Source organism: Delphinus delphis, chromosome X, assembly GCF_949987515.2.
Source record: "Delphinus delphis chromosome X, mDelDel1.2, whole genome shotgun sequence".
In the NCBI taxonomy this organism is placed as follows: Eukaryota; Metazoa; Chordata; class Mammalia; order Artiodactyla; family Delphinidae; genus Delphinus; species Delphinus delphis.
The window spans coordinates 39,725,989-39,779,224 of NC_082704.1; the positions used below are offsets into that span (position 1 = coordinate 39,725,989).

At 41.9% G+C, this 53,236-nt stretch overlaps 2 protein-coding genes across 2 annotated transcripts; one reads left to right on the forward strand and one right to left on the reverse strand.

The window, feature by feature from the left end:
* Positions 1-5,444: 5,444 nt before the first annotated feature.
* On the reverse strand, positions 5,445-39,981 carry NXF3 (nuclear RNA export factor 3). Its single transcript, XM_060002005.2, is given in 22 exon segments — positions 5,445-5,865; positions 16,403-16,484; positions 16,487-16,584; positions 17,123-17,195; positions 17,830-17,872; positions 17,968-18,083; positions 18,192-18,250; positions 18,357-18,464; positions 18,608-18,663; positions 18,749-18,817; positions 19,183-19,219; positions 20,085-20,194; positions 20,589-20,677; positions 20,833-20,902; positions 21,009-21,089; positions 21,214-21,318; positions 21,426-21,509; positions 22,133-22,286; positions 22,507-22,681; positions 35,941-35,998; positions 37,976-38,029; positions 39,946-39,981. Coding segments are annotated over 22 exon segments (2,178 nt in total).
* A 1,204-nt stretch (positions 39,982-41,185) lies between these two features.
* On the forward strand, positions 41,186-42,313 carry LOC132418115 (small ribosomal subunit protein uS2-like). The gene has a single exon (XM_060002006.2). The coding sequence runs from the start codon at positions 41,186-41,188 to the stop codon at positions 42,311-42,313; it is 1,128 nt and encodes a 375-aa protein (XP_059857989.2).
* Positions 42,314-53,236: the final 10,923 nt, after the last annotated feature.

Below are 53,236 nucleotides of genomic sequence, written 5' to 3' on the forward strand. Positions count from 1 at the left end.
TGACAAGGATCAGAGGTGCTCCTTCCTTTAGAGGGAAGGACTCAGGGTCAGCAACTCAGCCAGATTCCTGAGAGTAAAACATATTCCTCAGGCTCCTTTCTCATTCTCTTTGCTTAATAATTCACCTGTCTCATCTTTCATTAATTCAAAAAGTATTATGTTGCACTTTATGAAGTTGCTGATATGTGCCTGGTTTTTACTTAAAAATGGCAATTTAGTAGGACTGAATCTACTATCTCGTGGGACTTACCATGTGTCAGGCACTGGGCTAAATGTTGGATATGCCCTGGTGAATAAGACAGACATGGTCCCTCAGAGCATGAAATGTACAATCTAGTGGGGAAGAGAAACATTAAACAAACGTGTAATCCCAAATTATGAAAAAGAATGAGAACAAGGTTCTGTGAGGTATAATATGAGGAACTAGACCAGGGAATGATAGTAGGCATGCTATTTAAGTTGAATCCTAAAGGGCAAATGAGGAAATGAGTTAGTCGGGTGGGGGTGGGAAGAGGTGGCGGGGGAGTGATTAGCCTTTCAGGAGTCATAGCACATGCATGGGCTCTAGGGCAGGAAAGTCCTTGGCCCAGTTATAACCAAAGGAGGCCAGTGTAGCTGGATCTTATCAATAGAGGGGGAGAATGGCCTGGCTGAGTGGGAGAGGTGGCCAGGAACCAAGTCTTGCAGGACCTGAAGGCCATGGTAAGGATTCGTTTTGTTTTATTTTGTTTGAAAGTATTTAAATGTAATGGAGGCATTTAAGGTATGTAATTGAAAGGAGGAGCTTGTTCTAATTCTTCTTTAAAATATTCCTTGAATTCCCATATAGAGACTGGATTGGAGAAGGGCAAGAGGAGAAACAGGACAGTTCACTGATCACTCAGTGCTCTAAAGTCTATGAAAGATACAAAAAAAATTATAAACCACAGTCTAAGATATCACAGCGGAAGCAGAACAAGAGGTGCCTGGACAGGTCTGCTATTGCACATAACAACTTCTGGTAAAAAAAAAAATTGAAAAACTATGGGGTTCTCTCAGCTTAACAGGAGTACAAGAAGGGAGGTACTCACAGAGCCAAGGAAGCTGTCATGAGGGAGAAGGATCTGGGTTGAGCCTTGAAAGGTGGGTAGGATTGGAACATTTTTCCAGGAGAAGGAGTTCTGGAAAGAAATAATGAGAGAGAGAGAGTAGTCTAGCTCGGGTAGAGGTCATGAGCCTGCCAAGTAAGCAAGCAATGCCCAGTGGAAGTCCCTGCAAACCCCAATAAAATTAAAAGCTGAGACAACCAAAGCTTTTGCTTTTTAGAGGTGTTGTTAAACGACATTCAAGGCTGACTTTCTAACTACTTCTGGAGGAAGGGATGTCCGCAACACATTTGGAACTGGTTCACAGAGCAGGGCACAGAAGGGAGGTGTTATGTACGTGATGAAAGTGGAAACTCTGTGAAGAATTAATCTTCTTGGAATTCTCTCCACTGGGTTGTTCCTTGGGTATCTATGGGCACAGACCCACATGACTTCCACTTAGCCTTGGTAACTGGTCTTACTGGACCTGGTACCTTGGAGAAACTGCCCCTTGTTTTGGTTTTTAATCGCAGGACTCCAGGGACGCCTCAGATTTCTATCAATTGGGGAGATTTTGCCAAGTCACATTCAAGATTTCCTCTCTCTTCCTTTCTCTCTCTTTCTCCTCCTCCCTCCCCTCCCCCCACCCTCTCTCTTTTTCCTTCCCCTGCATGTTGGCATGTTTGGGAAACTTCCGTTTTTTATGCTCTACCTCCTTTCCTTCCAAAGTTTATTCAGTGTGTCTTCTGGCTGTTTCATCTACCACTCAAGGCCTCTTGGAGGTCAGAGTGTTCTGAGCCATTCTTATTTTTAAGGCATCCAGTGTAGTATATGCTTACATAACATCAATTTCCCACTTCCTCACTAACAGAACTCCAAACATCAGGATGTCCAATCCACCTCATCTCACTGATAGCTTCTGGGGGCAAGTCCTAATTATTCTGAACCTATCAGGATCTGGAATTTCTCTGACAACTGTTACTGGTTGAGGGTGGCCAACAATCTTAAAATGGCCCAGTCAGATTGAAAAGGCCTTATATTCCATGGTTTGAAGAGAAGTTTTTTCCTTTTCTCCTGAGTGACAGAAACAGAGAAGAATGTACCCTCAGTTACCATAAGCAGCCTTCTAGTTGCATCAGGGGTAACCATCAGCCTTAGGAAGAAGCTAACACTTGGCAAGGCAGAAGCTGACCCAAAAATAATATCAAATATATTTTCTGACCACAGTGTTATGAAACTAGAAATCAAGAACAAGAGAAAAACTGGAAGACACACAGATATGTGGAAATTATACAACACATTCCTTAACAACCAATGGGTCAAAGAAGAAATCAGAAGCAAAATGAAAAACTATTTCAAAATAAATTAAAAAGGAAGCACAGCATATGAAATCATGTGAGATGCTGCAAAAGCAGTTTGAGAGGGAAGTGTATGCATATATTAAGAAACTAGAAAGAACTCAAATAAATCACCTAACTTTACATCTCAAGGAACTAAAAAAGAAGAACAAAGTAAGTCCAAAGTTAGCAGAAGAAAGGAAATAACAAAGACCAGAGCAGAGGTAAATGACACAGAGATGAGAAAAACAATAGAAAAAAATCAATGAAACTAAGAGTTAATTTTTGAAAACAGAAGCAAAATTGACAAACCTTTACCTAGACTAAAAAAAAGAGAGAGAGAGAGAGAGAGAGAGAGAGAAGACCCAAATAAAATCAGAAACAAAAGAGGAGACATTACAACTGATACTACAGAAATGCATAAGATCAAGAGACTACTGTGAGGGGCTTCCCTGGTGGCACAGTGGTTGAGAGTCCGCCTGCCGATGCAGGGGACATGGGTTCATGCCCCGGTCCGGGAAGATCCCACATGCCGTGGAGCCATGGGAGGGAGACACAAGAGGGAGGGGATATGGGGGTATATGTATACATATAGCTGATTCACTTTGTTATACAGCAGAAACTAATACAACATTGTAAAGCAATTATACTCCAATAAAGATGTTTAAAAAAAAAAGACAAGAGATAGCAAGTTTTGGCAAGAATGTGGAGAAAAGGGATCACTTGTACATTATTGGTGGGAATGTAACTTGGTTCAGCCACTATGGAAATCAGTATGGATTTTCCTCATAAAATTAAAAATATAACTACTATGTCATCAGCAATCCCATTTTAGGTATATAACTAAAGGAAATGAAAACAGAATGTCAAAATGATATCTGCACTCCCATGTTTATTGCAGCATTATTCACAATAACCAAAATGTGGAAACAACCTAAGTGTCTGTCAAAGGATGTGTGCCTAGTGAGATAAGCCAGACAGAGAAAGACAAATACTGTATGATATCACTTATAGGTGGACTCTAAAAAAGCCAAACTCGTAGAAACAGAGAGTAGAATGATAGTTACCAGGGGCTACGGGTGGAGAAATTGGGGAGATGTTGTTAAAGGGTACAGGCTTGCATCCAGTAAATGAATAAATTTTGGAAATCTAATGCACAGCATAGTGACTATGTCAACAGTACGGTATTATCCTTCAAAATTGCTGAGAGATTAGATCTTATATGTACTCACCACAAAAGAGAAATGATAATTATGTGATGTGATAGAGGTTATAACTAAAACTATGGTGGTAATCATATTGCCAAATATAAATGTATCAAATCAACATGTTGTACACCTTAAAGTTAAACAACGTTATATGTAAATTCTATCTCATTTTTTTAAAAAAGAATGAATACTTGTATGTTTACTGACATGAATAATTATCCAAGGAATATTTTTAAAGGGGGGGAAAAAGCAAGTGGAAGAACCATATACAGCTGTCTTTGCAGGGAGTTTGTTCCAGGACCCCCGCAGATACTAAATTCTGCAGATGCCCAAGTCCCTTATATAAAATAGTGTAGTATTTCCATATAACTTATGCACATCCTCCCATATACTTTAAATGTCATCAAGATAACTTATAATAACTAATACAATGTAAATGGTAAGTAAATAGCTGTGAATAAGATGTAAATGTTATGTAAATAGTTGCTGGAATGCGACAAATTCAAGATTTGCTCTTTGGAAGTTTCTGGAATTTTTTTCCCTGGATATTTTCTATCTGCAGTTGGTTGAGTCCAAGGATGCAGAACCTGCAGATACAGAGGACTGACTATATAGCATGTGATTTCATTAAAACATATAAATATATGGTATGTATTTTTCTACATGAATTGAAAGTAAAACTCTAAACTGTTTCATATTCTATGCTACTAGTGTTTGTGTTGTTTAAAAACACATGAACTAAGATTAAAAGAAATGTTCATCAGGCAGACCAATAAGCAACCGTTTTTATATCTATCCCAGTTAGGGTTTCTCTAATTTAACTGATTTTAGGAATGCGTGGGGTGACTTTTCAAAATGCAGGCTCCCATGCTACATCCCAGACCTATTAAATTAGCAACTCTAGAAAAGAAATCTGTGTATCTACTTTTAAAATTGCTCTCAGTGGTGGCGGGGGGACCTTCAAGACGGAGGAGGAATAACACTTGGAGATCACCTTCTTCCTCACAAATGCATCAAAAATACATCTACACGTAGAACAACTCCTACAGAACACTTACTGAACGCTGGCAGAAGACCTCAGACTTCCCAAAAGGCAAGAAACTCCCCCAAGTACCTCTGTAGGGCAAAAGAAAAAAGAAAAAACAGAGACAAAAGAATAGGGATGGGACCTGCACCTCTGGGAGGGAGCGGTGAAGGAGGAAAAGTTTCCACACACTTGGAAGCCCGTTCACTGGCAGAGATGGGGGCTGGTGGTGGGGAAGCTTCAGAGCCACAGAGGAGAGCACAGCAACAGGGGTGCAGAGGGCAAAGCGGAGAGATTCCTGCACAGAGGATCAGTGCCAACCAACACTCACCAGCCCGAGAGGCTTGTCTGCTCACCCGCCGGGGCAGGCGGGGGCTGGAAGCTGAGGTTCAGGCTTCGGAGGTCAGACCCCAGGGAGAGGACTGGGGTTGGCTGTGTGAACACAGCCTGAGGGGGCTAGTGCACCTCAGCTAGCCGGGAGGGAGTCCAGCAAAATGTCTGGATCTGCCGAAGAGGCAAGAGACCATTGTTTCGGGGTGCGCAAGGAGAGGCGATTCAGAGCACCGCCTAAATGAGCTCCAGAGAGAGGCGCGAGCCACGGCTATCAGTGCAGACACCAGAGACGGGTATGAAATGCTAACGCTGCTGCTGCAGCCACCAAGAATCCTGTGTGCAAGCACAGGTTACTGTCCACACCTCCCCTGGGCCTGCCAGAGAGGCAAGAGACCATTGTTGCGGGGTATGCAAGGAGAGGGGTGGGCCCACCATAGGAACTTCCTGCTCCATGTGCCCACAGATGGCAGGGCACTGCCTACGTGAGCTCCAGAGGAGGGAGGGAGCCGCGGCTGTTATCTCGGACCCCACAGGAGGACACCACGACTGCTGCCACTGCCAACAAGGATCCTGTGTGCAAGCACGGGTCACTGCCCACAACTTCCTGGGAGCCTGTGCAGCCTGCCACTGCCGAGGATCCTGCAATCCGGGGCCAACTTCCACTGGAGAATGCATGGCGCACCTCACACTGTGGCAACATCCTGTTGGCCTCTGCTGCCGCAGGCACTCCCCACACATTCTTACTGTGACTGCTGTATCCCTTCCTCTCTCTGGCCTTAGTGAGCAGGTGGGCCTTAATCAGCCCTTGCTTTCGCCCCCTCTTGCCTGAGTGGGGAACAGACGCCTGAGGGCAGCCCACATGCAGAGGCAGAGCCAAAACCAAAACTGAACCCCAGGATCTGTGAGACCAAAGAAGAGAAAGGGAAATATCCCCGTGCAGCCGCAAGAGCAGCAGATTAAATCCCCGCAATCAGTTTGGTAAATCCTGCATCTGTGGAATACCTGAATAGACAATGAGTGTTCCCACAATTGAGACTGTGGACCTCGGGGGCAACTGTGGAATTTGGGGGGAAGTACACGCCAGAGTAAGGACAGATCAGAGTCTAAGCTGGCCTCACAGTGCCCACAGCAGGTCCAGAAACCTACCTGGAAGTATTGGAGACCCTGTCAGCCACACGGTCAGGTGCCTGGGGAGTTTCTTGCCTTTTGGGAAGTCTGAGGTCTTCTGCCAGCATTCATTAGGTGTTCTGTAGGATTTATTCCACATGTAGATGTATTTCTGATGTATTTGTGGGGAGGAAGGCGATCTCCACATCTCACTCCTCTGCCATCTTGAAGGTCTCCTCCCAAAATATCTTTCAGAAGGCAACAATTTCCAGATGTCATAAACTGTTATACACCACCAATTACATTTTGTCACATCCACTCCCTGGGTATTAAATGATTCTGCTCCAAGGTCAAAGGACTCAGCTCAGTGCAGGACTCACTCCCTATATCTTCGATAATCCTTACCTTCAGTAGGTTGGCAGACAGATCACTTTAAAGACAGAAGAACGGGGTGGGGGACGAGGAGAAGATGGCGGAAGAGTAAGATGCGGAGATCACCTTCCTCCCCACAGATACACCAGAAATACATCTACACGTGAAACAACTCCTACAGAACACTTACTGAATGCTGGCAGAAGACCTCAGACCTCCCAAAAGGCAAGAAACCCCCCACGTACCTGGATAGGGCAAAAGAAAAAAAGAAAAAACAGACAAAAGAATAGGGACGGGACCTGCACCAGTGGGAGGGAGCAGTGAAGGAGGAAAGGTTTCCACACACTAGGAAGCCCCTTCGCAGGCGGATACTGCAGGTGGCAGAGGGGGGAGCTTCCAAGCTGTGGAGGAGAGCACAGCAACAGGGGTGCGGAGGGCAAAGCGGGGAGATTCCCGCACAGAGGACCGGTGCTGACCAGCACTCACCAGCTCGAGAGGCTTGTCTGCTCACCCGCCGGGGCGGGCGAGGCTGCGAGCTGAGGCTCGGGCTTTGGTCAGAGCGCAGGGAGAGGACTGGGGTGGGCGGCGTGAACACAGCCTGAAGGGGTTAGTGCACCACGACTAGCCGGGAGGGAGTCCGGGAAAAGGTCTGGAGCTGCCAAAGAGGCAAGAGACTTTTTCTTCCCTCTTTGTTTCCTGGTACGCGAGGAGAGGGGATTGAGAGCGCTGCTTAAAGGAACTCCAGAGACGGGCGCGAGCTGCGGCTAAAAGCGCGGACCCCAGAGACGGGCGGGAGACGCTAAGGCTGCCACTGCCGCCATCAAGGGGCCTGTGTGCGAGCACAGGTCACTATCCACACCTCCCTTCCGGGGAGCCTGTGCAACCCGCCACTGCCAGGTTCCCGGGATCCAGGGACAACTTCCCCAGAAGAACGCACGGCGGGCCTCAGGCAGGTGCAACGTCACGCCGGCCTCTGCCGCCGCAGGCTCGCCCCGCACTCCGCGCCCCTCCCTTCCCCCGGCCTGAGTAAGCCAGAGCCCCGGAATCAGCGGCTCCTTTATCCCTGTCTTGTCTGAGCAAACAACAGACGCCCTCCGGTGACCTACACGCAGAGGCAGGGCCAAATCTAAAGCTGAGCCCCTGGGAGCTATGAGAACAAAGAAGAGAAAGGGAAATCTCTCCCAGCAGCCTCAGAAGCAGCAGATTAAAGCTCCACAATCAACTTGATGTACCCTGCATCTGTGGAATACATGAGTAGACAACGAATCATCCCAAATTGAGGAGGTGGTCTCTGAGAGCAAGATTTATGATTTTTTCCCCTTTTCCTCTTTTTGTGAGTGTGTATGTGTATGCTTCTGTGTGAGATTTTGTCTGTATAGCTTTGCTTCCACCATTTGTCCTAGGGTTCTACCCGTCCATTTTTTTTTTAAATTTTTTCTTAATAATTAATTTTAATAACTTTATTTTATTTTACTTTATCTTCTTTCTTTCTTTTTCTTTCTTTCTTTCTTTCTTTCCTTCCTTCCTTCCTTGCTTCCTTCATTCCTTCCTTCCTTCCCTCCTTTAGACAACGAATCATCCCAAATTGAGGAGGTGGACTTTGAGAGCAAGATTTATGATTTTTTTCCCTTTTCCTCTTTTTGTGAGTGTGTGTGTGTGTACGCTTATGTGTGAGATTTTGTCTGTATAGCTTTGCTTCCACCATTTGTCCTAAGGTTATATCTGTCCATTTTAAAAAATTTTTTTCTTAAAAATTATTTTTTAATTTAATAACTTTATTTTATTTTATTTTACTTTATCTTCTTTCTTTCTTACTTTTTTCCTTCCTTCCCTCCTTCCTTCCTTCCTTGCTTCCTCCCACCATCACTCCCTCCCTCCCTTTCTTTCTTTCTTTCCTTCTTTCCTTTTCTTCTTTCTTTCTTTCTTTCTTTTTTCCTTCCTTCCTTCCTTCCTTCCCTCCTTTCTTACCTTCTTTCTTCCTACTTCAACAAATTCTTTCTCTCTACTTTTTCTCCCTTTTATTCTGAGCCACGTGGATGAAAGACTATTGGTGCTGCAGCCAGGAGTCAGTGCTGTGCCTCTGAGGTGGGAGAGCCAGCCAACTTCAGGACACTGGTCAACAAGAGACCTCCCAGCTCCACATAATATCAAATGGTGAAAATCTCCCAGAGATCTCCATCTCAACACCAGCACCCAACTTCACTCAACGACCAGCAAGCTACAGTGCTGGACACCCTATGCCAAACAACTAGCAAAACAGAAACACAACCCCCACCCATTAGCAGAGAGGCTGCCTAAAATCATAATAAGGCCACAGACACCCCAAAACACACCACCAGATGTGGACCTGCTCACCAGAGAGACAAGATCCAGCCTCATCCACCAGAACACAGGCACTAGTCCCCTCCACCAGGAAGCCTACACGACCCACTGAAACAACTTTAGCCACTGGGGACAGACAGCAAAAACAACGGGAACTAGGAACCTGCAGCCTGCAAAAAGGAGACCCCAAACACAGTAAGATAAGCAAAATGAGAAGAAAGAAAAACACACCGCAGATGAAGGAGCAAGATAAAAACCCACCAGACCTAACAAATGAAGAGGAAATAGGCAGTCTACCTGAAAAAGAATTCAGAAAAATGATAGTAAAGATGATCCAAAATTTTGGAAATAGAATAGGCAAAATGCAAGAAACATTTAACAAGGACCTAGAAGAACTAAAGATGAAACAAACAATGATGAACAACACAATAAATGAAATGAAAAATACTCTAGATGGGATCAACAGCAGAATAACTGAGGCAGAAGAACGGATAAGTGACCTGGAAGGCAAATACTAACAAACATAAAACAGAAAATTGACAGTAACACATTCATAGTAGGTGACTTTAACACCCCACTTTCACCAATGGACAGATCATCCAAAATGAAAATAAATAAGGAAACACATGCTTTAAATGATACATTAAACAAGATGGACTTAATTGATATTTATAGGAAACTCCATCCAAAAACAACAGAATACACATTTTTCTCAAGTGCTCATGGAACATTCTCCAGGATAGATCATATCTTGGGTCACAAAGCAAGCCTTGGTAAATTTAAGAAAATTGAAATTGTATCAAGTATCTTTTCTGACCACAACGCCATGAGACTAGATATCAATTACAGGAAAAGATCTGTAAAAAATACAAACACATGGAGGCTAAACAATACACTACTTAATAACGAAGTGATCTCTGAAGAAATCAAAGAGGAAATCAAAAAAATACCTAGAAACAAATGACAATGGAGACACGACGACCCAAAACCTATGGGATGCGGCAAAAGCAGTTCTAAGAGGGAAGTTTATGGCAATACAAGCCCACCTTAAGAAACAGGAAACATCTTGAATAAACAACCTAACCTTGCACCTAAAGCAATTAGAGAAAGAGGAACAAAAAACCCCCAAAGTTAGCAGAAGGAAAGAAATCATAAAAATCAGATCAGAAATAAATGAAAAAGAAATGAAGGAAACAATAGCAAAGATCAATAAAACTAAAAGCTGGTTCTTTGAGAAGATAAACAAAATAGGTAAGCCATTAGGCAGACTCATCAAGAAAAAAAGGGAATAGACTCAGATCAATAGAATTAGAAATGAAAAAGGAGAAGTAACAACGGACACTGCAGAAATACAAAGGATCATGAGAGATTACTACAAGCAACTCTATACCAATAAAATGGACAACCTGGAAGAAATGGACAAATTCTTAGAAATGCACAACCTTCCAAGACTGAATCAGGAAGAAATAGAAAATATGAACAGACCAATCACAAGCATTGAAATTGAAACTGTGATTAAAAATCTTCCAAAAAAAAAATCTTCCAACAAACAAAAGCCAGGACCAGATGGCTTCACAGGCCAATTCTATCAAACATTTAAAGAAGAGCTAACACCTATACTTCTCAAACTCTTCCAAAATATAGCAGAGGGAAGAACACTCCCAAATTCTTTCTACGAGGCCACCATAACCTTGATACCAAAACCAGAAAAGGATGTCACAAAGAAAGAAAACTACAGGCCAATATCACTGATGAACATAAATGAAAAATCCTCAATAAAATACTAGCAAAAAGAATCCAACAACACATTAAAAGGATCATACACTATAATCAAGTGGCTTTATTCCAGGAATGCAAGGATTCTTCAATATATGCAAATCAATCAATATGATAAACCATATTAACAAATTGAAGGAGAAAAACCATATGATCATCTCAGTAGATGCAGAGAAAGCTTTTGACAAAATTCAACACCCATTTCTGATAAAAACCCTGCAGAAAATAAGCATAGAGGGAACTTTCCTCAACATAATAAAGGCCATATATGACAAACCCACAGCCAACATCATCCTCAATGGTGAAAACGTGAAAGCATTTGCACTAAGCTCAGGAACAAGACAAGGTTGGCCACTCTCACCACTCTTATTCAACATAGTTTTGGAAGTTTTAGCCACAGCAATCAGAGAAGAAAAGGAAATAAAAGGAATCCAAATCGGAAAAGAAGAAATAAAGCTGTCACTGTTTGCAGATGACATGATACTATACATACAGAATCCTAAAGATGCTACCAGAAAACTACTAGAGCTAATCAATGAATTTGGTAAAGTTGCAGGATACAAAATTAATGCACAGAAATCTCTGGCATTCCTATACAGTAATGATGAAAAATCTGAAAGTGAAATCAAGAAAACACTTCCATTTACCATTGCAACAAAAAGAATAAAATATCTAGGAATAAACCTACCTAAGGAGACAAAAGACCTGTATGCAGAAAATTATAAGACACTGATGAAAGAAATTAAAGATGATACAAATAGATGGAGAGATATACCATGTTCTTGGATTGGAAGATTCCAAGATACCTGACCCTTCTTAACCTCAGCTTCTTAACTAGATACAGAGAAAAAATAATTAGTCATACAACTCCAACTGTGAGAATTAAATGAAATTGAGATCTACTTCTGCACATAATCAGGGCTGATTGCTGGGTGGAAGGTTTGGAAAGCCGTTTCCTCAGCCATTTATGCACAGAATATTCAGGCTCATTCTATTCTAACAGCTCTATGTTCTAGGTCATGCCACAGCATTGTCAATGAGACATGCAGAAGGGGAAGAGTTGCGTCTGTGCACTGGGGTTAGACCTTTTGGGGCCCCAATTATCTCACCAAATACCTCCCTTACTATTTAGCAACCAGAGCCACTATTTCGACTCCTAATCTTCAGGAAGACAGAGACATTGTCTGAAATTGTTCATGGTCCTATCTTCCCTTCTTAGCACTAAGCTTGACATGCACTAGGTGCATGAGTGAATGAATAAGTGGATGAATGATAGTTATAGTTATATTCCACACATATATCTTTCTTCTCTGACAGTTTGTAACCCCTGGCAGGCCAGAGCCTTAGGCTTACAGCTAAGTCCAGTGGTTAGGACTCGGTGCTCTCACTGCAAGGGGCCCAGTTTGATCCCCAGTTGGGGAACTAAGATCCTGCAAGCCGCGCAGCACAACCAAAAGAAAAAAGAAAAAAAGATGGATGCATTATGTTGAACACAAATTATAGCTCAGTGAAGTTGGTGTTTAATATGTCTTTGTATCCCTTCCAGAATCTAGAGCTGTGTCATGCTCATATGTGGAATCAACCTGTATTTTCAGATTGAACTGTACAGTTGGGTTTTTCGTTTGCTTGCTTGCATGCTTGTTTTTTTGTTTGTTTAGGGTTTTTTTTTTTTTTGCCACAGCCAAGAATATTCTCAGGATCTCCTGACTTATACATCCAACCACATGCTCCCCACCCAGATTATTCATAGGCTCCACAAACGACATGGTCAAAACAGAACTGTCAGTTTCCTGGCATTGTACCAAAGCTGGTCCTCCATTCATTTCCCCATCGAAGAAAACCGCCCTAACCCAGCTGCAAAAATCCACATTCCAAGAGACACACTTAATTCCTCTCTATCCTTACCACAAACGTGGACTTCATCAACAAGTTCAGTACTTCCAAGATACATCTCATTTCAAACCCCATCTCACCCCTTCCATTGCTACGACTGTGGTCTACGAGACTGTAACCTCTCACTGTCATGTGTGTAGTAGCCTCCTAATCTTGTCTCTTGATCTTACAGTTGCTCTATTTCCGTCTGTCCTCCAAGGAACATTCAGAATGAGCTTTAATAAGGTAGATTATAATAATAATTCCCTTCCTTTCAGAAAGCACCCAATGGCTCCATCATAATAAGAACAAAACCCAGAGTCCTTCCCATGGCCCACAGGACCATTATTATTGGGCCCCTCCTACCATTCTCACCTCATTTTCTAACACTGTCCTCCCAATACACACTGGCATACAAGCTGTTCCCTAAAACTGCCAAGCTTGCCCATATCTTAAGGCCTTTCCTCTTGCTCTTCCCTCTGCCTCGAGGGCTCAGCTCCTATATCTTCCCACTGCTGACTGTGTACTTCTTGTTATTTGAATATTAAATCTAAGTTACGTCTTCAGAAAATCCTTCCTTGCCTTCCCCACCCTAGTCATTCTCTGTCACATTTTCCCATATTATTTTCTTAATGGCTCTTAAATCTTGAGTGTATCAACCCCTGTAGAATGTGAGCTCCATGAGAACCATGACCCTGTCTGTCAGGTTCTCTGATTTATCTCCAGTGCCTATCACAGTGCCTCACATATCACTGGTAACCAATAAATATTTGTTGAATGAATGACTGAGTGAGTGAATGATGTAGATTTAGCATGCTAAGTTGTGAGGACTCAGGCATAGTCTGGGACATGGGATTTGGGAGGATGGGAGAGTGAGCTCAGGTGTCTCTGAAGCAGCAGTTTTGTTTGAACCCATGAAAACTGTGGTTGGAAAACTGGGTAGAAAGGACATGATAATTGAGGTGGTGCTTCTAGCTGCCTTGGGTGTGAAAGTGTAGCATATGTTCTATACCTATTCTCCTTCTTTCTTAATAAAAGAATCCTAAATTTATTTGGGACAGTGATATTTCCAGTAAAAGACCACATTTATAGCCTCCTTTGCAGCCAAGAATGGTCACATGACCAACTTCTACCTATTGAGGTGATGGCAGAAGTGTTGTATAGTAGTTCCAGGAAGGTAGCTAAAAGGGAGATGAATTTCTCAGACCCAGGTATTTCTCATACCATCTGTTGTGGACTGGACTGTGTCCTACCCAAATTCATATGTGGAAGCTTTACCCCCAATACCTCAGAATGTGACTGTGTTTGAAGATAGGACCTTTAAAGAGGTAATTAAATTAAAATGAGGCCATTAGGGTAGACACTAATCCAATATGATTGGTTTCCTTATAAGAGGAGTTTAGGACACATAAAGAGATACCAGGGTGTGTGCACAGAGGGAAAACCATGTGAAGAAGGAGTAAGAAGAAGGCCATTTGCAAGCCAAGGAGAGAGGCCTCAGAAGAAAACAAACCTGTGGACACCTGGATCTTGGACTTCCAACCGTTAAAACTGTGAGAAATAAATTTCTGTTGTTTAAGCTACTCAGTCTGTGGTGTCTTGTTATGGCAGCCATAGCAACCTAATACACCATCAGATAAGGTTTTCAAGTTTGACAGCTCATTAGAAACAACTGAGGTGAACCTTAAAGATACTGATGACTGGGCTTATCCCTAGAGGCTCTGATTCAGTTGGTTGAATCTGAGCATTAGAGGGGATCCTAATGGATATCCAGAGTTGAAAACCACACGTCTAGGAGAATAGTTTTTTGCACTCCATTGAGCAGGCTGAGAGTGATGAATCTAGCGTCATTTAGAAGGCATCTCCCCGTATCTCCCTCCTTCCACTGTTTTTCCTCTACCCCATATGCCCCTTCTTCTTCTGCCCTATCCAGATCTCCACAGATGGACCCAGAGATGCCCCCACCTTTTACTCCTGTTCCATGTCCAAGTTCAGTCCTAATTTAAGGAACATTTAATAGCTTCAGCCCCACTTCTGCCCTCCCTGTCAAGAAAAGTGAGTCTCGAGGGGCCTCACATTCTCTTACTCTGCCTGTTAGCCAGAGCCAGGGCAGCTCTCTAGAGGTAACTTCTTGCCTCTTAATCCAGTTATAAAATGGATGAAAGACATGAACAGAGGGCAAACAGGCTTAGGAAAAGCTATTCAACATCTTTAGCCATCATGCAAATGCAAATTAAAGGCACAATGAAATGTTAAACCCACCTATCAGAATGGCTGAAAAAAACAGTGACAAAACCAAATGCAGGCAACACTGGATAAACTGAGTCACTCACACATTGCCAAAGGGAATGCAAAATGGTACAGGCCGTCTGGAAAACAATTTGGCAGGTTTTTCAAAACGAAACATGAGATTACCAAATGATACAGCAGTTGCACTCTGGGCAATTTACCCACAGAAATGAAAATTTATGTTTACACAAAAACCTTTACATGGAGTTCATCACAGTTTTACTCACAATAGTTAAAAAGTGGAAATAGCCCAGATGTCTTTCAGCGGGGGAATGGGTAAGCAAACTGTGGTACATTCACACCGTGGAATCCTATTCAGCAATAAAAAGGAACAGACGATAGACACACTTTACAACTTGGATGGATCTCAGGAGAATTATGCTGAGTGAAAGAAATCCATTCCTAACGGTAGTGTACTATTTGATTCCATTTCTATGACATTTAGGAAATTATAATAGTGTTTGACAGAGTTTAGGGATGTGGGATCAGGAAGAAGGTGGGTGTGGCTATAAAGGCTAACATGAGGGAAACGTGTGGTGATGAAACAGTTTTTGATCTTGTTTGTGGGTTGTCCAGGAATGGAGTCCTTACTCTATAATTTTCAAGCACTGTGTAGGTCGGATATAAATGCTAGAGACTGCCAAGGATGATGTGGGAGATGGGACCTTTTGGTCCTGGCCCCACTAACTCATGGTTGGGTCAGGGGAAGAGCAATCCAAGACACACAATATACAATGTGCAATGTTACTCTTTAATATAAAGATAAACAAGGATCATGCGTTGGAAAAATATAAAACAACGGGCAGGCCTACACGGTAAACAATGGCTTCCTGATTAGCTGGACTGCAAGCTTAGTCATGGATATGGCTTCAGTTAAGAGAAGAGAGGTGACAAATATGATGAGGATGAAAATGACATCTAAAGGCTCATTTGCAGAGTTTTGTTCTCAAGATCCCAGGTCAGTGGATGAGGGTCACATGTGGAATTTTGCCCTTGGACTGAAGAAAGTAAAGAGAAAGAATTGGGATGTCAGCAGAGCCAGCAGCCGTGAGTGTCAACCCCCGGGCACCTGACTTCTGTCCACCTTCACCTTCCTGAAACCCTAGACGTCTATTTCTTCTTATCTCTGAATTCTCAGAATTCACTTTTTGATGAGTAAAGAAATTTTTAGTTCTGGTATAGTCTAGTCATTGTACTGAAAGCGCCTCTAGTGGGGGAGGATAGATGACCTCCCTTAGGACCAAACTGGAGACACTTGACCACACAACTTCACTGCTACATCTATGCTACAAGAGCAAGCCTTCAAGTTTACCAACATGTATGTACCAGAATGAGCAGATGCCACTGCATGTAATGCTGAAAAAGAGGCGAAAAGCTAAATGCCTATCAATAATAGCTTATGGCTTCCTGGAATTCAATTGTTTAATATATTGATCTTAGAAAGAATAATGTAGCGTCACATATACCGAGAAGAAACTATGCTGGCACTAATAATAAAAGAAGTTTCAAAACAGTATATAAGATAGGATACCTGTATTTTATAATACATGGAAATGTATTAGTATGAAATTAGGGTATTTCTCACAAATAAACGTTTGTAAGAAAAAATAGATTTAAAATAATTACCTGAAAATTCCCATTAATCACTCCTCTACTCCTCCCAGCTCCCTCCTATCCCCATGCAACCCCAGCACTCACTTCTGAGACCACTAGAGGTTCACCTCAGATGGGGTGGAGGATGCCTGCATGATGTCCTGCTGCTGCTGGGAGAGGGGTGCATGGAGCTGGAGGTGGGTGTAGACAGTGGGATGGAGAACACACTCTGGGTCTCGCTGGGGTCGGCATCCCTCACAAACAGCTCGTCATTCACGATGCACAGACTGAAGGAAAAATGGGCCCTCAGACAACTGGTGGATGCACACCCACACCCCCAAAACTGACTCTGCTCCCACTGGCACTCAGCAACCAGATTCCTTCCACGTCCCTCCTGTGTCTGTCTCCCAGGTTCCTTGACTGGTACCTCTGCCCCTCCCTACAGAGCCCACCTTTGGAGAGACTGTCTACCACCTTCACTTGATTTATAGGTTCATCCCCAACCCAGGGGCAATTTCGCATTTACCCTTTACCACAGTGCAAGGGGTGGACAGTCTGATCCCCATTCTCAGAAGAAGACACTGAGTCACACAGAGGTCATGGGAATTGACCAAGGTCACACAGTGAGTGAGTGTTGGGTCAAGGAGTGAACGCATAGGCTGATTCCAGAGCCCACGCTCTTCCTAACCACTAGGCTACACTGCTCCTGGGATCTCCCTGCTGGCTTTCCACAATACTGAGTAAACCTAAGGTCTTTGCCACCACATTCCCACGCACCTGAGCCCAGGTGGGGATGGGCATTCCCACCCACTATAGGGCTCTCACCTGGCGTAGTGGGCAGGGGTAGCGATGAAGGTCCGGGTGAAGGCACGCACACAGCCCTGAGAACTTCCTTCCACTTCAACAGCAAACAAACAACAGTACCCCTTAGAGCCACACGTGCTGTACATGCTCACATGGCGGTCCCCAGTCAGGGTGTGACTGGACACTCATGCTGAGAGGGCAATTGTTCACGGGGGCCAGGGTGTCGGGAATGGGGAGGGCAACTATAGGAGCAGTCTGCACCCAGTGACAGGGCCCCTGACGACCACTACACAAGTTCACGGGATGCATTTTTCACAGCCGCCCAAGAGGTGGATACTACTACCCCATTTTGCAAATGAGGAAACTGAGACCTTAAGTAATGGCCCAAGTTCTCAGAGGAAGTATCTGGGATGAGAGCCACCAAAATCCACAGCCTGTGTCCCCAACGCCCAGGGTGTGCAGGGCAGACAGACATGGACACAGCTCAGACCTGGGTTGTCTGTGGGAAGCCTGAGGGCAGGAGAACACAGTGGGGAAGGGGAGGGGAGAGGAGGGGAGGGGAGGTGGGGGAGGGCAGGTGGGGAGGGGAGGGGTGGAATGCAGGGAAGGGAAGGGAAGGGAAGGGAAAGTAAGGGAAGGGGTCAGGGAAGCTAGGTGGTTCTGGGAGTGAGCCTGGCCAGGGGGAGGCAGCAGTGGGGCATCTGCGCTGGGGGTCTACACACACTCACCTTCCTTGAACACCCCACTGACAGAGAAGCAGAGCATCGTTTCCTGAAAGGGAAGAGCCCAGGCGCCCAGTCACCACCTCCACCTCCCACCCACCTGCGGCTTCCTGGGCCCACGCGAGGGAGGAAGCAGGCGCTCACCGTCTGGAACCACGTGTCCACCACGAAGGAGCTGAAGGCATGCTGAGTCTTGGGCAACACACAGAGGGTGTGCACAATGACACGTTTTGTGTGCTTCAGCAGCTGGACCCGCAGGTCTGTGAGGGGAGGGGAAGTGAGCGAAGGTCAGGGGCTGCCACGCCCTGGGCCCTATGATTGACCCCTTCACCGCCCTTTCCCACCCAGTCTTCCCATCACACACTCACAGGGGTCCTTGAGATTCTTCATATTCCTGCTGTCCTTGAAATACTCGCACAAGCTGCTTCTAGGAGACAAAGAGCAACAGTGGGTGGTGGGTGTTTGCAGGAGCTGGCCTGTGTCTGCTGGGGAGCCACATGGCCCGGGAGCAGAGGCTGTACTGTGATACTCACGGGGCTGGGTCCTTGGGGTGGAAGGGAATCGTCAGGGAGAAGCAGGCCTCCTCGTGATAAGCACCCGCGAGAACCTGTCTGTCTCCATAGTCATAGATCAAGTAGTACCTAAGGAGGAGCAATGAAGACAGTCTATCTCTGTGGTCTGGACCTCAAATGAGACTTGAAAACTCCCCTGAGCAGACCTGTGCTCAGGTGGCCTCACCTGTCCTAGACCTGCCCCCCTTGCTCAGCTTCCCAGAGATACTTACTGCTTCAGGAATTTCAGGACTAGGTTCTTCAGCTCATCAGATCCAAAGTAGCTTCCCTGGAATCAAAACAGTCCTCAGGACCATGGCTGACACCCCCTTCTCAGGCACCACTTAAAACCCGGCTTGATCCTCCATCCTCACCTTGCAGGTTGGTAAGCGCTTGCAGGCTTCAAAACCACACTTAGCCAGTGGGGATGTCTCCTGGTCATCCTGGGGAAGAGAAGAGAATGTCAGCAGTGCAGACCAGGAGGTGGTGCTGGATGATCAGGGAAAAGGATGGGCCCAAGAGAGGGTGAGGGTCAGAGGTGAGTGGTGAAAGGGCCCTGGAAATTCCAGGGGCAGGACTACAGTTTGGATCATCACCGTGGATTCCCCAAAGCCTATGAAGTATGTGCTTGAAGAAGATCCAGAGCGTTTGTCAGGCTCCCACAGGGACTGTACCATCCCCCTCCGCCCAGGACTTTGAAGGGTCAGTTTCAAAACTGTAACTGGGGCAAGACCTAATGGGGTGCAGAGTAGTATGTGGGTGCTGTCAGTGCCAGTTAGAGGAGTCAGTGAACAAGGAATACACTTACCAAGGTTAGTAACTTGGGGAACAATTCCAGGATGGAGCTGCCAAAATCAAGACAAAACAGAAAAGTCAGTGAAACTGTGGCGGTGACCCTCTTCCTCATGGGAGCAAGTACACCCACACCACAGCGTCCCAGGCTTCCAGGGCCCTGAACACGTCCCCCATCGACTGACACAGAGGGAGGGCAGGCCCTCCCTCCCTCCCTCCCTTCCTCTCCTTCCCCTGGGTAGCTCCCCCGCAGACTGCCTGGACTCTCTTCTCCAGTGCCACAGGGACCAGCATTTCAAACCCATGCTGCAGGGCTTCCTTCCCCTCCCTTCCTGCCTCCAGAGCCCCACTGAAGGCTGTGGAGAGAAGAGGGAATGGGGTGTGTGCCCGAGGCTCTGCTACCTCACTGGCGGTCCAGCACTCTGCCAAGACCTGGACCAAGACCTGGACTTCCCCCTTGGATGGCCCAGGGTGCTGGGGCAGGGAGGTGAGTGAGGTGGGGCTCAGGGAGGGAGATGGAGGGGGATGAAGACAGAAAGGGAGTGAAGGTACGAGGGGATAGATGAGAGAGACATATGGGCCTAGACACAAGGGAGAGAGAGAAAACAAAGGGAAGGGAAAGAAGCTTTCCCGTGGTGAGGGTAAGGGAAGAAGAGAGGAGAAAGGGGAAATGGCGCCCCATTTGCAGCTCTTCACCTGCCCCAGAATGGCTCAGACACAGCACGTAAGAATGTAAAATATGCACATGTTGGGCTGGGGGCCCACTGGGTGCTGGTTGAAACTTTGGCAGCTTTGTGATGCAGAGAGGAGAGCATAGGGCCTGTAGTCCTCCCTGAGGTCCACGTCAGCTGCCCCTTGCAAACGGGCACTTTCGGGAGTAGCTCAGGCTGCCACCGGGTAACAGAGGATGCATCTGACCTTATGTTGGTTGACATATCAGGGAAGGTGGTGCACAGGGGGTTTCTGTCTGCACACATCCCTTCTGGCTCCAGCCGCTCACCCTTGTCCATCTCCCCTGCAGACTCCACCTGTGATTATGAGGAGGAACCACATGGGCCAGAGAAACAGAGCCAGAATGGCCGTGCACCCCTAGTCGCTTCCTTTTCCTACAAATCCATTTCCCTTCCTCTGTCACCACCACATGCGCCTTCCCACTTTCCCTTCAAAGACGGATCTGGGTACCACACCTCACCTCAGTGTTGGAGAGGTTCAAGTTCTTGGTGTTGGAAGCATTCGGCATAGTGTTGGACAGGCTGTGCAGCTGGTAGGGTTTCTTATTGCTCAGGTCCAAGGCCAAAAGCTATGATGAGGAAAGAGTTAGAGTGAGGACCCCAGCAGGGGATACCTGAGACAAATCTGCCTCTTCTACCTAATCTCTCCCACCATCACCACCTGCCCCAACATTGGGTCTAAGGTCCTCACCTTGGGCATATTCCCTGGATGGATCTGCAGGGAGGCGGCCATGCCAGTTCTAGGGTTTTGTGCCATTCCAGTATCACGGGTCATCAAGTCTCCAGGAAGACAGGAGGAGGGAAACGGGGACTGAGAGGCTCCTGGCTGGTACAGCTCCAGCACCAACCCCTCCCCGAGTTACCATTCCTGAGTATCCCTTTCCAGCTAGACCCCTCTGCCCTCACCTGCTCTACAATTACTGCTGTAGCCATACCAGGGTCAGAGCGGACTCTCTGGATGTCAAGAGATTGCTGGGAGGCATCATATTGTTCCTTCACGGGCAGCTGCAGAGTTAGGGATGGGGTTCAGGGGCTCTGAGTCTGAGGTGGTGATCGGGGGCAATAGGTGGGTCTGGCTGTGAGTGCACAGGTTGTGTTGAGTCTGCATTACCTTTATCTGCTCCACCTTTTCTGACCTCAGCTCCTTCAGCACAGAGTGGGGTGCATCACAGGGATCAACAAAGATAGATATCTGTTGAGAACACAAGAGGGGCTGGGTAAGCTCCAGGAAATCTGAGCCCTGGGATCAAGCAAGACCATGCCCCTGTCCTGCCCTCTTGCCCCCAGCTAGCCCTGCTCATGCCCTTGATACATACCCTTTCATTAGCCTCATTGTAAATCTTGCCGTTGACATTCTTCAGTGCGAAGGCAATGTTGGCATTCTCAACGAAGAACTGGGCCTGCATTTTCTCATAGTGAAACTGTAGGGAGAGTGACAAGAGAAGCACAGTATGAGACCAGAGCCATTTCTCATCTGGGCCTGCCATCTACCCCGTTTCCTCTCATCGGCCTCAATGTCCTCTCTTACTTCGACTGGGGTGAAGGGGACACTGCATTGCTTCTGAATCAAATTCAGCAGCCACTTCTCATCATATTTAATACCGAAGGGAATCTAGGAGCCAAAGAAATAATTGGGGAAAGAAAAGTGATACAATGGAATCCAAGGTTAAGATAAGACCCAGCTGTGTCTTGCTTTAGGACCTTTTTTCAGGCTTTAGGTACTTTCTTAAGATAGGACAATATCTGTTATCGCTAACTTTTACACCAGACATGGACTTCCTAAATACCCTTTCTTTCCATTTAAATACTTTTCCTGAAATAATCGACTTCATATCTTTCACATGTGCTTACTTTTATAAAGTTCTAAGAGATCCTACCTAAGGCAGACTTGGCCCGCCCCTCTGACGAGGACCCCAGAGACTCAACCTCCTCCCGCACTCAGCTTGAGCCAAACTGTGTCTTCTGGTGTGGAGTTGCTCCATCTCCTTGGCAGTAGTTTCCTCCTTTGCTTTTAGACAGCCTCTCCCATGCTCCCTGCAGTCAGTCTGCTCCCTTTATATTGCTTCTCTGAACCTGCCCTCACGTGATCTAGGAAGTTAACTCCTAGGAATAACAAGACAGATTACCAACTCCACTGCCACGAGAGGAAAGTTCCCAGCATCTCTACACGCGCCCAACATGACTCTCTCTGTCATCTTCTTCTACATGTTAGGTCCATTTAGCCAGCACACTCACTCTGATCTTGAACCAGCTCCCCAAGGTCTCATCCTGCCTGCTTCTCTCCATTCTTCTCTCTGGAGGCTTTTGCTCTGTCTCCTTGCTAACATGGGTTTCGTCTTGTTCCTGAAAATTGCCTCTCCGATGACAGGATGGAATGGCATAGGGAGCACTGTGGGGAAGTGGAGAGAAGAAAGTGGTCCGTATAGTCTTGGGAAGTCTTCCCTACATTTTCGCCAATGATAGCAGAGCTACAATAAAGACTGCTCAACCGTTAACCTGATCCCATCATTCCTCACTCTTCCAGGTTAGAGAGAAGAATGACATATTTAACTACAAGGTTTTGTTTTTCACTGGTTGATACTGGTCAGCCATGCTGCCTCGTCACTTACTATCTTGCTTGGATGTCCACGTGAGCATCACTTCTTAGTGATTCTCTATCTTGCTGCTGCTGGGATGAAGGATGAATACCAGACCTGACTTGTTCAGACCAATTGTTATACCTCCTTTGGTAAATACGCCAGCATCCGGCTCTTCTTTGTAAGGAGGTTACTTGCTTATTGTACCCTGAAATTGAGAATATTACATCAATGTTCTCAGTACCAGAAAAATTCCTGGGTAAATATCACGGCTAATGAAGAAACACCACCAACTTTAAAATCTAAATAGGAAATGATCATAGTTAGGAAGAAAAAAAAAGGCTGAGAGACTTCACTGTGTTTCTGCTTCTCAGGAAATGAGAGGTAGGCAGCATTCACAGCCAAGAAGAAAACAAGCACAGAGGAAAGTGTCTGGACCCAGGGTTTAGTCTGTGATGTTAGTCCCTGCTCTGCTTGGATCAGGTTATGTGACCTGGGACAAGTGGCTTTTCATCTCTAACTTTCTCTTCTCTGCTCTTCTCTAGGGGGACAATAAAACCTACCCTGAAATCTAGCCTGGTGTGTTGGTTCAAGTGTCAAAGGTGATCTCCCTGCCTGATGGAAGAATTAGAGATATGAAAGATAAATCTGATGAAAAGATCCAGAATGGAGCCTGGAGAGACATAACATGGAGAATACCAAAAGCGAGGGGGAGATAATTAAAGGAGATGCAGTGAACATACCTAACACATGGTTAATGTGAGTCCCGGAAAGAATGGGAGGGAACAGTGGAGAAGTGGTATTTGAAGAGATCTTGGTTGAGAAGTTTCCAAAAGTAACAAGATATCAACTCAGTGTAACAGTATTATTGTAACTGGAGAAAAAGTATGCTTTAAAGAAAAACATTCTTAAAGAAAAGGCATTCATTTCATCATCCTGTAACAAAAACTTGGAAAATTTGTGACCAGAAGACTCAAACTAAAAGAAATATTATAAGCTCTTTCTTGGGCAGAAGAAATATCCTCCCACGTGGAGGCGCATAGATACAGGAAAGAAAGACTAAGGACATTTGTGAATACGTAGGCAAATTTAAATGGGTGTTGATTATATAACACAATGATAGTAATTTCTTCTGGGGATTTAAATATATAGAGAATGAAAATGCATGACAATAAATTTGGAGGGAATATATGGAATCAAAGTGTCTCAAGGTCCCATAATTGTCTGAGGAGTTCTAAAGAGATAATTAACTAATATGAGACAGTGACAAGGCAAAAATGTACATTGTAATCTTAAGGGCAAGCACCACCAGAATGGCAAAAGAATGTTTAACTAGATAGCCACATGAGGTGACAATTTAACAGTTATAAAATATTAACCCTTTCAAAGGAAAGGAAAGGAAAAGGAACTTAGAAGAGGCAAAAATAAATATACAGTAACATGATATACATAAACCAAATTACATCTATTTTTACCTAAAAAGTTTCAGGCTAAATATTCCAAATAGAAAGACAGATATTATCAGACTGGACAAGAAACCTTCCATCAAATGCTCCTTAAAAGAGACACATGCAAAATTTAATCATCAGGAAAGTCTGAAAATTAAAAAATGGCAAAATGTATACCTTCTCCACATTAACCTAAAGAAAGCTGGTATAACCACATTAGTAAAAGAAAAGGTACACTTTAAAGAAAAAAACATTACAAGAGAAAGAGGGAGATTTCCTTATGATAACAGGTGCATTGCAATAACAAGATATTAATACAAAATTCTGAGTTTGTATGCATGTCTTAAGACAAAGCCAAAATATGCAAAGCAAATACCGACAGAAATAAACAGCAAATGGAGAAATCCACAGTCACAGTGGGAAATTTTAACACAGCTCACTGAGTGACCAGTAAAGTGGCAGAGAAAAACTCAGCTACAGGGAGGAGATTTTAAAATGTGACGTAAATAAATTAACAAATGTATGTAATTGACATAGAACAATTCACATAACAATTACTCCTCAAACATTCCAGAATAGATCATATGTTGGGCAATAAAGCCAGCCTCAAGAACCTTTTCTGGGCTAATACAATTTACCCTGCCTAGTTAAAGTAAGATTCAAGGGTAATAGTGGGTTTTCTTCCCCTCTCCCACCTCTATTATTAATCCAAAGAATATTAGCTTATACTAACCCCATCCCCCGCCTAGGGGACCATTTCCACTCTCCAAGCCCTAGGTCACATGAATCAGGCCTTTTCCCTAACCAGGGGAAAAAATTCACCTCAGCTATGGCCATTTCCATAGGAGGGGAGGTTTTCCATGTGGAATCAGGATGGGAGTGTCAGAACCCATTTCCTCAAGAGAGTGGAAACTAGTCAGCCTGGGCCTTCTCCACCCCTTCTCTAAAGGGGGGTCATCTGGTTGGGGTCCTGTGGGTTGGGGTTAGGGAGGAAACCCAGAACCCCTCCTGCCCTATGGAGATCTGAGGAAAAGGTCTCATGCTGATCAACTCACCCATGGGGTGGCCTGAAGGCAGTGATCTGTCACCACCCTCCTCACAGGCTGCTCGTGAAGAGAATCTGTGGGTCTGGAGCTGGAGGTTTGGAGAATATCAGGAAGGGCTTCCGAAGAAGGAGAGTGCAAGCCCCAAACCACTTTGTCAGAGCCACACAAACAAGATGGAGTCCTAACAGGAAGTCCCTTCCCCAAGGGCACAGAGGAGGAGAGCCCTGGGAGCCAGAGGAGACTTAACGTCCTGTAATTACTGCCCCCTGAGTTTGCTACCAACCTAACACCCAGGGAACTCTTTCCAACTGTACCACCCTTGCAGAGGAGGCCATCTGGAATCAGGAGGCTTAGGGGACCTTGATACTTCTGGTTACAAACACAGGGAGCTCTGTATGCCAGACTCTGGATCAGCTACACTACATTGTGTTCCTTCATTCTGCAAACCCAGATAACTCTGTGTGCCAGCTGTAGACCAGACTCTGTACTTGCTACATTGCCTCTGTTCTTTCATGAATTCCTCACAAGGGGACTCTGATATCAGAATCACCAACTTTCCAAGGTTGCTGAGGCTTACTGAGGTGCTGGAGCTTGTCCAGGGTCATTCAGATGCTACCTAGAGAAACAGAGACTGGAATTGAGCTCCATGGAATGGAAGATGACTTCTCCATGCATAACTTTACTAAATTCTTGGTGCAGTATAGGGGATTTTCTGAAGTTTACACAAAGTAACTGAATAGTCTAAAAATAATCAAATGGCTAGAATTAATTCTAACCCATTCCAGAGAGATAATACCAAAACAACAACAAAAGACACTTGAAAATATAAAGGAAATATCAAACAGAGTTTGGTGGGTCACTGTAATGACAGTGAGAACAAAGAACAAACAAACAAACAAAAACCCGTAGCCTCTCCTTTTTTAAAAAAAATGTAGTCACTTTAGGCAGATATCCCCTAGTGGCTAGAACCACAACTGTAGCTCTGAAAGTCTCAAATCAGAGGGATCTGTAAAGAGGGAAGGAGGGAGGAGCCTGGGATCCAGTTTATGAGCCAGAACTTTGTGGAATTTTCCAATATCTTCTGGAATTTTCCACCACTTGCCCTCCTTCCCTTCCTAGATCTCTATGCCCTGAAGTCCAATGCCTGAGAGAGGTGAAGAAAAATCTGCACATGAGAGTGTGAACATCTGAGGTGAGGGAAATGTAAGACAGAAATGCATATGAATACACAGATACACTGTCAAGTCAAAAGTTGAAAATTCTGACTTTTTATGAAACAGTATCATGTGAACTCTTTGATAACATGGTAAATATACGTGAACTTTTTTTGTTAGTCGATTATTAGATCCTTTCAAGTGTTCCTCTTGACAGATTAGCCTAATCACAGAATCTTAAACGTTAAAAATGTATACTTAGAAAATAAAAATCATTCTGCACCTTCCATCTACGTGATCCCCTTACCATGACTCATAGATACCCAAGATATCCAATGTAAAAGGATTGGTGCACATTTTCCAGATGTGTTTCTCTTTAGGTGATGTGAATACCTAACTTAAAACATTTGTGTAGTTATGCAGTTCTGTACATATTCTTTTTAAATTTTGCCATTACAGGGACTTCCCTGGCGGTCCAGTGGTTAAGACTCTGCGCTGCCAATGCAGGGGACACAGGTTCGATCCCTGCTTGGGGAACTAAGATCCCGCATGCTGCAAGGTGCAAAAATAAATAAATAAACAAACAAATAAATAAATAAATAAAAATTCAATTTCATAAGCAATTTTATGCAAATTGATTTTTTTCATTTATTATGAGATCTTTCGATTTTTGCTTCTTCAGTTAATGGTTTGGCATCTTTCCAGATCTTTACTGAAGAAGCATTTTTATTTTTAGATGAATTGAATTATTTGTGGTCATCTTTTGTTCCTTTCTCTGCTGATTAACAGAAATCCTGTTTGTTCTTGCACATGAGCACAAAATCTGTAATACTGTTTGAAATGTTGTCTCCAAGCTTTTCAAACTTTTAATTTTTTTTCTTTTGACAGTACAGAAATTGCTTTAATTTTCATGGATTTTTAAAATTTAAAAATAACACAGCTATGACAGAAAAAAATGAGCATAGGGTTGCATCAAATACTAGTCCACTAGGAATTCTAGATTCAAAGCCTTGATGGCTTCAGGGCAAAATGGAAAAGAGCTTTAGACCAAATTCTACATTGGTGAATATTGGGTAAAATATTTGAATACTTGTTTGCTTATAGGAGACACCATGTAAAGTGCCTCTGGCCTAAAATAATTCCATAAATGATCATTTCCTTCCCTCCATAGAGGTTAATTTCCTCTGTTTCAACCTGAGCCCTACACAAATTCCTCAGGACAGTTCAATCTCTGTAGCCTCATATCCAGGCCTCCAGGCTCAAGGGAGTAGATTTCATCTACATCCCCTTCAAGATCAAGACATGGGGGAGAGGGCTGTTTGAGTACCCTATCAGCGTGGCATTGACACTAGGACAACCAAAACGATATACGTGACCCAAGAAAAGCGTTTAACTCTGTCACAAACTTAATTAGAGAAATTGAAGGAAAGTTAGAAAAAGTCCATGTCTCCCAAACAGAAATGTCACATATAAAGGAATGCGAATTATTGGGAAAGTGTTTGGAACATATTTTATAGCCAAATATTTAATATTATATTATATAAATATAACTGATTAGTAAAAGAGCATCATTTAAAGTCTATTAAAAAATTGAAATAACAACTATGAATCACAAACATATAAAGATTAAACAAATACAAAAACAATTATATATGCATGTATGTATGGGTATATATATTTACATATGCATATACACATAAGCATACACATATAACATATGTATACATAGTATGTATACATATTGTGAGTAAATTTTGGAAGAATAAGTATATTCATGTAAACTTACTTATATAGTACTGTACACAGAGAAATACATCCGGGAAATATAAACTAAATTACCAACAATATACATCTTGCTATGTAAAAAGATGAAAACAAATAGAAAAATATTTTCTCTAGCATATACACATTCCTGCATTTCATTAGTTTTGGAAAGAAAGATATTAATTTGAAATCAGAAGAATAAATGATGCAAATTTTTATAACACTATAGTATATACCTAGCTGGGAATTTCATTGCAAAGAAATTATGTATGTGACTTAACTGTGTTTATATATAAATCTATATATTTTTTCACATTACCCTTGTCTCTCAATTATACATATAAACGTTTCCTGTCACTATTGGGAGGAAGGGGCTGAAGAAAATTCTTGCCACTAGACTTAATGTACCTGGGCTCTAACTCACCCTTAATGCTTCATTCGCCACAAAATCTTCCAGATATTACCATCCGATGGGCACCTTTCTCCCTTCCTCCTGCCAAGGCTTCCTGCTATGCGACATCCAAGCTGCCATTCCAGATATGCTCACCAGGTGGCACAGACCTCCAATTTCTGAATTTTCTCCAGTGAAAAATGTTATTTGGGAAAGGGAAAGAAAAATCTACTAAAAGTTACCTTGCATTGCGAGTGGTGGAAGAACATGTGAAATAAAATCATGCTCAAATTGCTTTACCTAACGATTTTCTTCTTCTCTATGGTTTCACAGATAGAAATCATAGTAATAATATAGGACTCCTCTTAGAGGGCTGGTGGTCAGTAAAGGCCTGAGGTGGGAGCAAGGAGGGCAGAAGGGGTTCAGGTACTTTCTACAACTGTCCTGTTAAGTTTCACAAAGTTTCTCCCAGCGTGACAAACTTCTGGGTAAGGGATTTGCACTCTGGATTTTCCAAAGGGATGAACCAGGTTACAGGGTATTTCCTTCCTGTTATATCTGGCTAGTCTCCACTCTCTCCTCTTCTGCTGGCTAAAGCCTCCTTAGGCTCAGATCTCAGCTTAAACTTCACTTCACATGAGAAGTCTCAGACATACCCTACTGGTGTGATTACCACGAGGCATCTAGTAACTCCACCACCTTTACCATCTCCAGACACATGTTTCATGTGAAAGGGGACCAAAGACTGTGAGCTCACAATGTTTCATAGGCTGTAGCATCACACAGTGGACTTAAGATGCTGAAATTTTCAAATATCTTGTCTGAAGAGTTGCCTCAGATTCTCTCTGCCACTTTTGAGAGGGATGCTGGGGACACAGATCAGTTCAGCAACGGAAATGCAGAGTTCTTCCACAGACAGCAATCGGAGCGTGTAGTTCAGAGAAGCTGAGCAGGCTGTGGATTAATCTTCCTTCCTCTACAAGAGCCCATAAGAGTACTACAACGAGAGTCTGTGATTTTTAGCAGGCATAGTTTTGCATGGCAAAGACCAAATGAACCTTCCAGAGGTAAAATTGCAGGTTTGAAAGGTTTTGAATAATTTGCTGTGTGGAATACTCTTAAATATATTTCAAAATATTTAAATGAACTTGGAAAACAGTAAAAAAAAAAAAAATTAAGGAAGGAAGCAAAATGTTCCTTTAACCCCTGATGAGATATCATCATTTTTATATTCTCATTAATTATGTGCATAATAGGACACTGGCTTATCTTTTAATCTACACATAACACTTAATCCTTTTGACATAACTACAAACTCCATATTGTGACTCATTCTTTACTGATAAGGAAACCGAGCCTCAGATTTCAGGCCTGGCTGAGACTAAGGCACTTTTGTGACCTTCACTGTCTTGTGATTTCAATAAATCCTGACAAGGACCCTATGAGGGGGAGAATCCTCACTCCCGGGATGGGGAACCTGAGGTTTGGGACCTTAATGTTCCACATTGCCCCATGTCATGCTCCTACTCATTGGCTGATTCCAGACTGGAACCCACGTATTCTGAAGCCGAGGCCTTTACTCTTCCTACTGATTCACCAGGCCTTGCTTTATTTATTGGATATAATTTTATGGGCTTTGTTTACAACCATAACAGGAATTCACACTCAGTTTACACAATGTGGAAAATACATTCAAGGATGGAGGGAAATTGCAAATAACAGCAACACTACAAAACACTGACATACATAGTTAACTTTATGGTTTCCCTTGCTGACAACTGAAAACAATATAAAAGCTAGTTTCAATTTACTGTGACGATTTGAGACAAGTTTTGTTTTTATTTCCACTGTTTTAAAACCATATCACCATGCCACTCTCTCATTTTGTCCCAGCTTACCCTTCCCCCTCCCCGTATCCTCAAGTCCATTCTCTAGTAGGTCTGTGTCTTTATTCCCATCCTGCCCCTAGGTTCTTCACGACCATTATTTTTTTAGGTTCCATATATATGTGATAGCATACGATAGTTGTTTTTCTCTTTCTGACATACTTCACTCTGTTTGACAGACTCTACGTCCATCCACCTCACTACAAATAACTCAGTTTTGTTTCTTTTTATGGCTGAGTAATATTCCATTGTATATATGTGCCACATCTTCTTTATCCATTCATCTGTCGATGGACACTTAGGTTGCCTCCATGTCCTGGCTGTTGTAAATAGAGCTGCAATGAACATTTTGGTGCATGACTCTTTTTGAATTATGGTTTTCTCAGGGTATATGCCCAGTAGTGGGATTGCTGGGTCGTATGGTAGTTCTAGTTTTAGTTTTTTAAGAAACCTCCATACTGTTCTCCATAGTGGCTGTATCAATTTACATTCCCACCAACAGTGCAAGAGGGTTCCCTTTCCTCCACACCCTCTTCAGCATTTAGTTTTTGTAGATTTTTTGATGATGACCATTCTGACCAGTGTGAGATGATATCTTATTGTAGTTTTGATTTACATTTCCTTAATGATTAATGATGTTGAGCATTCTTTCATGTGTTTGTTGGCAATCTGTTTATCTTCTTTGGAGAAATGTCTATTTAGGTCATCTGCCCATTTTTTGATTGGGTTGTTTGTTTTTTTGATATTGAGCTGCATAGCTAGTGGGAAGCAGCTGCATAGAACAGGGAGATCAGCTCGGTGCTTTGTGACCACCTAGAGGGGTGGGATAGGGAGGGTGGGAGGGAGGGAGACGCAAGAGGGAAGAGATATGGGGACATATGTATATGTATAACTGATTCACTTTGTTATAAAGCAGAAACTAGCACACCATTGTAAAGTAATTATACTCCAATAAAGATGTTAAAAAAAAGTATATATAATTGAGCTTCCATCAATACCCTGTTGAGAAATAGTTGCCTTTTGAAAGGACTCAACATTTTAAGCTAATGGGATAATCTTTAGTGGAGTAATTTGAGGCCTAGAATAGGTAAGAAGGAGGTATTTTAGGCTAGATTATTTGAAATTATAGCATTTAGATACACTGTGGTGTGTTTAGCTTAACAATATGTTCTCTGATAAAATATGTGCATGCATGTACACACACACTCATATACGTATTATAAATTCACTGATAAAAAGATATGCAGCACGCTATTTACAAATAATACAATATAAAATCTTCTTTATTATAAATTCATATAGCCAATTGATTCTCACAAAAGGCTTTCACTGATTTTGGTGCAATGTTTGTATCCATAAACAGACAGTGATGAACAAGTATAATTCCTACGTGAATGCTGATTGGTATTTTGTTTATGTTAATTAGTTTTATAAAAGGGAAACAATAAAGATGTGTGTTGGAAACTATTATGTTCACTAGTTTTTCAATGACTAGTGATTTCTTTGCTGAACTGTATAATAGTTTCAGATCACGGGAGACTATTCCTCCAATTTATAATAATTTTAAATTGTTACAATTTGTAGCAAATTATACCTATAGACCCCCCCACACAAAAAAAACCCATATCACCCAGATATTGCTTTTTTTGTGTGTGTGTGTGTTATGTGGGCCTCTCACTGTCGTGGCCTCTCTCGTTGCGGAGCACAGGCTCCGGACATGCTGGCTCAGCGGCCATGGCTTATGGGCCTAGCCGCTCTGCGGCATGTGGGATCTTCCTGGACCAGGGCACGAACCCGTGTCCCCTGCATCGGCAGGTGGACTCTCAACCACTGCGCCACCAGGGAAGCCCCAGATATTGCTTTTAACAGAAAAGAAAAGCTACATATCATTTCTCAATGGAAATGAATTAACAGCTGTAAGAATATCATTGGCCAAACCAAGTAGAAATACACGTTTCTCAAAAATAATTTATGTTCTCAAAATTACAGAGTTTCCTTTTAAATCATTACAATTAAAATCTGCATTACAACGTGTTTGCTAATAGGTAACAAACTATAGTAAGTGAGGTCAGAATTAAGATGCTTTCATTCATAGTCATGGATACTTTGAGCAAAACCCTTGAATCTGATTAATTTGGTGATGCATCAAAACACAGTTTGACAAAAAGATAACCTACTGAGTGGGAGAAAAATATTTGCAAATGATATGACCAATAAAGGGTTAATATCCAAAACATATAAACAGCTCATACAACTCAATAGCAAAAAAACCAAACAAACTAATTACAAAATGGGCAGAAGACCTGAATAGACATGTTTCCAAAGAAGACAGATAGCCAACAGGTCATGGAAAGATGCTCAACATTGCTAATCATCAGAGAAATGAACATCAAAACCACAATGAGATATCACCTCACACTTGTCAGAATGGCTATCATCAAAAATTCTACAAATAACAAATGGCAAGGATGTAAAGAAAAGGGAACACTTGTACACTGTTGCTGAGAATGTAAATTGGTGCAGACACTATGGAAAGCAGTATGGAGGCTCCTCAGAAAGCTAAAAATAGAACTCCCATATGATCTAGCAATTCCACTCCTGGGTCTATTTCCAAAGAAGACAAAAACACATTGGAAAAGATACGTGCACCCCAATGTTCATAGCAGCCTTATTTATAATAGTCAAGATATGGAAGCAACCTAAGTGTCCATCAACAGATGAATGGTTATTGAAGATGTATATATATAATGGAATGTCATTCAGCCATAAAAAATAATGAAATTTTGCCATTTGCAACAACATAGATGGACTTGGAACATATTATGCTTAACAACATAAATTAGACAAAGACAAATACTGTATGATATCACTTATGTGTGGAATCTAAACTATAAAATGAACTAGTGAATTTAACAAAAAAGAAACAGACTCACAGATACAGAGAACAAACTAGTGGTTACCAGTGGGTAACCATTACCTTATAGCACAGTGGTGCCCAGTTTTGCTCACTAAGTGGGCAGAGGGAAGGGAGGAGGGGCAAGATAGGGGTAGGGAGTTAAGAGGTACAAAATACCATGTATACAATAAAAAAGCTATGAGGGTATATTGCACAGCACAGGGAAACATCGCCATTATTTTATGATAACTTTAAATGGAGTATAATCTATAAAAATGTTGAATCACTATGTTGTACACCTGAAACTGATATAAATCAACTAATGATTATGCTTGCAAAAATACTAGTGGCCTTTAAACATATCACAATATCAAAATTAGGTAACATTTGTTTTGGCCCAGGCAACATTTATTCATAAAACTATTATGTGACATTTTCATCCCTATTGTACAGATGAAATAGATAAGAAACTAAGATGTTAAGTACTTTGCGTAAGCTCACAAACTTAAAAAGGGACCCATCAAGGATTTTGAATCCAAATAACAAGGATGCACAGCCCATGAATACATAAGGTGATAGAACTTGAGACATGGAAGCACACAGATATTATCAAGTTTCAGCCAGAGAAACCCACACTGACACACACTTACGTGTACAGATCCAGTGTCAAAAATTGTAATCAGATTATTTTCTGTATGAATCAGTATTCTTTGAATACATTTCTAAAACAATAAAACCATAACTACTTTATCTGTGAAAGTATTTTGTGTTTTCAAATTTTCATCAATAAATTTTTCTGTTTATAGAATTTCAAGCAATATAGAACTGTACATGTATAAAATTAAATTACCCTGAATCTCCCTCCTGCCTGATTACTGTCTCCTGACCCAAAGGTGTCTATTATCAACAGACAGGTGCATGTTCTCCAGATGTGTTTCTCTATAGGTGAATTATTATCATAATCACAGATACACAAAAATATTTATTCATACATATATTTTTTTCAATATTGGAATCACCTTATTCATATTTTGCAACTTGCTTTATTGCATCAAAAATAGTATCTCTTTATGTTTTCATTTGTATTTCATTAGCTGTGTTTTTAAATGTTTCTAAGACATGTATATTGCTCTTTGAATGAATTCTGTTTATATTTATATTAGTCATCTATTGGTGAAAAATAAATTACTCAAAAATTTAGATGTTTAAAATAACAAATATATAATACTACACCATTTCTTTGGATCAAGAATCAGGGAGAAGCTAAAGTGGAAGGCTCTGGCTCAGGGTCTCTCACAAGGCTGCAATCAAGGCAAAGGTAGCTGGTTACTGGCAGGTCTCAGGGCCTCACTGCTTCTGGCCAGAGACATGGGTTCCTTGTTACTTGGGTAGCTCACAACATGGCAGCTGGCTTCTCTCAGAATGAGCGTGAGACCAACAAGGAAGACACAGCCTCTTTGTAACCTTGTCTCAAAATTGAACCCCATCTCTTCTCATATATTCTAGCCATTAAAGAAAGTCACTAACTCCAGCCCACACACAATAGGCCAAATTATATAAGGAAGTGAATGCCAGAAGGCGAAGATCATTAGAGACTGTTTTAGGGGCTGCCTACCACAACATCATTAGATTATCTGTTTCTATTGGTTCCTGGGAATGCTTCAATATCATGAGAGTTCACTTCATATAATTTTCAAGTATTTACTCCAGCCTTGTCAAGCAAGTTTTAATGATTATTTTGTAATACAGTCTTTTAAATTTTAATATTATAATTTAAAAGTAATATGGCTCATTATATTTAAAAAATTGATAGCCTTGGCAGCATGAAATATGAGCACTGAAAGAAATTAGGATTAGGACATGTCCTGGTGGCTTCAGGACACAATAGGAGAAGCTTTAGTGAAGTCCAGGTTACACTACTAAGCAGGCATTAACAAAGAAGTTTCCCCCTTTTATCTAACTTCTCCAAACTTCCTATACTCTGATGTAAACAGTGGATTTAATAATACTTTACTCAAATAAATGTGAAGATTAAAGGATATACAATTTAGAGTTCCACTTGCATAAAATAGTTTTGTCAACATTAATATCTTACTCTTCAGACCACCTATCCTAGAGGAAGCACCTGTTCTGACTGAGAACTTGTCTACCACCTTAAAACCAGTCAATTCACTTGGTCCCCATTCACAGGTGTCTTGGCCCCAGGGACAGGATTTCATTTCTGTCATCGTCATCATCATCACCAAGAGGGGTTTTTGAGTGAGTGCCCATAGGGGAGTGTAAAATGACCAGTCCTTAAGCCCTATCACCTACATAAGAGATCGCTGGATATACACAGTGTATCTCAACTTACTTTCATTATTACTCCCTCAAGGAGGCTCTTTAGACAGTTTTTCTTTGCCAACACTTTACTGCATAGAATGTGAAATTTTAATACCATAGATGTAGTTTACATCTATTTATGTACTGTGGACCTTTGGAGGGCCACAAACCATTGTAATGTCTACTTCCTTCCCCTATTCTCAAGAACCAATTTTCAGATTCTTGGTGGGAGGCCATATTGGCTTCACTGAGGATGAATGGAAAATTGTGATGGAGACAAAACCTGGAACGCAATCCCTGCCCATTATGTGGTGTGCCATTCAGGAATGCTTGCTTAGCCTCTGTTAGCCTGCCCTTTTTCTTCTGCAAAAGGGCACCCATTATGCTTTCCTTACAGGACTATAGGGAGGAGTAAATGGGGAACCCTCCACAGAGTATATGACACATTGTAGGACTTCAAGAAATGTGAGACATGGCCCACTTTTCTCCTCCCTCCTAGAAAGTGATGACTGTTATCTAAGCCTCCCCCTGTTGAGCCTTCAGGTAGCTGTAGCCACTACCTTTGCCTTGACTGCAGCCTTGTGAGAGACCCTGAGACATATCTGCCATAGAAATCACCTGGAAACATGGCAGTCAGAAATAGCACATATTCACACTTCCATAATAAAGGAGGTTTGGGGCCATTTCTGTGTTGCAGGATGGCTTTGCTGAGGAATCCAGGGTGAGGTAAGAAGATCATCAAACCATTTTCTTTAATTCCTCATCATTTTATGCCCCTTTATTTTACCTTTTAGATTGATATTGGAAAAGCAGTTTCCCATTGAGCCCCCAGATGAAGAGAGTGCAGATAAAGGGGAGGCAGGAATCACAAACCCTTGACTTTGACACCAGACCCATTACCCTCTACAGGACCATGCACTAGGATTTCGTCTGCACCATCAGCTTCTTCAAAGAGAGGGGATGGGGAGCGAATATTACCTCAGTGGGCACAGTTTAGAAACATGTAAAACTACAAGTTTTAAGTTCTAGAAGGTCATCATCTGTCAAGGAGACTGTTGGATGCCCTTTGGGGAGGGTAGGAGGTAGATCCCATTCCTGTTCCTTAAAAGATGCCTCTGGAAGATTGATCTTCCATTAGTGAATGAATCTGTCATCTGTCAATGGGAATAATGATGCCATCCTCCCAGAGTTGTTGTGAGAATAATGTAAGGTATATAATTGTGTGCATGTTTCAGCTATAAACATATAAATACTATCATAGAGCTAGTTCCCTTTAGCAACCTTTTTAAAATCTGAAAATAGTGGTTTTTTTGAGATTTCTCTAGTAAGAAGATTTCTCTAGTGGGGCTGCTTTCATATGACTCCATGCTGCCCTGACCATTCTCTCACGTATTTCCTGGGGCACAGGTGCCCAAGAAGTTCTGTAGCCAGTGTCCAAGAGTGCAGCAGCTGATGGGGACCTCACTATTTCTTCTCTCATAGATATTGCCAATGTCTCTGCAAAGAGGTTGTATCAATCTGTCCTCCACCAGCAGTGAATGGAGTTATTGTATCCCCACATTTTCCACTTAAAGAGGATGCAGCATAAACATAAAGTCACTGATCAGATTTTCTTTTCAAATTCTGGAATTATTTCAGGATATATTCTGAGGCACAAATGTGAGATATGCCATTTATAGGGAACTATAACAAAGAAAGATTAAAATAATCTAACGTTCTAGCACCAGGATATCAGATTAGCAAATAATAAAAACGTAAAACCCATCATGGACTCAGATCTGCAAAAACAGGTGCTCTCGTCTTGTGGTTGTTTGTGCTAAATACTAATAAGATTACAAAGGTCAACTAAACAGTAAATATTAAAAATATTCAATGTCCATACTCTTTGACAAAGAAGTCCCACTTGTGGGATCTTGTCTTCCTGAGGCAGCCGGGTGAGACCCCTGCCATCATGACCCATCTGTCCACACTGTTCAGGGTTGAACCATCAACACAGGTGACTCAATGTCTTCGGGCCCCCTGACTGCTAGATTCAAAGGAGAAAATCTCTCTTACTGCTGGTTGCCCAGCCTTGATGAACCATCCACAGAACCACCACAAGCACTGATATGGAGCAGTGCTAGGTCCCTGCTCCTGGAGGGACATGTAGATCTCTGACCTCATCCCAGTGTGGGAGAAATCTCCCTTCTTCTCCCTCTCCAGGCTCTCAGAAGTCCTCCGCTCTGTAGCAGGTAGAAACAGCCCAATCCTTACTGTAAGTTTAAGGTTTTACAAAAGATGGAAGAAACACAGGTGTCAGACAGCCTCTGCTCCAAACCCTGTCACAAACTTCCCTGGAGGCAAGGGGAAGGGGCATCAAGCCTGGCTCCCTGCTGAAGGGAAGGTAAACACAGGGAGAACAGAGGTGATCACCTCAGCAGTATGTATCCTGATACATTTTGTACAGATCGGTCACCAGCAACTAAAGGTGCCCAGGCTGCCGGTTATATCCATAGTTATGGCAATGGGCTTGGGGAGAAACCTCTTTGCCACCTGTTTCTGGTGAGAAGCCCATGCTTTTTTGTCACATACATCGTGAGGACAAGACAGCCATACCTCACCACCAGCACCTTGGTTCTCCTCCACAAAGCATTCTTTGTGTCGGGTTGCCTGATAAAATCAGGACACGCAATTAAATTTGAATTCCAGAGAACTAAGGGATAATTTTTAGCATAAGTATGTCAAATGAAATGTGATTTTGTTTATCTGAAATTGAAATTTAACTTGGTGTCTTTTATTTTTATTTGCTAAATCTGGACACCCCGGAGTAGGAGACTGTGAATCTAAGTTTAACAGCCCCAGTTGAGCCCACCAATCAGCACCAATCATCCATGTGAGTACACCTTCTTGGATGTCCTAGCTGAATTAAGCCTCCAGATGACTGTGACCTAAAGTGACAGAAACCATGTGGAGCAGAAAAACACTCAACTGAGCTGAGTCAACATACTGAATCCTGAGAGATAATAAATGACTATTATTTGTGGGACTTTATTAAGTAGAAATGGATATCCAAAACATGTATTTGGGGTGTACTTTTTTTCTGTGGTCTGTAATCATTGGAAAGGATAGGGATTCACTGATTCCTGAAGCCTTGGTAGGACTTCATTATAGTTTCGGCTATAGATTGCATATAGCTTTATATGTGGGTATCGATTTCTGAATATTTCTATTCCTTCTTGAAGGGATTTCCATAGGAAATTTTCATGACATATGGTTTTCACCCTACTTTTGGAATTTAGAACCTAATTCCAATCCCCCTCCACAGGAGGAGTCTCCAATGCAATCTCCTGTGTTAAGGAACAGAGAGGTTGTTGCTACAATTGGCGCCATAAACCACATGGAACACCATACCCTCAGAACGTTGCTTGGTGAGTAATAGAACAAGGGGTGTTTACTCACTTTGAAAAGTGATTCTCAGATTGTTTCCTGAAACACTCTCCTGCTACAGGGATAACCTTTGGCAAGGAAGTTACTTTCCTTGAGCACATATAGACAGAGATTCTTCACCAGCAGCAAATAGCTCTGCATTGTAGTCTTTGGCCTTTATGACTGTCTCATGAAGCACTTTTAGTTGGTCAAGTCAGTATGATTCTGGGGTTTATTAAAAAAGAAGCCCAATTGCCTGCAAATCTAAGTCATTTTCTCCAATATCACCTTTATAAGTAATAGAATTGATGTTTTGTTCTTTTTATTCTTTTGTCATAGTTCTTGAGTTAGAGCCCAGATGTGGATAAAAGGTATGTTTGGGGGACCCCTTAAAGACACAAGCATTTTGTAACAGATCATAGGAAAAGTTGGGGAGCCAGCAAGACTCAGAAAAGGGGAGAAGAGCTGTGGATCTATTGTTAGACTCACCCCTGAGAACAGAGTAAACATGTGCTCTATAAAGGCAGCTTGCTTCAAGAATTTTGAAGGGAAAGGGTATGGGCTGTGTGTCCCTCCTTCCAAAGTCACTCATCAGGTAAGTGATTCCCACAATAGAGAAGTGAATTACAGAGAGGCTAGAAGTATTTTGGTCATGGATGTCCCTCCTCATGGAAGAAAACATCAGGAATGGAGAATAAGAATTTCCCCAACAGAAACCAATTGTATGGGGAATTGACTAGGTTTCTTTCTGCCTATTAAATGATTATATTTTTCTAGGCCTGCCTCCCTGAAGCACCTCTGAATGTTTCTTTAAATGACTTAATAAATATATAAATAAATAAGTGACTTTTTTCCAACTTCCTAGATCATTCAATCACACGATTATAGACATTCTCTTAATGTTCTACCATAGATGACGAACTTCTGTTAGCCCTCTGAGGGCTAGCTCATCTCCAAGAATCCTAGGATATTTCCCTGGGTCTCTGTATACTGAGAGTAACTCCGCTCTTGTCTCTTTAAAGCAAACATATTCCTGACAACAGGGACGTTTTTTTCCATCAGCCTGGGCAGAGTTCGCCAATTTTCCGGATCCCAGTCTAGTGCCTCTAATTAGTATGCTTTCTCTGGTGGTAGCCAGAGCTAAGGTCCTCTGCTTTCACCGAAATCCAGGGAGTGGAGGAGTGTGCAAGAGGCATTTCCGGTGTGGGGGATTAGCCTGCGCCTCGCGGTTGCCATGGAAACCTGACGTCAATAAGGCGACCGTGACGACTTTTCTGCAGAGACTGACGTGACCTGATGAGTAGCACAGGTCCCGCCTTCAGGTGTTTGGGACTCAGCTGAGGGTGTGCGTCCCGGCGATGGTGGCTGGACCGCCCTAGGGTGTGGGGAGACAAAGGGATCCGCTTCCAAGTCGCCTCTTTCCCGCTTTGGGGCTAGGTGCCTCCGCTGTCTCGTAGGTAAAGCCATTGGGGTCCCGCCCAGCCCCAGTGGGTGCGGTGTCCTGCTCCAGGGGTGTCCTGGAGCCACTTTCCTTCTAAAGGCAGGGGCGCGGGAGGTGACACAGGTAACGACTCTAAGCCTCAGCTTTCCCCTCTGTAAAATGGGGATAACAGTGCTTTCCCCACAGGATCGCTGTGAACATTCAGTGATAACACATGAGTAAGCCTATAGTCCTGTGGTTATTGTGGGATCATGAATGTTTGGCCACTTCTTATTTATTATCAACTTCGTTGTTGGGGGAGAGATGAGGAAAGAAAAAGAAAAAGGCCCTGGTGAGAAACCCATTGTAACATCTGGTAGTTAGGATCACTGCTCAGTTGTTTCACTGTCTATGTCACTAACCCAGTGCCTAGCACGGTGCAGGGCACACAGTTACCAGTAAAGCATGGTAATTGCTGGATCTGTCTCTCCCTGTGCAGCTTCTCATGCCGGTGGCCTTGGTCATATCAGGTGTCTGAAGGGGGCAGGTTCTGAGCATGTGTCCTGATGGCTGCTGGAGCTTCTACTCCCGATTCAAGGGCAGCAGTCTTCAGGAAACCACAACACTTCACTTCCTGGTGGAATATGACGCCTGGCTCTAGTGAGTTCATAGATCTGGACAAAAGCATGTTATAAAATAGCTCCTGTGAGATTCTAGCCTAAAAGTAGAGAAGCTACTTTGATCTCATGGGAAAGAGGTTTAGCAGGTGGAATGTCATTCCATCAGCAGCTACTTGCTTTGTAGTAGTCCTGAGGCCCATCTTAGAAATGCCTTATTTGTGCAAAAGCAATGAATTCTATAGCTTGAGGGAGCTGCTTGATGTTTAATATGCATTTGCAATAAGTTTACATATATATTTTCTAACTGTGTAAATAATAGTCAGTGATTCTCACATATGTCTGTCAGATGGGTATTGAAATATGCAATTGCCTTTTCCGTGCCAGCCAGACAGGGGTCCATACGGCGTTGTTCTGTATTCCCATCGGAACTTAAAGGGAAACTTTCACAATGTCCGGAGTCTTGATGTCCTGCAAATGAAGGAGAAGGATGTCCTCAAATTCCTTGCAGCAGAAACCCACTTAGGTGGCACCAACCTTGACTTCCAAATGGAGCAGTACATCTACAAAAGGAAAAGTGATGGCATCTACATCATAAATCTGAAGGGAACCTGGGAGAAGCTTCTGTTGGAGGCTCGTGCCATTGTTGCCATTGAAAACCCAGCTGATGTCAGTGTCATATCCTCCAGGAATACTGGCCAGCGAGCTGGGCTGAAGTTTGCTGCTGCCACTGGAGCCACTCCTATTACTGGCTGCTTCACTCCTGGAACCTTCACTAACCAGATCCAGGCAGCGTTCCGGGAGCCAAGACTTCTAGTGATTACTGATCCCAGGGCTGACCACCAGCCTCTCACTGGGGCCTCTTATGCTAACCTGACTACCATTGCTCTGTGTAACGCAGACTCTCCTCTGCGATATGTGGACATTGCCATCCCATGCAACAACAAGGGAGCTCACTCAGTGGGTCTGATGTGGTGGATGCTTGCCTGGGAAGTTCTGCGCATGCGTGGCACCATCTCCCGTGAACACCCATGGGAGGTCATGCCTGATCTCTACTTCTACAGAGATCCTGAAGAGATTGAAAAGGAAGAGCAGGCGGCAGCTGAGAAGGCTGTGGCCAAGGAGGAATTTCAAGATGAATGGGCTGCTCCAGCTCCTGAGTTCACTGCTACTCAGCCTGAGGTGGCGGACTGGTCTGAAGGTGTGCAGGTGCCTTCTGTGCCTATTCAGCAGTTCTCCACTGAAGACTGGAGTGCTCAGCCTGCCACTGAAGACTGGTCTGCAGCTCCCACTGCTCAGGCCATTGAGTGGGTAGGAACAACCACTGAGTGGTCTGAAACTGTTCTTCCACAAACTCAAAATGAAAATAGGTTGATGGAAAATAAACAGTTTCTAAAAAAACAAAAGAAATATGCTACGTTGTTTTTCCTAGCAATCTGTGATTGTACCATGGATTCTTCCCTGATCACCACATTTTTATCCATTGCGTAACAAAATGTTTAAATGCCAAAAAGTTTCCAAGTGTTAGTATAAAATGTCAGTTATGAGGATTTAGTATTTTGAAAAATAATAATTACTCTAGAGCTTCCCTATTATAATAATATTCAGCCATATCCCCTAAAATAACCGGATATTCTAAAATATCTTTATGATTATTTTCCAAGAAATAATAGTTTTAGTCTGTACTTCAGAAGGACATGTGCATCAACTTTCACTAAATATTTCAACATACCTCATTGCAAAAGATGATTTCTATTTTGGTAATATGTGGTGTAGATGAATTTGGTGAGACATGGTGTGGACCTATTAATATGATAAGAGCATATTGATGGGTATTGTTCTCCTGGTTATTTTAATTGCATCAAAGACTTAGAAAAATATATTTTAAATGCTTTATTGACCTATGATTGACATACAATACATGGCACACATTTGAACTGTATGCTTTAATACGGTTTTGTATATGTCTACATCATGAAACCAACACTACAGCAGAGATAATGAACTTCCTCGTGCCCCTTTGTAATCTCCCACCCACCTGCCTCTGGCCTCCAACTTCCTCCCCTGGACCTTTCCTGTTCCCAGGCAACCACTGAACTTCTGTCACTATTAATTAATTTCATTGTGATTTTATGTAAATAGAATTGTATAGAATGTACTTTTTTCCTAGCTTCTTTCATTCAGCCTATTTCTAGATTTACCCATTTGTTGCCTGTATAGATAGTTTCTTTTTATTGCTGAGTAGTATTCTATTATACAGATATATCACAGTTTGTTTTATCCATTAACCTGGTGAGGGATATGAGGTTGTTTCCAACATGAAGCTCTTTTAAATAAAACTGGTATGAACATTTGGGTTTAAGTCTTTACAGGGACACATGCTTTCTTTCTGTAGGGTAAATACTTAGGGGTTCAATGGCTGGAGCATATGGTAGATGTAAGATTAATGTTGTAAGAAATTACCAAACTGGTTCTGAAGTGGTTATACCATTTTTCATTCCCATCAGCAGTGTATGAGGGTTTGATCCTCCACAATATCGTCAGTGCTTAGTATGGTCAGCATTTTTAATTTTGGCCATTCTCATAGGGGTGTAGTGATATCTCACTGTAACTTTAATTTACATTTCCATATTGACGAATAATGTTGATCACCTTTTCATGTACCGATTTGCCATTTATATAATTTCTTAGGTGAAGTGTTGGTTCAAATCAGTCACATGCCAGAGAGGTCATACACAAAACAGACCTGGAAAGTAGAAAGGAATTAGCAAACAGTTTGGTGAGTCACTGTAATAAGGGTAGGAAAAAAAAGAAAATCATGGCTTTTCCTTTGTAAAATGTAGTCAGTGTTGATAGATACCCCCCTGGTGGTCAGATCTAGAACTGTAGCTCTGAAAGTCTCAAGGCAGCAGGCAATGGAAGGGGAAGGGAGGGAGAAAAGGGTATGAAATAACCGGCCCACAGTCTTCAAAAATGTCGAGGTCATGAAAGTCAAGACAAAACGGAGGAACTTTGCTAGACTGTGGAAAACTAAAGAGACACCACAGTACAAGATTCTGTCCTGGATCCTTTTGCTATGAAAGACATCGTTAAGACAACTGGCAAAACTTGAACAGGGTCTGAGGATTAGCTTGTGATACATTTTATTAATGATAATTTCATGATTTTGATGGTTGTCTTCTGGTTATATAGGAGAATGGTCTTGTCTGTAAGACATACACTCTAAAGTATTTGGGAGCTATGGGGCATCGTGTTGGCAACTTGCTCTCATATGGTCCAGAGAAGGGGGTGGGGCAGGGGATTCTTTGTTTTATACCAGCAAATTTTCTGTAAGTCTGTGATTTGTTTTTAACAACAACCAAAATCAAGGAGCATGTCTTGTTTTCATCAGAAACATGGGCTCATTTATATAGATAAGGGCTGAAAGGAACTCCTTTGGGTTTTACAACAATGATGCCATTGGTGACCTTGTTGAGAGCAGATTCAGCTGAATGGAGAGGCAATAGACAGGGGTGGGTTGAGGAATGACAGGGAGGTTAGAAAGTGGAGACAGTGAATATAGTTCCCCCTGCTTTGAGAAGTTTGTTGTTTATGAAAATGAGGAGAGAGGGGAGGATGTGGCTTAGGAATATTGATTTGTAGGGAAGGATTTTTGGTATATTTGTTTAGCTATTCATTGGAAGGAGAAACATAAGCCAGTTCGTATTAATTTTGAAAAGGAAAGGCCTTGTAAAGAAAATAGAGAGTTCAAGGTCTAAAAGTTGATGAAGATAAGAAATGCTCAGCCTTTAGTTTTTCTGACTCTTCTGCATTGCCAGGACAGTGAACAAACACTGAACTCAGTATTTTCAGGTGGCTGGGTGTGGAGGATGTTCTCCTACGAAAAGGTCTTTCTATACAGCTCTTCATATAACATACAATATATATAAATTATACATACACCAAATTACAGCAATGGATATTTCCAGGGTTGCGGCGAAATATAGATGTTATGTACACTTCCGTGTTGTTCGAATTTATCTTACATCCAAGATTTACTACTTACGTAATTATAATAAAAATAACATTTTAAAACAGGAGGTTTGAATTTGGTCTTAAATTTATTTGCAAATTTTTTGTTGTAGAGAGAGATTTACTTTTCTGAAAATATGTCCATAATTAATAGTGAAGGGGCTGGGGAGGAAGCAAATTAGAAACTACGTATAGCATCATCCCAAATTTTACTTATCAGACAGGATCAGAGACTGCACAGGTAATAGCAGTGGAAGCACAGGGTCTTGTGCCACATTTCACATCCAGAAAAGTCCATCAAGTGGGTTTAAGGGAACCCCTGGTGCTCCCTCATCCCCACCTAATCTGTTGTCCTCAACTGTGAGGTTCAAGTTGCAATTCCAGTTCTCCTCACCAGCTGGTGAAGACCTCTACTTTCTAAATTTTCCCCAAGCATATAATATTTTTTTAGCAAGGAAAGAAAACCAAAGCAATAAAGATTTTTGTTTGTTTAAATAGGCTTTATTTTGTAGAGCAGTTTTAGGTTCAAGGAAAAATTGAGCAGAAAGTACAGAGAGTTCCCATGTACCCCTTGCTCCCACAAACCCACACAATTCCCCTCCTACTGTCAATATCCCACCTCAGAGTGCTACATTTGTCACAATCAATAAACCTATATCTATACACCCTTTATTACCCAAAGTCCATATTTCACGTTGTCAAAAGTATAAACATTTTTAAAAATAATTTTTACAAAGCAGGTTCTAAAACTGGAAGTATGAAACAAGCCTCTATCTCATATACAATTAGGTAAAAGTTGTAAAGATGTATGATCACTGCCAGAGGCTGATCGTTCCAAAACTGACATTTCATTCATCCTTTCACTACATATTTATGAGCAATCTCTATGTGCCAGGCACTGGCAACCTGTATTCAAACTCCTATTTCACACCTCTCTCTCTCTGTTCAGCCCTAAACTTATCTATACAACTGCCTACTTAGTGTCCCTGTCCTTTACAACTGCAAGATTCTAGCAGAGTTTTCACATCGAATAAGTTTACATGAGCCCTAGAAGGTGACTGACTGTCTGCGGGGGAGTCAGCGTGCTAGTGTAGAATGAGAAAAATCAGGGTTAGAATCCCTGTAATGCCTCTTACCAAGCTATGTGGCCTTGAAAATTGTTACGAAATACTTGCACTATTCCTTAAATGGTATAGTGTTTTATGAATATATGTATGTACGTATGTATGAGTTTCCAGCTGTTATGTGCCTAAGCATGAAATGTCTGAGTCTTAGGACATGAATAAGCTCTACTTGAAATTATAAAATTGTTCCCCCAAATGTTTGCACCTTTTTAAACTGCCACCAGCAGTGGGTGAAAATTCTCAATTTATACATCATACTCCTAACAAAAAAATAAAACAAAAACAAACCAGAACTTTGGTATTTAGAGAATTTTAAAATAAGTCTTCCTCAACTGATGACTCTGAAATATTGCTTTCTGTTGTTTTCACCTCCATTTCCCTAATTACTGATATAATTAACCACCTTTTCTGATATTTATTGTTTTTTATGCATTAAGAATATGAAACCTTCACTGGTTAATGGCCTCATTCTTTTGTCATGCCCTTCTTGAGAAAATATTGTGTGCCAGGCAATGCCAGTCAAAATCATCAGAGGAGATGGGCTTTGAGCTAAATCGTACAGGAAAAGTAGGATTGTGAGAGGAAGTGGAATACATATATGGGCATTCCTGGCTATGCACAGGGCATGGAAGAGGAAATGTACCCAATGTGCTTGGGGTACACAGCCAGGAGACAGTCTGATATGGCTGAAGTGCAGCCTACAAGGAGGGATGGGGCAGTTGATGAGGAACTCTGACTCACTTTGCAGCATCCAAAAACTATTAAGTGGCCATCTTTAGCCCTTATGAAAACAGAGCAGAAAGGGACCTTAGCAGTTACCTAGTCCAGCAACTTCAGTTTGCAGAGAGAGTAATGAGACTCAGAAAGAGTAAAGTAGAACATGGCCACCATGCATGTGTTAGGCACCTAATGGGATCAAGGTACGCAGGCTCCAATTCACATTTCATTCCAGACTTCTTACATGAGCTCTAATCCTGTGTATCTATCAGAAATCTTCAACTGGAGGAAGATAAATCCCCTGGTAACCTGTACCACTCAGCACGGATTCCCCTACCCAAAAAAGCATAAGCTCAATCATTCCTCATCCTTGCAAGGCTACCATCTAAAAGAGAAGTCCAAGTGGGAGAGTGGCGAGACTATGGTCACTAGATTCAGACAACCCTTGGTGAGAAGATCTCCTCAGCCTTTTACTAACTGTGGGGCCTGGGAATGATATTTAACTGCTCTGACCCTCAGCCTTCCTCATTTTTAAACCACCAGTGTTGGGCACCTAGTGGGGCACTTCAGGAGATGCCAATTTGCTTCCCACTTTGACTCTTCCCTTCTTAAAAGAGGTGTCCTGGACATGAACTGAAAAGCTTGACTACTAGAGGGAATACTTGAAAATGTAACAATAAAGGGATATGCATGCAAATTCATTACCTGCCCACGTGAGTTTCTGTGCCAATTTGTTATGTTAGAATTGGCTGCCTGATGGAGTCCTGGAGAAAGAATGTTATTATAGGGACTTCCCTGGTGGCGCAGTGGTTAAGAATCCGCCTGCCAATGCAGCATACATGGGTTCGATCCCTGGTCCGGGAAGATCCCACATGTCACGGAGCAACTAAGCCCGTTTGCCACAGCTACTGAGCCTGCGCTCTAGAGCCCGTGAGCCACAACTGCTGAGCCCGAGTGCCACAACTACTGAAGCCCGTGCGCCTAGAGCCCGTGCTCTGCAACAAGAGAAGCCACTGCAATGAGAAACCTGTGCACCGCAATGAAGAGTAGCCCCAGCTCGCCGCAACTAGAGAAAGCCCGCGTGCAGAAACAAAGACCCAACACAGCCAAAAAAAATAAATTTAAAAAAAGGAATGTCATTATATCATTTGCATTTAATTGAAGGATCTCCAGTCGAGTCTAGGATAGGAGAAGAAAATCTCCCCCACCCCTCTATTTCATAAGCTCTCCAGTTGTCTTATTTTGACTTCTAGATTTAGCATCAGAAAAGTTTGTGAACTTTGATCTTGAGGCACAGAAGCTGATAAGGAAGCACACAGTGTGTTATTGACTTGGCTAAGTAGAACACTGAAATGAGAGTCAGGGGTTCCCATCATAAAGGCACTTTGGAGAGGTCACTCCCACCAGCCGCATTGATTAAACAAGATAAAAATATTGAGTTCTCCTAGCCACTCAAGAATGTTACCACTCAGAATACCAGGACAAGGGACTTCTCTGGTGGTCCAGTGGTTAAGACTCTGTGCTCCCAGTGCAGGAGGCCCAGGTTTGATCCCTCGTCAGGGAACTAGATCCCGTATGCCACAACTAAAACCTGGAGCAGCCAAATAAATAAATATATTAAAAAAAAGAATACCAAGACAAAATCATCATCACCTTCTGGATACAAAATACTCATTTGATGTTTTGTGTATTAAGTCAATTTATGAATAATTTACAGGAGTGAAAAGAAAAGGGATAACAGAGGACAACTAAATCAGAACATTTAACAAGAATTTAAACATATCAAACCCAAATTTTATTCCTCACTTTCCTGGCTTTGAATATAGGTATACACAAATAGCCATCATCCTGTGAATGTAACTTACTCATCAACTCTCATGCCTGAATCTGGAATATATACATCTTGTAGATACTGATTCTTCACTTCTATCTCACTTACATCCCCAATAAATTCTGTCTTACCACCACTCTGGTTCATCTTGTACTTAAATCATCAAAACAAAATTTTTCAAAACTTTGACAGCTCATAATTTCATTTAAGGGAAGACAGCCATTGTCTTGCTCCATAGTTGCAAAACATTTTCATTTTAAGATCGATGAACACCAATTAGAATGATGAATCCAATGACTTTTTTCCACTTATACATGATCTATTTCCTTCTAATTACCTGATTTCAGCATTTGTCTACTTAGAAACTTACTGATTAAATGTTGGACATATATTAAATATATGATATCATAAAGATGACAGAAAGTTTCCCCATGTCCTTTGAGCAAAACACGGCATTTCTAGTTCTTGTCACAACATATTGTATGACTAGTGTCAAACTGATGGAGAACACCATTTATCATTTTGGTCCTTAGAAGTACATTATTCACTGGTTGACTTTTGAGTTTGAGAAAGTTCATCTAAGATACTGTCGTTTGAAGACTCACAGTTTGATATTGCTGTCACTGTACTTACATCTTCTGATTTAATAACCATAAAATGAATTCCTCTCTCAATTTCCGTCTGTATGGGAAGAAAATGGAAAAAAAATCCCACCTGTGTTCAGTGAAAGCTGGATTAAATAAATGCAAAGATGGAGTCTTTTGACTTCTTTTATACCTTCTTGAAAGATAGTGTAATACTTTGGACAATGCAGTAAAAAACTAAATGGTGATGTGATATGACTTGTTTCAGTATTGCGTCATTCTTAATGTAAGCTAGTCCATCATTCTTGCATTATCTCAATTTTGTTAGTCTTTTTAGTATACCTGGGAATAATTAGCTAACAATAAAATAATTCTTAGGATGATGAATAGCAAAATGTCTCAAGATATAGAAAAAATAAGATCAATAAGATCCCATATGTTAATTTTACAAAAGGGCCCAGTTGTCCCACGTGGTGTGTGCAAGGTAGAATGAACACACCATCTCTATTATTATTATCTCTATTTAAAAATAAGAGATAATATTCTCCTCATTCTTAGGAAGATTTCTAAGAAAGAATAGAAAACATAAAATAGCAATCCTTAAAAATACTTAGAAATGCTCAAAGAAAAGCTCAAAAACAAAAATTGGTTGCAGTGGACCCTGATAGTTTGTTTACCAAGAGTTAAATGAGATCCCATCTGGAAAAGCAACCTGAGGTCCTAGATGAACACTCTGCTTCCCAGTAATTACACCAGCAGTCAAACTGAAGATATCATAGAACTCTGCATAATAGGTAACAGACTAATGGTATAGAAGCAATTTCCCCTAGGAAAACACCATTTTTAAAATTGAAGTATAGTTGATTTACAATATTGTGTTAGTTTCAGGTGTACAGCAAAGTGATTCCATTATATATGTACATATATATAAATTCTTTTTCAGATTCTTTTCCATTATAGTTTATTACAAGATATTGAATATAGTTTCCTGTGCTATACAGTACATCCTTGTTGTTTACCTATTTTATATATGGTAGTTTGCATCTTTTAATCCTATACTCCCAATTTATCCCTTCCCCCACTTTCCCCTTTGGTAACCATAAGTTTGTCTTCTATGTCTATGAGTCTGTTTCTGTTTTGTAAATAAGTTCATTTGTACTATTTTTTAGATTCCACATGTAAGTGATATCACACAATATATGTCTTTGTCTGACTTACTTCACTTAGTATGATAATCTCTAGGTCCATCCATGTTGCTGCAAATGGCATTATTTCATTCGTTTTATGGTTGAGTAATATTCCATTTATATATATATATATATATATATATATACACACACACATATATATCACATCTTCTTTATCCATTCATCTGTTGATGGGCATTTAGGTTGCTTCCATGTCTTGACTGTTGTAAATAGTGCTGCTATGAACATTCGGGTGCATGTATCTTTTTGAATTAGAGTTTTCGTCTTTTCCGGATATATATCCAAGAGTGGGATTGCTGGATCATATGATAACTCTATTTTTAGTTTTTTAAGGAACCTCCATACTGTTCTCCATAGTGGCTGCACCAATTTACATTCCTACCAACAGTGTAGGAGGGCTCCCTTTTCTCTACACCCTCTCCAGCATTTATTATTTGTAGACTTTTTGATTATGACCATTCTAACCAGTGTGAGGTGATACCTCGTTGTAGTTTTGATTTGCATTTCTCTAATGATTAGCAATATTGAGCATCTTTTCATGTGCCTGTTGGCCATCTGTATGTCTTCTTTAGAGAAATGTCTATTTAGGTCTTCTACCCATTTTTTGATTGGGCTGTTTGTTTTGATATTGAGTTGTATGAGCTGTTAGCATATTTTGGAAATTAATCCCTTGTTGGTTGCATCATTTGCAAATATTTTCTCCCAGTCTGTAGGTTGTCTTTTCATTTTGTTTATGGTTTCCTTTGCTGTGCAAAAGTTTATGTTTGATTGGGTCCCATTTGTTTATTTTTGATTTTATTTCTTTTGCCTTGGGAGACTGACCTAAGAAAATATTGCTACAATTTATGTCTGAGAATGAGAAAAACAGCATTTTAAAAGGTATTTGTTGGTCTAAGCATGAAGCACAGGCCACTTTTATAAGAGTCATCTGGGCTCTTGTTAAAATCGCAACTTTTAAGACCTTACCCTAGACCTTTCCCTGGAGTTTGAGGTTCAAGAATCTGTATTTTGAACAATTTCTCTGGTAGATTCTGATGTTCACTATAGTTTGAGAACTGCTGGATAGCAAATGTCCAAGATTTCTTTAAATATTTTGCATACTGTGATCTCTGATTCCAATGTCAGTTGGTTTTGCCATTCAACTTTAATTATGTTTCTGTTTTGGTGTATCTGGTAGGTAACAATTGAGACATGCAGCACTTGTTTACTGAGTCCTTAAGACAGGAAAGGCCCTTCCCCTTATGGGGTTTACATTCTCTTTTGGATACACATAAAATAAAAAAATAACTAATGTAATTTCAGTGAGTGAAGAATGCCATGAAGTAAATAAAAAAGAGAAATGGGATCAAAAATAATATTTATGGAGAAGGCAGTCAAGGATTTCCAGGGCCACCCAGTTTGACAACTTCAAAGACCATCACTTACTTTGACTACACCATACATGATGATCCCTGGAGCTGTGCCATGCTTTGTCACTAGAGAAGGCCATGCTATGGACGTGACTTTTCAGCTGAGACTTGGATGATAAGAATGAGTTGAGGGTGTGTGTGAAGAACCTTTGATATTAGCCTACGGAACAGCACACTCTGATGTGGGAGTGAGTATGACTTGTTCCAGAAAAAGACAAAAACCAGTGTGGGAGCCTGGTGGGAAAAGTGGGGAGAGACAAAGCAGAAAGAAAGCTATTGTAAGATATGGGAAGAAAACTCAGGCCTAGCAGGCAATTTTACCACATTTCCATAGTCAGTATACTTCTTCAATATCTGAGACCACTGGGGCACAACATCTATTCTGTGCACAAACCTTCAACACTCTCTCACACCTCAACATTCTCAACTGCTCTTTTGGCTTCTTGCTTTTTTGGAAAAATAAATGCTATCACAGAAGAGATTGTCTATATGTCCCCCAGCACCAAACATACCAATTTACCTGCCTCAGCACCTATGCTCACTACTTTCCCTGCAGTGACAAATCTTCCTATGGTAGCCCTTCTCCTAGCAATGGATCACCTACTCCAGGACTCTGATTGTGTGATTATCCCCATTTTCCCTTGAGCCAGCAATATTCCTCTTTCTACTAGATGAGTGAATATATGCATGAATGAACAAACAGATGAACTCATGAAAGATTTGAGAGTTGGGTTGGGGGTATAGAGGGAGGTGTTAGTGTGATTCTCAGATGTTTCACCTGATTATCTGTGTGACAGGTAGTGATATTAACTGGGATGAGCAACATGTAATGGATCCTTTCTGGAGGGAACATGATGGGCCATCCTGATTTCTCAGTACCTTTGTACACCCAAGTGGGAAAGTTAAGAATGCAGCAAGATATTTAGATCAGAGACTGAGCTAGAGAGGGAAATGCAGGAATCATATGTGGATGGACAGCAATTGAAGATATAAGTATAGATGAGATGGCTGCCAAAGGAGAGAACATGGCATGAAAGGGAAAGGTGGGCATGTGCTTTACAAGCCTGAGGAGACCCAAAGCTTTCACCTTGGCTGTCCTTCAGGCTCAGGCAAGTAGGAAGTGAAGACTAATGCAGAGTTGTAAATGGCCTGGCTAAGACTGAATGAGTTCCCCAGCAAGGACCAATTTGCAAAGACTGGGAGAATGTTTCTTCTTTTTTCTTCTTCTTTAACTTTTATTGACTCCAGGTATTTAAAGTAACTGTCAAAACATCAGCTGACCACTAAGCTTAGGCAACAGACTTTAATTGACACACATGATAAAGAATACAGACTTTACAAAAATTGTTTTAAAAAAATCACTAAACAAACAATCAACCACAAACCAATAGCCAGCAACAACAAATCTTGGGGAGAGGGAAGAATATGATTTCCAGAGTCACCACATAGTAATATTCAAAATGTCCAGTTTCAATAACAAAAAATTATGAGGCACACAAACAAAGTACAGCTTATTCACAGGAAAAAAAT

Coding starts and splice junctions, on each gene's coding strand:
- LOC132418115 (XM_060002006.2), top strand. CDS start 41,186: ATGCAATTGCCTTTTCCGTGCCAGCCAGACAGGGGTCCATACGGCGTT.